Genomic DNA, 60,948 nt, shown 5'->3' on the forward strand with positions numbered 1-60,948 from the left:
AAGTTGGTATTCCGAAGACACTAGTTCGATTAATTAAAATGTGTCTCAGGGAAACGTACAGCAGAGTCCTTATAGGCCAGTTTCTGTCGGATGCTTCCCCAATTCACTACGGACTAAAGCAAGGAGATGCACTATAATCTTTACTTTTTAACTTCGCTCTAGAACAGTCGTGCTCATAGAGAGCAACCTGCACTCAGTGCATATACGTGGAGATAGGGCAGGGCTAGGTGCATTAAGGCCCATTCACAATGAAAATTAAACATAAGGGTAACATAAACACAGAAGTTTGCGCCCAGGTTATCAAATGGGATCATTCACAATGATTCACATAAACATTGACATAAACATTGCCATTAGATGTTAACATGAAAGTTTGCAAACTCCAAACTTTCATGCTTATGTTTACGTGATTTGCAAACAGTACACAATCGTGGAGCGCTGATGTAGGCCTATACGACAGAATATGAGGAAATGGCGTCGTTGTTATCTTTCCATGGATACCAAGTATCTTTGCGGTTATGTTTATGTTCCCATCGTGAATATTCTTGATTTTACCGTAACGTTTTCATTTTTAAGTTAACGCTTACGTTATGTTTAATTTTCATTGTGAATGAGCCTTACAGGCGATGACGTAACAGCGCGCTAGCTCAAGCTTTTCCCCAGTTGATCGACCCTTCTTGGCTTGTAGACTTGGTTTTCCTGACAGATGTGACAAATCATTTAAATTACCTAAATATTTCCTTACAAGGTAAAGATCTCCTGATTATTGATTTGTTCAATAAAATTAAAGCATTTCGAATAAAACTTAATTTGTGCACACAACAAATACAGGGACATCATTTTATTTTTACTAATATTTTTAATATTAACGTGGCTGTACCTTTGGATCAACGATTAAGAACCGGAAATACCGTTTGCTACCTCCTTCCACGACTGGAGTTCGATGATACTGGCATAATGTACAAACAAATCACTTTACTAGGTATAGGAGGGAAGAAAAGTAGTTCATCCATTTACGTAAACTAGGAAATATCGCAATTTTGAGTTTGATCATTTTCATTAGGTTTTTGTTTAATCAAAATACAGTACAGTATTAACAATGAGTGTTTTTACTCACGAACTGTGCTTTCCATGCGGACGTATTCATTATGCAGTGTATATTATACTGTCTACAACACATTAGCGTACACTATAGAGAATGAAGTTAAATTGAAAAATAATCATAATATGGATATTTAAACACATTTTTGAAAATGGTGGCCGTTCATTTCGATACAGGCTTCAGTTCTAATGTGCATATTATCGCACTATAGACTATTGTACGTAATTCCAATTACCAGGTTCGTACTTCGTATCAGTAACTCATGTTGAAATAATTCTGTACCTACTCTATATAAGAGACCTTACGTACTGTAAATTCAATCTTCACTTCTGCCCGATCCGAAAAGATAAAATTACTCAGACATGCTATCTACTGTCCGTCCAAGTGGTTACGTCGCAGCGTCGTAGAAAGGGAGGAAATCACGTGACAGTTAATTAGTTAATGAGGCCCTTTTATTTAAGTTATTTTAAACAATTGTATGGGTATAATATTTCGTAGACGTCCAATTCCTAACAGAAATTAATGTTCCCAGAAAAGAGCTAAGACAGCCCAGCCACTAGCATTTACAGAGAGGCGAATAGAAGCAGGTGGGGGAAACCGGGATGCGACGTAGGCAAATGGAAAATGATGCAATATTGAAAGCTCTTTCGTCACTAGAAAACGCGAACATAGTTTTGGAACGTACTGTTTACTATGACTGTAAGGCTACTATGACTGTACATGCGGTCTTGGATCTGTGTGGAGGACGGTTGAACTTCATTAGTAGAAGGGGTAGGAGTGAAGTACATTCAAAAACTCAGGTACAATAAAAATTGAAGTAAAAATAAAATGTTGTCCCTGTACAAGATCACAATTTGCCTCATTTTCCAAACCTAAGCAAGTTTGTGTCTAATATTACGAATTCACAATATGTTCCATTTGTGAAGTCTTTGACTAACTTAGATAAGGTATTTGACGAATGATTAAGGTGAAATAGAACCTCTCCAGTTGGATTTTCAAATATTCATATTCCTATTTTTCGTTGATATATCCACAGTTCCCGCCTCGCTTCAAATGGAATTAATAGATCTCAAATGTGACAGCTTTCTTGAGATGAAGTTCGAAATAACTGAAGATACATTTTATTTGCAGTTATATTTTATCATTATATCTAATCTGATAGTTTTCCACATCTGCACAGACATGCAGCGAAAATAATGAGTATGTTTGGTACGACGTACTTATGTGAGCAGGTTTCCTCTGTTCTAAAAATATGTGAAACCAGCCACAGATCACAGCTAAGCGATAAGCATTTGACATCTGTGATTCGGCTGCATTCGAGTAGATCGATTGTTCCAGACATTACTCGTCTGGTGCACAAACACACAAGCATTTTAAAACACTGTTTCTGTTTAGAATTTCTTTTGTCAATGTAAATGCAATAAATATTGATTTATATTGTTTATATTTTGTTTGAAAGACGATCCTACATCCTCATCTTCTTGCTCCGCTGGCTCAGCAGAGTTCCATAGCAGCGAGTTCTACTCGTTGCCCGGTCCACTTATACCTGCCCAGTCTCCCCGGGCGAAGCTTCAGGGCGCTCCCGTGAGCACCCCTACTCTAGAATATGCCATTAGGATAGTTCAGGATAACAGAAAGGGCTTAGAATTGAACGGGTTACATCAGCTTCTCGTCTATGCGGATGACGTGAATATGTTACGAGAAAATCCACAAACGATTTGGGAAAATACGGAAATTTTACTTGAAGCAAGTAATGAGATAGGTTTGGAAGTAAATCTCGAATAGACAAAGTATATGATTATGTCTCATGACCAGAATATTGTACGGAATGGAAAAATAAAAACAGGATCTTTATCCTTCGAAGAAGTGCAAAATTCAAATATCTTGGAGCAACAGTAACAAAATATAAATGACACTCGGGAGGAAATTAAACGCAGAATAAATATGGGAAATGCCTGTTATTATTCGGTTGAGAAGCTTTTGTCATTTAGTCTGCTGTCAAAAAATCTGAAAGTTATCATTTATAAAACAGTTATATTACCGGTTGTTCTATATGGTTGTGAAACTTGGACTCTCACTTTGAGAGAAGAACAAAGATTAAGGGTGTTTGAGAGCAAGGTTCTTAGGAAAATATAAGAGGGATGAAGTTACAGGAGGAATGGCGAAAGTTACACAACGCGGAACTGCACGCATTATATTCTTCACCGAACGTAATTAGGAACATTAAATCCAGATGTAACAGGGCATGTAGCACGTATGAGTGAATCCAGAAATGCATATAGAGTGTTAGTTGGGAGACCGGAGGGAAAAAAGACCTTCGGGGAGCCCGAGACGTAGATGGGAGAATAATATTAAAATGGATTTGAGGGAGGTGAGATAAGATGATAGGACTGAATTAATCTTGCACAGGATAGGGACCGATGGCAGGCTTATGTGAGGGCGGCAATGAACCTCCGAGTTCCTTAAAAGTCATAAATAAGTAAGTATAGATATTCTGGATCCCAGTGATCACCTGGTATTACAGGCAGATGAATAAAAATATTATTTCTCTCTTTTACCTCACCCATTCTTTTTTATTTACCGGTGTGTTGTTAACATTTATTATATATTTTTCCGTTTCATTTAGGAAAACCCTTATTTTGTAGACACTGTTCTGCTTACCATATCGCTAAACATCTCATTCCTTTCAAACAGTTCAAACGCTTATATTCTTATCACTGCTTGTCTCGTTATTTTATTTATTCAATTTCCCTCCAAAGCTACGAATGATGTAGTTGAGTTGTTTCGGAACAGATGGCACTGAAGAGGTGTGTACAGTATTGCCATCTTCAGTCAATATGAAGAATTGTTTCAATGAAACCAGTGACAAGCAGTACCAAGTCGATATTGGGCAGCTGGTGCCGGGCGTGCCGGGTATCACGGTGTATCACGTTGTCACGAAATGTCACTGCCGTTAGTTGTGATTTCTTCTTCAAATAGTAAGAAACGTACTTCTACGCATTATTGAGGTATTGTGTAATATCTATTTGATTAAATAGTAGACACATTATGAGGTACTATTATTACAAAGCAGTAACTGTGCTGTCATTAGTAATGTACTGAACTCATAGATGACAGTTCAACAGTTGCAAAATCTATTACACCCCTTGCAACTGCATTGCGGATGTTTGGCAGCAGTCAGTATTGAATTATTACCACAATACACATTTAACTTGTATATGTTTTCTTCTTTCAGACACGGAAACACCAATGCAACCAAACATGGGATCTTGCCAAACAGACAATCACAGCATCACAATTTCAAACATTCAGGATGGAGAAGTTCTGTGTTATTCACTGCCACTCATTAAAGGTCAAATTTTCACTAAAAATGGAAGTAAATGCTTTAATTGCTCAACAGGTAAAATTACTCTTCATCATTATAATGACAGTGGTTCAATAATATCAACAACAGAATGGCCCGTTGTCAATTCAGAATTTAAATGTCTGGTAAGTCTCTTGCTAGAAAGAAATTTTCTAATTCTTGAATACTGTGGTAATCAACTTAAGTTAAACGTACAGTATCAGCCTAGAAGAACAATATTCCGTGTAACACCTGTGTACATCATTTGTCAAGGGCATGATGGACAATTTCAGGCACCTGTGGATGTAGATAACACAGTACCAAATGCATGTGAACGTATAGCCTTGGGTGCACGTTTAATACAGTCTATTACAGCGGAGAAACTTTACGAGGCAAAGATGGGACGAAAAGCATTCCAGTTAGAATACGACCTAAATCGTTCTGGTCCTGAATGCGTTGTATTTCGTAGTCAATTACCAGTAGAGAAAGCTCGGAAAATGCACCCTAGAGAGCTGTGGGAACAGTTTGGTCGAGAGCTAATGATATCTCCTATTGGTAACAGAGATCGTAAATTTTTAGCTTTCCTGTCTTGTACACGTTATAATCTGCCACAGAATAAAGAGCCACCGAAGACCCATGATGAGATGTTATCTGCAATGGAAGCTTATGCTGCTCTTGGAGGTGGAGGGCTTGCATTATTTGGTTCTGCTTGTCTTTACACTTGGCCTCGTTATGTGGATGAAGTAATACCGAAATTCCTAGACGTGACCAAAGTGGATACACAGCACTTCATGGATGATAGTTGCTACAGGTACGTAAAGTCTAACTATCATAGTAAATTATTTAGGCCTATGCTTATTATAGCTTTCAGTAAAATGCACTTACTGTTGGACGACGATTTCAGAGATCGTAACATCACTAATAATTTCACTTCCACAAGAAATTCTAAAAGTTACCGTAAAATGGGTAACTTTGCACCATCTCTGAAAAACTTTTTATATAGGTCTAGGGGTGTTTACGAGAACAAAATTTATCTGTTCACCACTTCCACCAATAGATGGTATATGTGTACAGTATTTTTACACTGTTCATGGTCACAAAATTTGTTTATGCTATTTCTATACTTTAACAACAAAACGTGTGCATGATTTGATTGAAATATAGATCAAATTAATTATTTTTCGTCACAGGTGGTGTTCACAATCTCAAGATAAGTTATACGTGTATCTGTTCCTTATTCATGCATTTAGACTTTCTAGTTTCGTTTGTGCAGCATCATTTGTTGGCAAATGGTGTTACAGATTAATTTTGTAATCAAGGTGAATTTGAGGCTGAATTGGGGTTACTTTGCACCATAACACAAACGAAGATTTTTTAAAAATTTAATTGCATTATTTTGATTTGAGGACCTTCCATGAAGTTTAAAAATGCTTACTATAATTCACACTTTGTATTACAGCTAAATTACTTGCATTTGTTTCTCTTTTTATTACATATTAAAGTCATACATGGTCTCTCACTGCCAAACTTGGTAACGATCTCGAAATATGCCAAAGGAAAATGCTGAGAAGGATACAAATGCAAATGACTTGAAATGGAGGATATTATGGAATATGAATGGGAGGATGTAATGGGGAGACTAAATCCACTCAAAAAAGTATCAAGAAAGGGCTTGCTTATATTCCATTCCAGAACTTGACACAAAATAATATGTATAATGTTTTACAGTTATTCACGTGCTGTTGCTTCGACTTGTCATTCGAAAGAACTGAATTTTTTTTTTTTAAATAACATTTTAGAAGAATGTGACCACTTGTATTGAAATTTTGTACAGTATAGTTTTTTCAAAAAAGTTTTGTCCGTGTTACTATTTATAGCAGTTTTTTAATCTGTGTTTCCATTTTTTCTGTGCCTGATACAGTAATATTTCATTGTTTAACACGTATATGGTGCAATGTAACACCAGCAGTGGCAAACTTTGCACCACCTCTCTTAAAACTCTGGCAGTGCAAAGTAACCCCCAGCTATGGGTAACTTTGCATCATTTTTTGGCAGATTATAAATTTTAAAAGACATTTATTTTAGAAGATATGACTGGTTAAATACATTCCCGCATACCCCTAGAATGTATAAAATAAATGTCCATCTCAAAATTAGGCATTTAAAGACTACATATAGACAGAAAACAAATTTTTAACTAGAAAATGGTGCAAAGTTACCCCATTTTACGGTATTGTAGTAAATTATATCTAAACTAAACTGAAGATTGCACTTACTAAAGGTGCTCATGGACATAAGCAATTTATTTATATAGGCTATTATTAAAACATACGTCACAGATCAGTTACTGATATAGCCTATCAGCCTCCAACTAAAAGTGCTGTTTCCCAATAGATTGTGGTTCAGCTCTTTTAGCAAGACTACTCATAATGACACTGCTACTTTAGAATCACTGGCACAGCGAGGAGGGTTTTGGAGGTAAATCCCCCCTCCCTCTCAGAGCTTCCCAGAAAGAAAAAACGAAACGCAGTTGAAGTTCCTGCAACATTATAACAGTGACTTACTTTGAGTAATGCACAACTTGTTCACAATAATGGCTACTATGCCAGGAGATAATGGGGTAGGGTGGCCAATTCCTCTTCCTCTCCAATGCATACATCGCCAATTAGCTACATATTCCACTAATCAGACTTCAGATGCATACAAACAACTGTTCTTTCTCTGACACATATCGTCAAGTGAAATGTATTGCCTGGTAATAGATATATATAGCCTACATAGGCTATCAGCCAGAACCTCAGTCAGAGGTAAAGTACAAATTAATATGTTATAAATAGAGTCTGGATGTTTAGGCATTTACAACATTTAAAATAGGCAGGCAAAAAAAAGGCAATAAAAACGTAAAAAAAAGGGACACAATAAATTTTAAAACAGCCATTATAAATTTTAAAAAGGCATAATATAACCCATAACATATAATAAATTTTGTAACTATGCTGTTGTAAAATTGACAATTAATATGTAATGTATTTATTATTATTATTATTTTTATTATTATTATTATTACTATTATTATTATCATCATCATCATCATTGCTATCTGTTTTTCTTTCTTTTTCTCTTCTTGTATTAGCTCGATGAGAGCTCTATAGTGTTCTTTTGACCCTGTTGACACTCTATAGGGCTTTAATTTAATTTGTATTATTTTCATCAGCGTTTGTATTTCTTTTTTTTTTTTTTTTTTTATTTATATATGCTAGATGGAAGAGAAGGCCTTATGGCCTTAATCCTGTCAGATTAAATAAATAAATAACAATAATAAATATATTTCAGCAATAAATTTAAATTATATCAATATAACTCACATTTTTACTTCGTAGTTGACACATGTTGACTTATAAAATAGGTACTTTTTTTTTCGTGATTAACTGTCTTTTCACAAACCTTACATAACAAAACTGTTCCATCGATTGAAAACACACGGGCACCAAATTCACTAACATAAGCATGAAGTTTAATTTTCAATAGTTTACTGAATTTAGGCATTCTAACTAACCTATTGGGTCTGTCACCCAACAAACTGACTGTTCCTCACATAGATTTCTTTCTCCTACAATAATAAACACGTGTAGTATAAAATTATAACAATAAGATTTGAAAATATGAAAGCAAACAATTGAAAATGCTGTGTGACAACTTCTATGAGAATGAGCTTAATATTTAAAATAAAATTATAAAGCTGATTGATGATATCGTGAAGACATGACATTATATTTGTAACTGTGGATTGTCTATCATTATTCATATTACACCAATAGTATTAAAGCACGAGTATTAGCAGATTAAGCACCGAAATAAATTACTTTTATTTATACTGTTGTTAGTAAAGTGAGTTATTGTTTCATATATTTAAATTTCATACACATTACATTACAATTAATTTTAAAATTGCAAATAAACAGGAAATATTGCTTTAAAATGACAAAAAGGCCATTTATTATTGAATTAGTAACAAACACCTTAAAAAAAAAGGCAAAATAAAATTTGACCCCATCACTTTGATTTACCTCAAATCACATTTGTATCTATGAAAATAATTATTTACTTACACCCAGTAAAAAAAAAGACATTTTGCCAAACATCCGGGCTCTAGTTATAACAGATCAATTGAGATACTGGGTGTTCAGTTCAAAATGTGTCTTGGCTCGCTGTATGCCGTCATGTGACTAGCTGATGAGCCTAGAGAATTCAATCTTCCTACACTTCCGCAGCTCAGGTGGATAATCTAAGAGGCAGAGAAGTTGGCTAGCAAGTACGGCGTTCATTCTGAAGAGTACGTGCCGATACATACGGTAACGCCGGTAGTGGCAGGAATTTGAACTGTTTGGAAATACGTACTGTCTGGATATGGGGAGAGGGTTAAGACGATTACTTACGTATTTGTTGACATTAACTTCGACGGTCAACATGGACACGGAGCATTTGATTTGTGTTGTGGAATGTTACCGTACGCAACCGATGATAACAAATACCCTGCGTACGACTTGCCGGCGCAAAACACAGTTCGAAAGAGGTTATGGTAGCACACAGACCATACAGACCGCCATCTCTTGCTACGACGTTCAAGTTATACCATACACGTTCTCAAGTTCAGATTGAAGAACGCCTTAAATAATAGGCAACTTCTCTAACATATCAGCTGAAACTCGCTTCAAATTGGTGACCCAACAACAGTGACGTCATGACACACTTTGAAATGAACACCCAGTAGTTGTTTTCTAGAGCCACAATGAGAAGGGGTATAAAATATAATAATAAAATAACAGTAACTGAACTTTGTATATTTTATTAGTCAACACACTTCTTTATGAAACACAAGAATGCTAGATTTCCTGTCGGTAGTTTCTTTGAGATTTCTTTGCACCTAACCTGTTTTAGATTTTCGAAAACTTTCCTCCTAGCATCACCTATGGAAACATAAATTTATAGCATTTAAGTAATGAACCTTGAAAGTCACTAATAATTTCAATTCAAAATGAACACAACGAGTGACGTCCTTAATTTTACAGTATATAAATAAATAATCAATATACAGTTCGTAATAATGAACTTACCCGTAAGTTTGTGCATTCCATAATTCATAATATGGACTTTGTTGAAATGTGGTTTAATATTGAAATGACGAGTAGAAATAAATTGGATGGGACACAGTAAACAAGAAATTCTTTCGTCTTCAGCAACAAAATAAACATATTCCCATTTCCTTTGGAAGTAGTATTCCTTCACAGGTTTAGATTTTGCCATGTTCCAGTTCTCTTTAAACTGCAGTATGCGTATTATTTGTTTGTTTGTTTACTTATTTTCTTATTTACTTACTTATTTAGGCCTACTTATTTACTTACTTATTTTTTTTTTATTTATTTATTTAATTATTTATTTATTTACTTTTTACTTATTTACTTATTTATGTATTTATTTATTTGGCTGGAGTGTGTTACAATGTTGAATGACAGCATTGACATCTGGTCACATAGCTATCACTCACTTATCAACGTACAATTTATTTATCGTCCTATTACTAGTAAAACCAGTTAAGACCAGTAATACAAGTTTTGTAAAAACAGGAATTAAAACTTTATTAATGCACGAAAAATTATAATAAATAAAGTAATTGGTTTGTTGCCTGCTTGCAACATTTCGGACTTATTTCATTTTAGTAGAATACAGAGCACGGAAAGACAAGTCGGGGACTGTACTTAACTTATTTTACACAAAAAGTGGATTTAATCGGCTTTAGTAGTAATAGAAAGATATATTCATAGGTAGACCTTCTTACATTATATGCACACATACATTTTAAAATTTATTTTACATGTCTTTTAATTTATTTATTTCCCTCATTCATTTTTCTCTTACTTTCTAAAGGTATGTTCCTAAGGATTTTATTATCTGTTCATTTGTAATTCTTGATAGCGTATTGTATACCTGCCGCCACGAGAATGAATGTTGATGCAGCCGAATGTAACTAGAACGTCATGACTGGAAGAAAAGGTGGGTGGGGTAAGAAAGGGGAGTAAAGCAGTCGCTCTCAGGAGCTACAGTTCTGCAGGTCTGTGCTTATCAGTGCGTCCCCTTGCAACAGCCAGCATCTCCTCCTTTTAACTCATGGTGCCACACATCTTCACTGGCATTCTCCTTCATTCCCCTCTGTAAAGTTACGATGTCTTGCGAGTTGTCTCTCACTGTGGGCAGATCAGTCGTGTGTGAAATGTTGTCTTGAGAGTTCATGGTAAGATACTGCCTATGGTTGCGAGGGGATCACGCTGGTAAGTGGCCAACTTGTGAACCATTAGTTTTAAGAGATTCTCACTTTGCTAAATAATACTCTTGCTTTTTCCAGGGGAACATACGGAGGTTGCTTTGCCACTACCTTAGGCTCTGTTTGTCATGAGCTAGGACACACATTTGATTTGGGACACTCTCCAGATGGCATCATGGGTCGTGGCTTTGACAATGTAAATCTGGTATTCACTGTGCAGCCTTGTGAAGATAATGAAAGGAATACTTACAATGGAAATCGATATGTTTCAAGCCCTATTTATAAAGAATTGGCACAGCATTCGACTGTGTCCTTCTCGAGGGTTCTAAATGTTTCATATACAATGTCATCGCCCATCAGAAGACCTAGAAGTAAATCTCAAGGGAGTATGTCAACTTCAAACACCATGGACAGAAGTAATCCAGATATTGCTGACTCATGTGAAACAAATCAGAATAAGATACAAATAAATAACAGCAGAAATGAGGAACATCCAGGAAAGCAAAGTAATCATCAAATTCCAACCACATTCAAAGTTGAGAGAGACTGTATGCACTGGTCCAAAAATTGTGCTGCAATCTTGAATTTTCATAGGTAAGTAAATGTTTTATATTTTTTAAGAGAGTCTGTATATGTTAAATAAATGAAAAGTAGCATTTGTGTATTGAACACAATTTGTTTTGAATAGAATGTTCATAGTGTTTATGGAAACAGTAAACATTTATTAATGAAACTTTTTTTCAATTGACTACACTCAATTTTCAAGAGAAAGGTATTAGAAAATTCTTCCTCTCTCCATTTTGAAACATCTCTCTCAAGTAACTTGAACAGTATAGTTCGTGGACAGAGGAGATGTTGTACATTTAAGAATAAAAAGAAACGTGTAAAATGTGGTAATCAATTTAGTTGACTCACTCGAATTGTTTATGCTTGTAAATTGAATTAATCTGCGTACTATGTAATATTATATATTTTATACATCTTGATGACACAACTTTTAACACTGTATCACTTCGGAATATGTATGATAATACTTTCTTGTGTTAAATTCTAACGTACCTTGTTTACATGTTTCGACCTTTTATGGGTCATCTTCAGAACTGGTCGTTGTTGGTCTTGGCGCCTCTTATTTTGTTTCCTGTGAACAACACAAACAAACAAATGCAACCACACATGTGTCTATAAACTGAAATGTAACACTTGCAACAACTTCTACATAGGACATACAGGCAGATCATTCAAACACGTTACAAAGAACACATCACAGCCATAACAAAATTACAAAACGCCTCTATATATGCAGAACAGAACACAAATGCTAACTACACCTACAGAGACATCAACACAGACATGGAAATACTACACATCCAACCAAAAAAGCCAGAAACTAAACACACTAGAACAGTATAAAATATGCAGACACACAAAAACACACCCCAATGAAATTCTCAACACATAACTCAATTTCAGAATACACACACTCTTTGACTTCACTTTACACCACACTTACACATCCTCATAGGAAACAAAACAAGAGGCGCTAATACCAGCAACAACCAGTTCTGAAGATGACCCATAAAAGGTCGAAACATGTAAACAAGGTACGTTAGAATTTAACACAAGCAAGTATTATCATACATATTTCGAAGATTATATATTTTATATAATTATTTACGTACTTGTTCCGAATCTAAAAGCTATAATGCTGATGTAAGATGTATATAATACAATAAATGAAATGATAAGCAATAACCTAAATTTCAGTAGTACATACACACAGGACTGTTCTAGACAATTTCTCTTGCGGATAATTGAGAATTCTAGTGTTATGCATAGTTATTTTTATCTATTTCAGATGGTTTAACGATGAAAATAGGCTACCAGAAACAGCAGCAATCAAGTTTGATGAAACCCAGTGAGTATACAGTGTCTAATTTATTTTCGTTTGATAGCTTACATTGGTGTTTCCCAACCGAGGTTTTGCGATCTGATGACAAGGGTTCCGCAGATAAGCTTACTGTTAAATCTTTCATGAACAGACGTAATTCTATCATACCTTTCTTTATGTCAGATACTGTATGAACTTAGCTTATGCTTTGGCATGTGGGCTTTCTGCCATCTAGTGACGAGGAAGGAAGTTTGTTTCTTACCATGGCCGGATGGATTATATGCTGAACAGTATCAGTATCATCTTCGGTTAGTATAGTATCCTCGTCCAATTAATACTCAATTGTGTCAAAGAGGATGCTTTCTTTTGAAGAGATAAGATAAGGGTCTGTTTATTGATTAGACCTTCTCAGATGCAGCTCCAATCAAAAGAAGCTGTAACATATATATGTCTACCAATGATGTGTTAGCAATTTTAATTGACGTTCTCATATCTACTCCATGTGGAGTAAAAACCAATGTTGTCGTATCTGGAATTGATTGATGACGAAAAAAAAGAATTTAGTTATTTTAATTTCAATTTTAATTAAAAGTAATCGTATAGCTTAAAATGTATTCACTGTGGATGATGGTGGTAGAAGTTAGTATATTGATGTGATTAGCAGATACAGGGTCCAATACTGAAATGTCCATATTACGAAAATGTCCATAATGTGGTAACATCCATTTATGTAAAATGTCCAATTACATAAAGTCCAAACTGATCATGGGCCAGATCTGAAAAGGTCCAATCCTTAATTGAATATGATCCAATGCCTAAAATGTCCACTTGGAACGAAGTTGTGTAAAATGCCGACTTAATAAAAATATATTACTAATGAATAGTGATTAAAAAAGTGTTATGGTAACTGTATTTAAATTAGTTCAGTTAATTTATTCAGAATTGTTATAACAAGGCACTAAAAAAAATACATTAAAGTTCACCTTGATGATCATCATCTTCAGGTTGTGGGTCAGAGAGCAATTTTAGGTGGAAAGAAAATGCTCTTAACTAGCAACGTAGGCCTGTATCATTCTCGTCCTTGAATTACTGGTATCTGGTTACAGGATTTTTCACTTGTTGATTGTGAAGGTATTTTTTGCTCAGTGATTATTTAATATTTTCATGTCTACCTAATAATTGTGTCACCAATACTTACGTTTCATTCTGCTGTTGTTTTAAATGTTCTATAAATCGCCATATATTTACATGGAAAGATATAACTAATCTTTGAAACAGAGTGGAATCCCTCCATAGTGTTGTTCGTTCGTTGGCAACCATTTAACACTAATTCATAAACATTCCACATTTCAGGAGGGAACTTAGGGAGAACAGCCTTCCTTTTTCCTCTTGCTGGCCTACTATTGATGTATTTAGTATCCACATATTGGACGAAGTCCATAATTTCTTCTTCAAAATTATCATTGAGATTTACTACAAAGTACTAAGAATTTTTGAAGTCTTTCATTTCCATAACAAAAACATTGCTTTCGTGAGTTAATCACTTGTGTGTCACCTTGGAAACATTCCCGTATAGAGTTTTTTTCTTGTGGTATTGCTTTCATACGTTTGCTCCCTTTTTAAATAAACATTTTTGTATAATGGCCCATTTTGCCTTTTGAACTTTTTTTGCACTTTGGAATTTTTTTGTCTATTGGACATTTTAAATTTGGACATTTCTACTTTTGGACTTTTTGTTTATGGACTAAATATCATGGACGAATACGTATCTGGACTTTCCTGTATGGACCTTTTATATATTTGGACCTTTTCGTTTGGACCTTGTTTCTGGGAATGATTGATGTTGGTATAAAAATAATTGTAACCAGGAATTAAATTTGGAACGAAAATATTACAACACCGCTTCACATTGATGAGTGCAAAAAATATATACTCAATACAAAGCCTTCTGTCTGGGTGTAAATTGGACATGCTACCTATAGCAGAGCATGCCTTTGGCGCACCCAATACTGTTAATTTAGTGTTGTTATTGATGTCACTATTACAGTATAGCACAGCACTTGTTTTGCTGTGAATGTGTTAGTGCTACTGGAAAAATTGGAAATACGTGAAAAGAACTCGTTTTTCCAATGAGACGGAGAGAATGAGAGTAACACTGATGAAAATAAGATTAGTAAGCATATTGATAAGTCATGTACTTCTACTGAAGAATGGGAAATGTCAGAACAAAAGAAATTTCGCCTGCACAATGAAAGGTATTCAGCAATGGGTTTTACATGGACTGGAGACGAGCATTTTCCAACTCTGCTGTGCATTTTTGTGGCAAGAAACTAATATACTGCAATGGTTCCAGTCAAATTAAATCGATGTTTTAAAACTAATCATAGTCATCTGTCCAACAAAATCTCTGATTATTTTAAATGGTCTTTGGAGGAACAAGAAAAACAGTGTAGGATCTTCGGAATAAGAGTAAGCTTTTTAAGAAAGCTCTGGAAACAAGCTACTTATTAGCCGAGCTAGTACAAAAAATGAAAAGTCACAGTACTGTTGCAAATTTGATAATACCAGCCTGTGAAATGGTAATAAAAACAATGCTAGGAAAAGAAGCTGAAAGTGAAATACTGTGATAATACTGTTAGCAGGCAGGTGAATGACATATCTCATTATACTGAATTAGTTTTGTCTGAAGCATTACAAAACTGTAATTTTGCCATCCAAGTTGATGAATCTACGGACATAACAGATTAATCACAGTTGTTAGAATTTGTAAGATTTGAATATGGTGGAGAAATAGTAGAAAACTTTCTAAGCTCCATAAAGATGGAACAAACATGCTGAAGACAAGATGAATCTGTGGGACTGTCATGACCAAGGCAAGGCGTTTCTATACAGTACCCCTGCAGTACACGACAACTTTACTATAGACATAATGTCAACAACAGGCGCATAGGAGTGGGAGGGAGCGAGCAGAAGGAAATGTAAATACATTGCTAAGTATAGTAGGTGTATAAAATAGAAACTCAATGACCAATCGGTATCAGTTCCATAATGTTTATGTTTATTAATATAACTATATAAGGTATGTAAATGTTGATTATTATCATACAGAAAATATGTACACAATACTATACGAGATAGTACCTGACCTGATTACTGCAATTAATAATATTTTAAGTGTCCATTTTGTTATAGTGTACAATTACGTACATTCTGAAATTTTCAAACAAAAAACTTTCTGTTTTCACTCAGACAATTCTTGTACGAGAAAAGGATCTTTCCACATCACTCACGTTATCGGTGTGTATTTGAAGTAGTTCAAATCGATGTCTTGTACTTTTGCTATTTAAAAAAGTTTGTATTTAATAAAATAGAGAGTATCCAGGAATATTTGCAACAATTTGTTTCAATTTTTGTTTTACAATTGTGCAGATAGGATCATTTGCACCTGCGTTAATTACCCAGTCAAGTTTTCCCCAGTACGTAGAGCATGATTTCAACATTCGAAGTCTGTAGAATGTTGGTGGTTTTTGCAATGCCACAAAAATTTTGTGCGATATAAAAAATATTTTGAAAGAGCCCTTTGGAAATAAGAGATTTTGCGTACTCTTAGTGGCTGCCATTAAGCCTTCTTCTTCCTACTTTGGGTCGAAACACTCGTTCCGTAACTACAGAAATAAATAAATCTGTAAAGTACAGTAACTAAAACATTACCTGATCTTTCGTGACGTGACAGGAACAACAGAGAAGCTGAAATATACACACCAACTCACTCTTCGATGTATTCAACAACACCAATAGTCGTGCACAGAGTTTTCACCCATACTGCAACTCAACCCCGTCTCCCCTACCCCTTATCTATAGTCCACTTAGCATTAACCTCGCTGGCCTTCTATGCTCGAGGTTGCGGGTTCGATCCCGTCTGTGTTTAAATGCGACAGACTCATGTCAGTAGATTTACTGGCATGTAAAAGAACTCCTGCAGGACAAAAATTCCGGCACACCGGCGATGCTGATATAACCTCTGCAGTTGCAAGCATCGTTAAATAAACCATAATTTTTTTAAGCATTAACCTAAAACTGTCTAGCTTTTATTAATCAGTTAATCTTTTAGTACTTTGATTTTTATTGTATCTGTAAATTTAATATTAATTGTAATTATAATTGTAATTGTATTCTTAATATTGTAGTTTTAATCCCCTGGTAGAGGGGAAGAGAAGGCCTGATGGCCTTATCTCTACCAGGTTAAATAAATAAAATAATAAAAAACAATAATAAATAGTAATAATAAAGTATTTGTTTGCATGTAGAAACGCCTCACACTGGTCATGACATCGTTGTGTTGGAATATGCACTGATGGCGCCCCCTCAGTGATTGGATCAACAAAATATTATCATAGTTCACTGTTTTCACCACCATGAAGTTCTTGTTTCGAAGATGCTTGGAAATGAATTGAAACATTTTCTTGATACTGCTGTTAGCATAGTCAACTTTATTAAACAGTGTCCACTTCAGTCTCGCATATTTACCAAAATCTGCCAAACCATGGAACAAGACCATGTTACTCTCCTTCTACACATGGAGTCAGGGGTTTTCAAGGGGAAATTTGAATTTCGAGATGAGCTTCTGATTTTCAATACTTACCTCAGTTCCAGACTCAAGTATTCAAGCATGACTATGTTCTACCACTAATTTCCGACCATGTGGAATCCCTGTCGGGAAATCTTTGGCAAGTACGTCCCTCCTTAATAATCTGACATGTGCGACTGGATCAGGACTCCTTTCACAGATTGCCCTAGCTGTAGAGTATATTTATTGAGCTTGGAAGAGGAAGAACAATTAGCTGAACTGAAATGTGGACATTAAAAACGAAATTCAGTGAACAGTCGTTAGATGTGTTTTGGTTAATAGTAACAAAAGCATTTTCTGTAATCTCACAGAAAGCTTCAAATATATTACTCCATTTCTCCACATTTTATTTGTGTTAACAAGCGTTTTCTTGTTTGATAGACATTGAAACAAAACAACGAAACAGGCTTTTGTCAGTTGAACTTCGAGTTTGTCAAAACTGCGGCCTAGAATAAAACTATTGTGTTCCAAGAAACAAGCACAAATTGCACACTGAACAGGCAATGAAACCAAATTATAATGAATTTAACTGTTCACTTTTATTTGAGGGTGACTCTTTTAAAAATATTTTGAAAATTGGAAATAATTTTGCCCAAATATATAAACAGAGCATCTATTAATAATGGCATTTGTAAGATACAACTTGAAACTTAATGTCTTTCTATGAATTTATTTATTTATTTATTTATTTATTTATTTATTTATTCTGGTGTAGTTAAGGCCATCAGGCCTTCTCTTCCACAACACCAGGAATACAAATACAATAACAGAAATAAAAAGGAAAAAAAAAAACACTATAAACGAAGTAAAGTCACACAAAAATATACACAGGTTGCAGTCACACAAACTTTAAATGAGTGATTAAGTATAATTAATTGTATCCTAATTAACTAACATAAACAAGAAACTTGCGATTTTAATCTGGAGTAAAAAAAACACAAATCAACACTTCTAGCAATATCTAAAAGCATTAAACAAGACAACATTTTCCAATTTAATTTTGAATTGTGATAAAGTCCGGCAGTCCCTGACATCATTAGGTAGCGAATTCCAGAGGCGAGGTATTTCTATAGTGTAGGAGGATGAGTATAGAGACGTTCTATGATGAGGGATAGAAAGACGTGCTTGATGTCGGTTTCGAAGAGTTGTAAGAAATTGAAAGCGCGATAAGAGATAATTCGGAGTAGAAGTATGCATGATTCTAAATAGAAGAGACAGTGAATGTATTGTTCTTCGTTCCTTCAGACGCACCCATGAAAGTAACTGGAGGGAAGGTGTTATATGGTCAAATTTACGAGTATTGCAGATGAATCGTATGCACACATTATGAACACGTTGTAGTCTCTCAGCTAAGAGTGAACTTACATTAGTTAGTAAGGAATCGCAATAATCAAAATGGGGCATTACAAGCGTCTGAATAAGATTCTTTTTTAGACTAAGTGGTAGAAATTCTTTCATATGAAACAAAGAGTGTAGTTGAGAAAATATTTTTTTGCAAGTGTGTGTTACTTGGGTGTTCCAATTTAGATCGCTATCCATAAAAATGCCAAGATTTTTAACTGTTTCACTGTATTTAACAATAATCCCATTCAATGTTATATGTGGTATAGTACCACTATCAAGAGTACTTCGTAGACGATTATGTCCCATTACGATTGCTTGCGATTTCTCTGGATTTAACCTTAATCCAAATTTGTGTGACCACAGTGAAATCGAATTTAAGTCTTCGTTTATTTTATTTACTGCATCACTAGTCTCATCAGGGTGGAAATGCAAATAAATTTGCAAGTCGTCAGCATACATATGGTATTTGCAGTGTTTTATCATTTTAGTCACGTCATTAATATAAATCATGAAGAGTAAAGGTCCGAGAACTGATCCTTGTTGAATTCCAGATTTCACGACACACCATCTTGAAGAATAATCGCATGCAATGACACATTGTTGACGTTTGCGAAGGTAGGATTCAAACCAAGTAACAGAACTTTCAGAAAGATTCAGAAGTCTTAATTTACATAATAGAAGGTCCGTGTCAACTGTATCAAATGCCTTACTGAAGTCAAGTAATGTCAGTAATGTTAATTTACGTTCATCTGTGGCTTCACGTATATCCTCATTCACTTTTAGTAGTGCTGTAGTCGTACTATGTCCATTTCTGAACCCGGATTGGTATTCGTCCAGTAAGGCATGTTCGGTTAGATAGTTCATTAGTTGTTTGTGAACAATACGTTCCAGAGCTTTTGATAGGGCAGGTAGGATACTAATTGGACGGAAATCATTTGCACATAATGGGGTTTTAATTTTAGGGATCGGACGGATAAAGGCTTTCTTCCAGAGGTTCGGGTAGGTAAAAGTTATGAGTGAGGCGTTGAATATATGTGTTAATGTCGGCAGTATTATGTCCAATAGTTTCTTCAATAATATGATACTAATATTATCCACACCTTCAGCTTTAGAAGTAATACGTTTTATTGCCGCTCTCAATTCAGTTTCTGTGACATAAGTGAAGAAAAATATTTCTCTATCCGGAATTGGAGTCATTTGTAATTCGTTAACTGTCTGCTGTTTGTCGACCGTATCCAAGGTTATTGACTGTACAGTTGCAAAATGGTCATTGAGTTCGTCAAGAGAAACTGGCACACTGTCTACCTGAGTCCTGGGATTTCCTAAGCCAATTGTCCGCAAGTTTCTCCACAGTTTGGAAACGTCAGCTCCCCCCTTCATGATGTTATGAAAATGTCTCAGTTTTGCGTTTCTAATGGCTTGAGTAGTTCTGTTACGTAAGAGTTTATAATAATTATAAGAGATTTCTGTCTTGTCATGTTTAAACGTTTTGTATGCAGCGTTTCTGTCCATAATCATACTACGTATGTCAGCAGTCATCCATGGTGCTGGTGTCCTTTTTACGCGTTTAGATTTGATAGGAGCATGCTTGTCATATAAATTTATAATGTACTCATTTAGTTTAACAACTTTCTCGTCAACAGTATGTAAGGTCCATATTGAGTCCCAGGGAATCTTCATTGCGTCTTGGAGTAGTTGGGTTTCATCAACACGTTTCAAGTCACGGTACCTTATGAGTTTAGGCGTGGGCTTGGGACACTTCAAGGAATATACTAGATAAATAATATCATGGTACGAAATTCCCGAAGCCGCATAGTATTATTAAATAAATATTGTTTTAATTTTTTTTTTTTTTAATTTTTTTTTTAATGTTGTAACTGTGATAGGGATCATCTACTATACAACACAAACTAATATACTTTGGCCCAGATCAGCGGTTCCCAACCTTTTTCTACTCGTGAACCCCTTCCACAACGATCTGAGTTGGGTGAACCACTGACATTTAAATATACATACAGTAGACATGCATAAAATTTAATTCCAAGCAAAAGGTTTAATAACCTTAAATCAACGTAACCCTTAATGGTTAAAATCTATAGTTACTCTAGTTACGGCTTAAAAGTTACACAACGTGTAGGCCTAGTTGCAATAATAAATACAAGTTTTCGTTGTAATTACTCACCTCTTTCTTGGAATTCAGTGAGAAGGTTGCGCCTGCTTTCCATGGCACAGAGCTTTGAAGTCAGGAACCACAGAAGTTAAATAAAATCTCAAATCACTTTCAGCACAAAGTCTGTTTCTGTATTCATTTTTTAAATAGGCATATGAAGAAAACGACTCTTCGCACAAATATGTGGATGAAAAGGGTAATAAAGCCATTACGGCTTTATTCTCTAACACTCAATCAAAAACGAATTAATGACAAAGATTTATAACTTTTCTGTAACTGAAAATCCGTGGAAATTTCAAGAAGCTGCTCTTTTTCATCTACGCTTAATGTGGATTCTAAAATTGTTGACTCTTCGAAGGAATTACGAATCAAATTGTTATTATTGGACGTAGTAAGGAAATACCATGTATGGTGGGTCCCTATCACCACGGCATGGCGCGTCCTCAGGTTGCGGATAGAGGAGACGGCCTCCAGATATGGAGGGTAGCTGCGAATATATTGAATAAGCAGTCGTGGACAGCCGATAAGGGGTGGTCCTCCAGCTTGGGGGTTGGGCGAAGGGCTAACAACCCATCACCGTAAAAAACAGCTTGTTACGAATTCCTACAGTAAGCCTCGGAATAGGACTGATTCTCTGGCACGACCACAGCAAAGGAATAAGGTTTTGAGATTTGGCACTTGGAACGTAACTAGTCTTTATAGAACAGGAGGGGTAACATTAGTAGCAAAAGAACTAGCTAGATATAGAATAGACTTTGTGGGAGTACAAGAGGTTAGGTTAGATGGGAATGGCATATCACAAATAGGAGATTACTTGTTGTATTATGGGGAAGGAAACAATAATCACCAATTAGGAACAGGATTCTTTGTACATAAAAGAATAAAATCAGCAGTAAAAAAGGTCGAATTTGTCAGTGACAGGTTATCATATTTAGTACTTAAGGGTAGATGGTGCGACATCATAGTTATAAATGCTCACGCCCCTACAGAAGAGAAAGACGACTATATAAAGGATAGCTTCTATGAGGAATTGGAACATACTTTTGATCAGTTCCCTAGATATCACATGAAAATTTTATTGGGGGATTTCAACGCTAAAGTAGGACGGGAGGATATTTTTAGACCAACTATTGGAAAAGAGAGCCTACACGCAATTAGTAGTGACAATGGAGTTAGATTAGTCAACTTTGCCACATCGAAAAATTTAATTGTCAAAAGTACAACATTCCCCCATAAGGATATACATAAATATACTTGGACTTCTCCAGATGGATTGACACACAACCAAATAGATCACATCTTGATAGATAAACGGAGACATACTAGTATAGTAGATATTCGAACTTTCAGGGGTGCAGACTGTAATTCTGACCATTATTTGGTGATTGGAGAATTAAGAGAAAGATTATCAGTAGCCAAGCGAGTAGAGCAACAAGTTAATATTACTAAATTCAATATTTTGAAATTAAAGGACGAGGAAGCTAAGCAAAATTATCAGGTCGAAATTTCGAACAGGTTTGCCACTTTAGAAAGTTCCGACGAAGTTGAGAAAGAATTAGATGTTAATAGCGTGTGGGGAAAATATCAGAGATAGTATCAAAATTGCAGCTGAGCAGAGCATAGGTTATTATGAAACTAAGAAAAAGAAACCGTGGTTTGATGAAGATTGTTGCATGGTAGTAGAAAGAAGGAAATAGGCAAAATTGAAATTCTTACAGGATCCAGTTGAGGAGAAGAGAGATAATTATTTCAATGAGAGACGGGAAGCAAGTCGTACACTTAGGAATAAAAAGAGAGGTTACTTGAAGGAAAAACTGAATGAGGTAGAAACAAATAGTAAGAATAAAAACATTCGAGATTTATATAAGGGTATAAAGGAATTTAAGAACGGATATCAGCCAAGGGTAAACGTGATCAAGGATGAGAATGGTGACTTGCTTGCAGACTCTCCATCAATCCTAAACAGATGGAAAAACTATTTTGCGCAACTACTAAATGTACATAGGCCAAATAGAAATGATCGGGACGATATTGAAATACAAACTGCTGAGCCATTTATACCCGAACCCACGCTTTCAGAAGTCGAAATTGCGATAGAAAATCTGAAAAAGTACAAGTCTCCAGGTATCGATCAAATTCCAGCAGAATTAATACAAGAGGGTGGAAGTGCATTATACAGCGAAATTTATAAACTTGTACTTGCTATTTGGGAAAAGGAAATTGTACCAGAACAATGGAAGGAGTCCATAATTGTACCTATTTTTAAAAAGGGGGACAAAACCAACTGTGGCAACTTTCGAGGAATATCACTTTTGTTGACGTCGTACAAAATTTTGTCCAATATTCTTTTGAGGAGATTATCTCCGTACGTAGATGAAATTATTGGGGATCATCAGTGCGGTTTTCGGCGTAATAGATCGACTATTGATCAGATATTTTGTATTCGGCAGATAATGGAGAAAAAATGGGAGTATAAGGGTACAGTACATCAGTTATTCATAGATTTCAAAAAGGCATATGACTCGGTTAAGAGGGAAGTATTATATGATATTCTTATTCAATTTGGTATTCCCAAGAAACTAGTTCGATTAATTAAAATGTGTCTCAGTGAAACATACAGCAGAGTCCGTATAGGTCAGTTTCTATCTGATCCTTTTCCAATTCACTGCGGGCTAAAGCAGGGAGATGCACTATCACCTTTACTTTTTAACTTCACTTTAGAATATGCCATTAGGAAAGTTCAGGATAACAGGCAGGGTTTGGAATTGAACGGGCTACATCAGCTTCTTGTCTATGCAGATGACGTGAATATGTTAGGAGAAAATGCACAAACGGTTAGGGAAAACACGAAAATTTTACTTGAAGCAAGTAAAGCGATCGGTTTGGAAGTAAATCCCGAAAAGACAAAGTATATGATTATGTCTCGTGACGGGAATATTGTACGAAATGGAAATATAAATATTGGAGATTTATCCTTCAAAGAGGTGGAAAAATTCAAATATCTTGGAGCAACAGTAACAAATATAAATGACACTCGGGAGGAAATTAAACGCAGAATAAATATGGGAAATGCGTGTTATTATTCGGTTGAGAAGCTCTTATCATCCAGTCTGCTGTCCAAAAATCTGAAAGTTAGAATTTATAAAACAGTTATATTACCGGTTCTTCTATATGGCTGTGAAACTTGGACTCTCACTCTGAGAGAGGAACATAGGTTAAGGGTGTTTGAGAATAAGGTGCTTAGGAAAATATTTGGGGCTAAGCGGGATGAAGTTACAGGAGAATGGAGAAAGTTACACAACACAGAACTGCACGCATTGTATTCTTCACCTGACATAATTAGGAACTTGAAATCCAGACGTTTGAGATGGGCAGGGCATGTAGCACGTATGGGCGAATCCAGAAATGCATATAGAGTGTTAGTTGGGAGACCGGAGGGAAAAAGACCTTTAGGGAGGTCGAGACGTAGATGGGAGGATAATATTAAAATGGATTTGAGGGAGGTGGGGTATGATGATAGAAACTGGCTTAATCTTGCACAGGATAGGGACCGATGGCGGGCTTATGTGAGGGCGGCAATGAACCTTCGGGTTCCTTAAAAGCCATTTGTAAGTAAGTTGTAAGTAAGGAAATATTCTCTGAAGGTTTTTCCAAGTCCCTTCAAATGTTCTTTAACCATGTTCTTGACATTTTCCATCAGGAAGTCGTGAAGGGTATCAAAGCACTCGGTTTGATTGCTATTGAAACACGTTTCCCAAAAATTAAATTTTTTAATGAATGATTCGATACAGTCTTGCACAATATAGGCCTAAACGTTTATAGTTTACCCATGGAGAGATAAGTTTAAACTGTTAATTTTTTAGACAATGTCTGGCAAGGAGAGATAAGTTTAAACTGTTAATTTTTTAGACAATGTCTGCCAAATAAGCTAAAGTCTGAAGCCAGATTTCATCTTCCATGCACTCTGCTTGGTGAAAGGCATGGCTGGTGAGAAAAATAACTTCGTCTTTAAGCTCTTACAGTCTGGAAATAGTTCTACCTCGAGATAGCCACCTAACTTCAGTGTGAGACAATAAACACTTATAAATTCTTTCTCATTTCTTCACAAAGCACTGCAAAGGTGCGGGAATTTGTAGGGTGAGCCTTAATAAAATTAATTATTTTCACTTATGTTATAAGAGTTGCTCAAAGTGGTGCCATCTTTATTCACACATGCTTAGCAGCTTGTAATGAAATTTTCATTAAAACACACAAGTTCTTGTTCAGTTGAGTGGTGAGTTTTTAAGAGGAAAATGGTGCAACGCAAAAGGCGTTGTTGTATGTTGTCATTCAATAAAAGTCGGAGAATGTAATTATAATATACCGAAACTAATAAAATAATTATAAAACTTAATTTAGGCCGTTTAAACAAACAGCAGTCAAACTATAAGGCCATAACACAAGAGTTCCAAAGAGAAGTAGAGGTAAGCTGTACCTACTTAGTATAAAAGAATAAACTTTTGTTTACAGAAATGTAAAAGTTTAATGCTATTTTAAAGAACTACAGTTGAAAAGTGTTTAGTGTCGTTATTATGAAGCGATATATTACTGGAAAGCTATAACAAGTATCATTTTCAAAACACGGCAGTAAAATAATCATTAACATTTACGAAAACTAAGTTAGTGTTATTCACTATTAACAATGCAATAATTAAGTTCAATAATGTCTTCACATAGGTAGCCTAAATTACAGACGTGTGCAAATTATTAGACTCAGCATCACATTTTTTGCATTTTCATAATTATCATGAATTACTGGCCACAAAATAATTCTATAGGACTCTATCTGACAGGATCAGAACAAAAAAGTCCTAGAAATCCGAATTTTTCCACAAATGAGGGACTGGTTCCCTGCAGGGCTATAGAAGGAAGGGCTGGCTCATAGCGAGTCGGAAAGTGATGCTGTCCTCCCAGCCGCTGTGACGTCATCACGGTACACTGCAAGTCTTTCGCTCGCAAATAGAACGTAAAACTCCGTTACAATAAGTGCTGGAATTATCGACCAAATATAATATCAATTGTGGATTGATATGACCATCGTGAACACCCCCCAATAATAAGTTATAAAACTGAACCCTAGGCATATGGCCTGTTTCATTCAATATTTTTTAAACGCTAGTTGTCTTTAAAGACTTCAGTTTTAACAATTTCGTCGCTTTTCAAACTGATGTGCATGTTGAGCTATAGCTTCTTTCTTAAATATTTTGTAGTAGACTTTTATTTCCTTTCACGTGACACGTTTCCTTGCTGATTAAATTTCATATCCCAGGTCAAGGAGAGGCATTCATTCATACATGGACAAGGTTGTTATAGAGTATGAGACATGTGGACTGAAGCTGCGCGCCAGAACACATCAATGACGACAATGATAATTAGTCTATTGTTATAATATTAGTATTGTTAAATATTATATTATATTATATTATATTATATTATAAATATACGTGACTGCTGGGTTTGCAGTGAAAGATCTGACCTTGGGCAAAAATCTATCAAGGAATGAATATTATATTATGTCTGGAATGGAGCGTATTAAATGGACAGACAAAATAAGAAATGAAGCTGTGCTAGAAAGAGTGGAGGAAGAAGAATAATGCTGAAACTAATCAGGAAGAGAAAACGAAATTGCCTGCGTCACTGGCTAAGAAAAACTGCGTACTGAAAGGAGTAAAGTTCGGGACAGAAGATATCAGATTATAACATTAAGATATAGGGAAGCGACTAAGAAGGCGGAAAATAGGGGAGATTGGATAATTTTGGGGTTTGCAGTGAAAGATCTGCCCTTATACAAAAAACTCTGAATGACTGATTATTATTATTATTATTATTATTATTATTATTATTATTATTATTATTATTATTTCGATAACCAATAATTTCACTCCTGGTGGAAGTGCATGAAATCAAAGGGTTTTAAATAATCAGTTAACTACATTATATGGAAATAATAGAACAAATGTTTACCTTTTGCTAAGTAATAGTTAAGGATGTACAGTGTATATTGGTGGCAGAGTAATCAATTTTCATAAGATTGGTAAATTATCAAGTACATCAACGTTATTCTTACTTTCATTCTATAATGATTCAGCTAATTTTATTTTTTCACTCACCTAATGAAGTTACTGTTTTCTAGATGACTTCATCCACTTGGCATTCTTCTTAGCGCTGTTCCTCAGGAATTCTGCTCTCTGCCCCCGATTCAAGGACCTCAATCTCACAAATGTTCTTACACATGCATATAGTTTGATAGCTTCGGAGCACACGTTTGAAAACTTAGTTTCTAGCAATGTTTTGAAACGTTGTATCACTTGTTCCTCTTTGTCAATGGAGTTCCCGTGCATAGTTTTAAATTCAACTTCAAACATTTGTATAGTTTTTTTCCACTCTTCGGAAGGTTCAGTTAATCCACCGTAAGACAAAATCCCCACCCAAGTGTTGTTTTCACCGCCTAAGTTTTTTGTTTTCTGGCCTAAAGATGAATCTTTTTCTTTAACTTTATGTGCTATGTAGCCAGCAATGTAGTTCAGAGCTTCACTTTCTGCCCAGCTTTTCAGATCTTCTTGATTTCCATCTTCTATTCCTTCCATAGGCCTTAATTCATCATCTTCATCGGAGAGTACAGAATTCAATGTTGCATTATTTTCAGTGGCAATAATATTCACCTCATCAATCCCGAAGGCAGATTGCAACATATCTGCTGTTAAATATGGTTTTAGTTGACAATCCTTATCTTCAGTAACGTTAGTTTTATTAGATGGAAGGGGAAGTTTGTTAGAAAGTAGGAGGCGTCTCAGTCTGAAAATGAAGTCTGTTGGAGTTGGATGGTCGTAAAAATGCCCGAGACCTCTAATTTGGCTGAAGAGACTTTCCAGTACATCCTGAGTTAGGCGGCAAGTCATTACGTAAGTCAATCCCTTACGTTTAATTTCTTCATGTAGACCCAACAAGGAATTAATTGACACCAATATCCCCTTTTGGAAAGGCAGTAAGTGTTTTTTACCCAAAACTCTCATATGAAATATTGCATCTTTCACGTCACTGAGCACTTGCAACTGCTCTGACATGCAAGAATTTAAACCAAAGGCGGTCTTCATTGGATGAGATGATGAAAAATGGGGACTATTGCTGTTCATTATATCACAGAATGAATCTATTAGTTGAAAAAATTCTGATGCCTTTTCATTTCCAGTTAAAGAGGATATTGCTTTAGCAACTGTTCTTGAAAAAAGAGTTTTAGCCGGGCCAAACTTTTGTCTCTCATTTCCTTTAAGGAAGAGAAACTCAGGCTTAAGTTTATAACATAATTTCACTTCCTTTTCATCTTTATTTAGAACTTCGATCAGTAAGTCTTTATTTATAACTGTCCCATCTTTAAGTTCTAATCCAGTGTCAAGTAAATGGTTTCTCAGCAGCTTTAGATAATGTGGCATGTCGGCAAAAACCCATACTTTTCGACACGGATCTGTGGGATGTATGAAACTCGAGGTTTCAGGTGATATTGCCAACTCTTTCCACAACAAATTGCACCCACCCAAATCTGAAACAATTGCTGATACAAGTATCCCAGTTCTCTCTATATGTACAATTATGTCAAAGAGCAATGCCTTAGTCATGGTTGTGTCAAAATTGTAGTACACAGGTTGTTTCCAAGGTGCAGTCAATCCTCTAGCAAGCACTACTTGAACCTTAGAATGAGGTCCAAACACCTTATCCATGCCAGGATGGTAATTTAGGCGGCTGTCGATGCTCATCTCATCGAAACTAAGGACACATGGTTTCTCTAAAGATGAAAGATTTTCAGAATTGTCGGACATGAGCTGCAAAACATTATGTAAAATTCCAGGGCGACATTGGAACCCAGAGCACCATCTCTTTAAAGTCGCTGGAGAAGGAAGTGGAATACCTATTCTTTCTCTCCAAAAATCGAAAGATTTTGTGGAAATTGCCCGTATTATAATTGCTCTACTTATATCCTCTGAAGACCAAATCATTTTTTTCTTCTGAGAAATTACAGCCTGAATTTGATTTTCTGTAAAAATATTTTCCATATTTCGAAGAAAAGTACAACACTTCTTACTGATAATTCTAGATTTGTGGTCTGTCTTTGTTCTATAAGGAACAGTTACTTTTTTTCGCATTAATCTCCTAACCTTGTTTTTCAGTATTTTATTGTTTGACTGCAAAGTTTTAATACTGTATTCTAAAACATTTACCTTTCTTTTCAGTAAATCAATTTGTTTTCCGCGTTCATCACACTTCAGACAATGTACTTCAGACGCTACAGACGTTTCTTCAAGTCCCTGTGTAATATTTACATATTCAGAGCTGCCGGTACTAGGCTCTAATCTTGGCTTCTTTGGACTCAATGTCTGAAGGTGATTAAGAGCAGCTTTCCGAATATTTCTCTTCTGATATCTATCGTCTCGGTTTGAGTCACTTGTAGCTTTGGAATTTGGAATATGTAGAGATGGGACCGCATTTTTCTTCAATATTTTCCTTTCTTTTACCCCCAAAAGCCTGTTCTTCATATCATCTTCATAATCAGTCACACTTTCAAAATGATCACTACAGATACGTGCACACTTAATATTCACTTGGTCCTGCCTATGACACTTGCTTTCCCACTCTTTAGCTAAAAGCACGTCTTTCGGAAAACAGTGATAAATTACTTCGTGAGTGTGACGAGAGTCATTCGAGCAGTTCGCTACAGCACAATTCACCATTTTTAAACTTCAAATACTATCATTAATAATGTAATACTGTACCTTTATAATTATTCAACACTTAAAGAACTGTTATATACGCTCATTACACAACCAAATAGGCCTACATTACGAAACGGTGCACGTGAACTTGAATTACATTTCTCAACACTGGTAACAGCAATACTCACCGAGACCAACTGTACCGCAGTGACATCAGAAAGTGGTGGGGTGGCTAGAGGGAGAGACTCAAGGCGGCAAGCTGAACAACAAAGCATTGAGCCAGCCCTTCCTTCTATAGCCCTGGGTTCCCTGATGGCGAATGTGTCTTCATGCAGGATGGAGCACCCTGTCACAAAGCCAGATCAGTAACTAATTTTCTGGCTGAAAATAATGTAGACGTCCTTCCCTGGCCAAGTAACAGCCCAGACGTAAATCCAATTGAAAATCTTTGGTCTATTGTAAAAAAAAAAAAAAAAGATTACCACTAAAGTGGATCTCTTAGAAGCACTTATATAGCACCAAATATGGCACAGGGATGAAAACATCAAGAGACAATGTGAAAATCTCGTGAACAGCATGCCAAATCGCATAAAATTGATGATGAAGAACAAAGGTTTTTATACTAAATATTAATTGTTGCAAACAGTGTGTAATAAATGAGTTTTGTAGAATAAATGTTACTTGAATCATATATATTATTGTTTGAGTCTAATAATTTGCACACATCTGTAACTTAATTGACTTTCATTGCCAACTTCCTATAATTAGTCATCAGATTTTCTTTCTTCTTCTTTAGCTCTTTCAAAGAACAACTCAATACTTATTTTACTTTGAATTCGTTTCCAAGCATCATAAACTTGGTTCCTGTCTTTATAGTATTGATTTTGTGGATTCCATATGACAGGTTCTCCCTCGTAGAGATCCAAAAACTCCATAATCACTTCATTACTCCACACAATAATGAACTACTTGAAACTGCGAAACTACTTCAAAACTGTGATATGAAAACTGTGCAACCACATATTTCACAATCTCGCTACACAATCCACAACCGGCCATGAGAATGGGTGCACGAGCCACACCCAGTCTTGTCATCTGTCGATCCACAAGCCTTTGATGTCCGAGCATTTACCAACATTTCACGGGAAAGGTCGAGCCACTCTAAGTTATCTCGAGTAATAACAAGTCTTTATGTTCTCACGACGCGAGATGTGACAAACTTCAGGTAGGCTAGCCAAGCCACATGTCGTGGGAACAAGGCTTTAGACTGAGACATTCTGTATAACATTTTTACTTCTCTTTCAGCATCGAAGTTGGACTACTGGTTTCTATTTTAAAAATGTGATTTATTTATTTCAGAAACATGATCTCATCTCCTTTTGGTGTAAGAGTAGTGGAAGTACGGGATGTAAGTGGATTAGTTCTTTTCTCCTGGCAGTTTTTGGATTCTGATGGCGTTGAGGAATTTGTACTTCCTCCAGAAGCTTTCTCAGAACCATCAGTCCTTATGATTGCAGAAGACTCTGTAGGAGAGATACTCAAATATCGTCGTCTGTGAAGTAGTTTTATTTTCTTTAGATTTGAAATAAATTGATTAGATACATGGTATCCAAACTAGTGGTCTGACCTAAAAGTCAAAAAATTTTGACTTCTTGAAAAATCTTAATATTAGTATGCATTTACCTCAGAAGCATCAGGGTATCACAACATTGCACTTGTTGGAAATGCACAGCATGACAACAATGATACATCTCTGCACACGAGGGGTACTGAGGAGTTAAGGTATGAGTTTCTTTGCTTTAAATGGTAGTATAAGAAAAATAATTCCTTTAACAGTATGTCTACCAAAATAGAAAATGGTGAAATTTCATTTATTGGTATGTAAAAGAAGGAATTCAGTTTATGGTAAATGTGTTAAACATAGCTTACATTATATTTTGTGAAACTGTAGCACATATTACCTTCTTTAATTAGGATGAGTCCTATTCTTCGCCACTTCACCTTTCATCTTCCATGAGAGATAACTAAGATCTTGTCGTCCATCTCCCCTGGTGATTTTTCCAGCAGTTGTCTCGTAGTCTTATTGGATAAAAATGTGAGCAGGAAATGTGAAGACATGTCTATGAGGATTCGAATCTGATTTTTGATATACATATTTTCTTCGTCTGCCCCATTCCAGGAAACATTCCAGATCCGAAAATGCATTGGAATTTTGTTCCAATTTGCACACAACAAACAAATAATTCTATAACTGTATGAATGAAAGACAAATTATTACACCGAGACTCATTAACATTTTTTGCCCTCTTGGGGTATGAACATTGAAAATGCACGAGGCAATAATCTCTTAAACTCATATCTTAGCCAATACACTATGAGGTATAGACAGAATCATTCGATAAGGAAAGCTCTGTGAACACTTAAATTGGCAAAACTTCATTTCTTATACTAGTTTATTAAACCGTGTCGGACTATAAAGAAAAAATCTATCACAATGTCCATATTTTATATGTTGTACAATGTTATAGTACCGTATTGTGAAATTTTAATTTTCCTACCAATTTTTTTCTATTGTTCTATTAAAATTATAGCATATACCCTATTAACCTATTGTATCCCATAGGATACTTTGCGAATTTGCTATTTGTGTAGGGACATTGTTACTTCAAAGTAATTTATTATCTTTATTTGATTATATTATCATTATATAACAAGTCCTTTTATCAAAGTTAAAATCTCATTGAGCTTAAAAATAAACTGCTCATTGCTAACAACAAATGCATAATAAAAAAAGGTAGCTCAGAAACACACTGATGCAGTGTCAGACAAATGTGAGATTGTTTATAATACATCATGAGTGTTTTTGGCGGGGGAAGGGGGTTTAGATTAGTAAATTACCATACTAATAAGACTCAATATGGGTAAAATATGGAATAAAATTAATTTAATGTTACAATACAAACTTAAAAAAAATCCAGTAACAACCGGGAATCGAACCTGGTAACTTTCGTTTCGTAGATAGTCAAACATTATGCTATTGAGCTACCACACACTTCAACAAGCCTTTGCCAATGTCCTTTACACATATATGCTCAATGAACATCATAGGTACCTACATGGAAAGTTATTCATTGATAAATTCGTGTATTTGGAAGTTTCGTGAGTTATATCATTATCTAAACTAGAAACAGATAACGGCAGAATAGTGTCAAGTTCATTCTAAAGGTGTGAGAGGGAAAACAATATGTGACATTGTAAAGATTGTATGATGCAAAATTTTGATACAGCTGTACTGCATGGCTGGTCATTTTTTCTTTCCATGAGTGTACAAGGTGTAAAAATGGAAAATAATTTTATCATCATTCAAGCTGAGACTAGTCGAGGGGAGCCAGTGACTTCAGTAATGGAAACCATCCATCCAGCAAATCGGATTAGTATTTATAATCTTCTAGCAAGTCATTGAGTAAAGTTGTATTATTTTTTATTGTAATGTTTATTCTTCTCCTTTTTTTTATCTAACAGATATCCATGAATAATTTTTAAAAATATATTAATCTTAATCATCATTGACACAATGGCCTTACTCCTTCAGTTCTTTTTCCCAAGGATCCCAGCATCAGAGTCCATACTGTCCTTCCAACTCGTTCTCAGGCTTCCTACTCCTCACTTGCCCTCTGGTTTGATGTCAAAGATACTACTTTTTGTTGTTCGATCATCTTTCATTCTCACCACATGCGTAGCTTCTTGCATTCTTCTGATTCTAATGTATTTTATCAAGTCAGGTCCACCATCTAGTGCATATAGCTCGAAATTATACCTCCTGCTTCACTGTCCACACACCTGTACTATCCCAAATGGGTGTATGTCTAAGTATCATCCTCTCAAACCTGTCAAGACACTCTCCATCCGCCTTTGTCAGTGTCCACATCTGAGATGGAAGTTATAGTTTTATTAATACTTTACACAGACACCTGCAGGGAAAGCGGGTTATTTTAAAATTTGTATAGAAATAAATGTAGATATAGTAATGCAAAATTCAATTGTGGAAGTTATTACATAAATAGTGTCATTTTCAATAACACAACTTACTTTATTTTGAAAATTATGGCGACCATACTTTCTTACATATACTTGCAACCTGTCATGAAATTTCCTTTGTTGTACATTTACAATACAAACAAAATCTAGAAATGCCAAGTGAAAAGGAAAACTTGATGTCTCGATATAATCCACTTAATAACTTCAAAGTAGACTGCTGCCTTGATCTTGATGAAGTCTTCAACAAAAAAGATATAAATCCAGAAGTAGCAAAAGCCATTGCCCTACAAACAATTAATAGAAAATATCCACAAAAAAGGATTGGTTGTACATTTACACTGGTGGATCTCTCATGGATCAGAATGAAGGAGCTGCAGCAGGAGCTACTTGTCAATACTTTTCCCTTTATACAAATTTTGGCAAATACACAACAAATTTTGATGGCGAAGTTGAAGCCATTTATACATCACTTCAAAATGTATTTGTTTGGCTAAACCAGTGCAAAAACATAGTCATCCTGTCTGACTCCAAAGCTGCAATCCAGTCCATCAGCTGAACTACATCCCCTAAAATGGAAAAAGTAAAAGAAATTCATTGCATGGTAAAACAAATTCAAATGCTAAATAAAAAAGTATGCTTCCAATGGATCTCGGCCCACTGTGGACTGAACAGTAATGAGAAAGCGAATATGTTGGCAAAGAAAGGAACTAAAATCAACTTAAAAACAAATTTCAAGTTCCCATATTAATCATTAAAACGAGTCATAAAAAGAATAAGTAACAGCGAACAGGCAAAACATCAAAATTCAAAATGGAATGAATCATTCAAAGATCCAAAACTAATTCCTGATCTACCTCGAAAATCTGCCGTGGCCATGTTTAGATTGATTACTGGTCATGATTGCCTCAGTAAACACCTCCATCATATTGGAGTACTGAATTCACTTAAATGCTTACTGTGCACCAAAGAAGAGGACATGGAAATGGAGCACCTGACTAATTGTGAAACTCTTAGGACATTTGTGGATCTTCCATCAAAATATTGGGAAGCAAGAAGGATGATGACTTCATTGTTAAATCCAGAGCATTAGATACACTCACACATTTACAATACATAAAAGAACATTCAGAACGAGAGAGCTCAAGTCAAAATTTATCATTCATGTCAAAATCGAACTTTGTTAATCATAATTTTCATCCATCCTATCGTCAGAGTTAATTCATTCTACCTACATGTCCCCCCTCACCTTCATAAAAGAGATTCTATGGATACATAATCGGACTAGAAGAATCCTGAAGTGTCTTCATTAATAATATCGGAGATATTAGCAATTAAACAACTATATTTTCGCTGGGTAATTCAGAGATCTTTCTGATCTGCAAATGACATTGTCTGTATTTTCATTAGAATTTTAAGGACATTGTGAAGTTTCTTAGTAGTTTTCGCATCATGCTCAAGCATTTTGCTGACAGTAAGTATAATGTAGGTTACACTGAAGTATAATAGTGTGATTTTTTCCTTCTCTAACACAGTGTTGCCATCTAGTCTTGTTCATTTTGATCTCTCGATAGTGTTTTACTTTATATTTTTTATATTCTATTTGTGTATATATTTTTATCAATCAACAGCTTATATTGCGTAGGCCACAGGAAATTGTACAAGAGAGAGACTAATTTCAGAACATGTGTATAACTACACAGATTTTATTTTTGGTTGTCAGATGTACACAAATTGCCATTACTGATACACTTTATTTATTGAATGTAACATCGTGGAAATTGCCTTCAATTGCATTGATGCATTGCTGCAAGCACTATCAAAAGCTACCCATGGCGTCATCTCATTTGGAATAGCCTGAATTTCTTCTTGGAGTGTAGTTTTCAAGTCCCCATTGTTGTGTAGTCACCAGGTGAAAACATTCTCTTTGAGATAGCTCCAAAGAAGTCTGAGGCTGCAGATCCAGAACCTAGATGACTATAAGATGTCTCGAAATCGTGAGATCAGTCGATTTGGAAAGAACTGGCGCAGCTTAGTCATTGTGTTACGGGCTGTGTGGGCTGTAGCCTCATCTTGCTGGAAAAATGTAGTCTTCAGACAGTTTGTTATTAATAGTTATGAAACGAAGAAACTTTCAATGGCTTTATTATAATTCTTAGTACCCTAGTGACATTCAGTGGGTGTTCTTGATGTCTTGAAATAGGACCCATAATGCCAATGGAAGCTCCAATAGCACACTATCTATTACAATTTTATTAAAAAGTCTGTATCACAAATAATTCTTACAAACCCCTTACCTTCACCGTAAAATTCCTTTACACTAATACATTACACGTAATACACTGTAAAAATTTGTTTTTGCTAATAATTTGCATGCAATTCCCCGTCATAAATACGATGACTTTTTGGTTGTGCAGAGATTTTTCATAAAGAAGTTGTGTGTAAGTTCCTGTCTGCATATTAACGAAGATTTGGCTTATAAATGAACCCATTTATGTGGAAATTTGCTTTGCTGCCAGAGCAGACAGAATTGTCTCATCCTGCTACATTATTCCAAGCAATATTGTGCAGAATTGTAGCCTACTCTGTTTATCGTCGACTTGAGACACTTACAGTTTATATGGGTGGAACTTTAAATCCATCTATACAATCCTACACAAGGAAGTCCGAGACATATGCAGTGTCCTTTCATGGCGATGAACTGATCACTGCAGATTTTGTTGTAGAGCTACATGGACTCGCTGGATATTTTCAGGTCTCTGAACTTTTTCTGGGGGTCCTCATGATTTTATTGACGACTATACCTGTTTGCTACAGAATGATCTAACTGGATATGTCCTCTTGTCAAGAAAACAGTACTATTTCCTATGTCCCACCTTATACATCAAACCATTTATACATGCTTACATCAATGAATCTATTCAACCACCATTCATGGTACAGTCAACCAGCTGATATCTTCTCTCCAAAATGGACCGAGACAGACCTTGTGAAATTTGTTATGGATAAAACAGTCATGTTTCGTTTGAGTAGTTAGATTTGCCCTCACATTCTCATTTTACCATTGGTCCATTATCATAGTACGATCCCATTCCCTCTAACCAGCCAGTGCCATTGAGAGACTTTGAATAAGGAGTTATAATTATTCATTCATCCATCCATCCAATGGAAAATGAGAGTCGAAAATTTTTCATGAAGTACTGCGAAATAAAATAAATATTATAATATGTTCTTTCAATGTCGTCATTAGAAGTTTTAAGGTCGTTTAAATTTGTTCACTGCATCCTAGCTATTATGTTAAAAGACTAGCTATTATGTTAGAAGAGATAGTGAACTCTACCTTTTCTATAATGAAAACCAAAGATTCGAAATACATTACTTTCTGAGAGTAAAATTTCGCCATTTAAGTTGATTTCAAATGCTGGTAGCGTGCAGTATTATTTTCTTCACCACATGTTATAATTCTGTAAGCCAGTAACCACCTTTCACACAGAGAGAAAATGCTAGCCTCTTCGTTCAAAACTCTATTTTTTTTATTATTATTATTATTATTATTATTATTATTATTATTAATATACCAGGGTGTAACAAAAAGATATGCCAAAACTTTAGGGAAATATTTCTCACATGTAGAAGATGAAAATATGTTAAATAATTATGGGTCACATGTAAAAGATGAAAATATGTTAAATAATTATGGGTCCGAAAACTCTTTATTTCCATATTAGAGCTCATTTACTACAACTTTGCCTGCATATCATGGGAAACACACAGGAATATACCACATGAAACTCTGTGTTACAAGAAATGTTCAAAATGTTCTCCATTAGCATGGATGCATGCATCAACCTGCCGTCACATTGCATCCTGGAGACACTGATTTATCTGAGCCACAGTCATAATGTCCAAATGAAAATGTCCGAAGCAGAAATGTCCAAACACAAATATCCAAAGCAAAAATGTCCAGTACAAATATGTCCAAACCATAAATGTCCAATACAAAAATTCCAAAGTGTAAATTCTCCAATACAAAAATGTCCAAATCAATAATATCCGGACATTTTTGGTTTGGGCATTTTGTACATTGGACAGTTTTGTTATTGGACATTTTTCCTTCAGACCTAATGACCTGGATCGGATGTATCCCTGAAGAATGTTGTATTGTTTCGCAGCCTTCCATAATATGGGTGCAAAGACTCTCTACATCTTGCACTGAGGTTTCATAAACAAGAGCTTTCAAATCCCCCCATAAGTAAAAGTCTAGTGGGTTTAGATCTGGAGAGTGTGGAGGCCAAGGAATTGGTCCACCTCTTCTTATCCATCTGTCACGGAATCTTTCATATAGCGACTGACGCACATTGACACTGAAATGAGCAGGAGCTCCATCATGCATAAAGACCAAGTTTCGTCATATTCGTCAAATGAGCATCTGTCAACTCCGCATTTGAATACCCTTCCATTGTACGGTACTGGAAACAAAGTCTGTGATGAACACAGCTTGATGCTGTGTAGTCAAGCAATGAAATGAGTCACACGACCTTTCTATGTACAGTTGCAAATCAACACTGGTGGTGAACCTAAGAATTACGTCACGACCCTACTACCACTAAATTAGACATAAACACTATTACAGTCAGATTACAACCTGTTTGTAAACAAGTTCTTGTTTGCAAGCTCTTGTTTGTAAACTGGGGAAGGACTGGTTGTAGAAAATGAGCTCTAACACGAAAATAAAGCTTTTCCGGGCCCATGTTTATATAACATATTTTCATCCTCTACATGTGAGAAATATTTCCCTAAAGTTTTGACACAAGTTTTTGTTGCACACTTTAATATACATATTTATTAGTAAAAAATTTAGAGAATAATTTTGAACATACAGACGAAGGGTCTGGAATTTTCTCTCTTTGTGAAAGGTAGTTACTGCTTATATACAATAAAACCTGTCTAAAACGGCCACTAGTCGTTCTTTAAAAAAATGGCTGTTACTACGGAAGACTGTTAAAATAAAGTTATGACATTTTTTAATGGGATCAGATCTTATTTTATTATATGATTAGATGTATTGAAAGTAAAATATTAATTAAGATACAATTGTCCACACCTGTGGAGTAATGGTTAGCGAGTCTGGCCGCAAAACCAGGTGGCCGGGTTCGATTCCCAGTCGGGGCAAGTTATGTGGTTGAGGTTTTTTCTGGGGTTTTCCTTCAACCCAATATGAGTAAATCCTGGGTAACTTTCGATGCTGGACCCTGGACTCATTTCACTGGCATTATTACGTTCATCTAATTCAGACGCTAAATAACCTAAGATGTTGATAGAGCATTGTAAAATAACCTACTAAAAAAAAGATACAATTGTAATAATAATAAATACTAATAATGTTAAAGCAGACACACGTAATTACTATTTCTTTGCATTAGTATGACGTTGTTTGATTACTATTTACACATCTATTTTTATCGGCACAAGTTGCCCATTGCTAGCAGAAAAATTTTCTACATTCAGTTCATCCACTTCTGTCGTGCTTTTTCCCTGTAGCATTGGTCCACCGTCATCTTCTTTGCACGTGCACAGTGGTAACATTTCTTCACACTTCGACTCCCTCTTTCTCTTCACTCTATGATGTGTATTTTCTTTCCATTCTTTTAAAAATCCCTTCTTTGTCTTTAACAATTTTATGACTTGTGTTCGGCTGCATTGGAAAATTTCAGTAAGTTTCGTAGCAGAAATTTCTTTATCGATTTCGAGAATCACTGTTCTCCTTCCTATAAACTTAAAATTACTTTTTCTTATTACCCATTACTGTATGTATACACTACATCATAAATTCTCTGACTGCAGAGAACTGAACTCACTAACTAAATTGGAGAGAATGTTTTTCTGTAACAGTGATATTGTTCACGTAAGTCTGCTCTAAATTTCAGCTACTAAGAGTACAGTATTCAATACATCTCTGAACAAGCATTTTTGATGAACTTGTTTTTACTGTTGGCTTGTTCAATCATGCCGCCCCATTCATTGTCGCGAGTAATTACAACTTTGTTTGCTGGCAGCCTAAGGAGTGGATGAAGAAAGTACATTTATTACACCCCAAAAAAGGAAAATGCGATGTATTGTACGATGACTGCATTCTCAGGGATGATCACAGGAGTGTACAGTAGTAGTATTTGGAGCAGTTTATACTGACTGTCTAATACAGGTCAATCTATGAAATGTGTCTAGCCATTGACTGCAGTGCAAGGTGTTCACTTAAATGAGGGGTTATTTATATGGGCTTTGTGGGAAAATAAATCGGTTCCAGAGAAAACTGATCATTTATTGAGGTGACCGTTAAGTGGATGTAGCTGTTTCGTCAGGTTTCACTTTGTGTGTGTGTATATATATTCTACAAGTAACATAACAAATTCAAGTGACATATTCTACATTACTCGTTGTCTTTCTCAATTTTGATTTTATTGTTAAGAATTCGGTAGTAGTGTGTTGACATTGTAACGAAATGCATTTTCTCATTTTGTAAGTTTTATTTTCAAATTCATCTATCTCATTTATCAAAAAAATTCCTATTCATGCTACAATTTAAAAAATGGAGCTTTCACCTAGGCTTATTTTTGTTACTATAATGTGGCATGAGATCATCCTACATTTGTACAAGCAAATGGTGATAGGCAGCATGGAAGAATGATTCTGGAATATTACAAATAAGCTTATGTTTGGCAGTGACAATAGGGCCTGCAGTAAGTTCATATTTAATCTGTAGCACACATGTTTTAATCTGAAACTTCATACATGAAAATTTAATTTTTTCATGTTAATTCTTTGCTAAATGTTGAGGTTAAACTTGCTTAAAATGTTATTAGAGCTCAGTCTCGGGTGGTAATGAAATTTTCATATTGCCGAAACTTCCAGAACAACTCCGAGATTCACTCAGCCTCTTATCAAATTGAGTAGCCTAGGGGTAAAAGGCAGTCAGAACATGGTGCCGACCACACCACCTCATTTTAGTGTAGAGGTCAAGAAAGCATGGAGCTCTAATTCCATACCGCCCCAAGCACCTTCATGGCATATACAGAGGAAGCTTTATCTTAAATTTATAACAAAACAAGTTGTTCTGTTTTTCTCGTATATTCTGAGATGCAGCCTACATATATACCATAAATGAACTTTTCATCAGAGCTTTTAACAAATTGCATTAAAGTTAAGAAAATGCTGTTTGATGCTGTACACATGTATCCTTTTAGTGTGAATGCCAATAATAATTAAGCAAAGTAAATTCATAATTTTATAGTACAGTAAAATTCCTCGTATCCGGCAACTGTGGGACAAAGCCAGTGCCAGATAACTGATTTTGCTGGATAATTGCAAAATATGTTTATAGGTTATGTAAAGACATACTGTACTGCACAAACATTTTTTTTCCACGTTGAAATTTAGTAATTTTTGTATAGATATTTAAAAATAAAGTTTTGAAATGCGTACAATGTTTAGTTTTAGTACTGAATAAGGTAATGTACATTCATCGGTTTATAATTGTTGTAATATATAATAGCATAAAAAATACTAAAAGTTTTCGTAACCTTATTACAATTTTAAAGGCAGCCATGTGACATGAAGAGCAGGTAGCCAACATCGCAACTATGAAGATGATGATGTAGCACTCGATGATTTGAACCTCTTTAACATATCTCTAATGTCTGCTTTTTTATATATACTATCTATTGCTCAAATGAAACTTTTATGCGCTACAGCTATAACAGAGAATTTCACACTTTCCTTTTTAGACTCATCCAACATCCCTTCAAAACAGGAGAGTTCAAGTGGTAAATTTATAGATATTGCCTCTACACATTGTTTGCAAGGCCCAAGTGACAGCTTACCAATGCTACCCGATCTACTCCAGGGACATAACGGGGTTTTCTGTCTATGTTTTCACGCATGAACAATGTAAAGAATAAACACAATATGCGGCATGTGCGATCCACGAAAACCATTCACATATTCATCCGACTCTTTCCTTTTGCATGAATGACAATTTTTTTTTTTTTTTTTGGCCTAGCCAAAAGTGCCATTGTTTTGGTATTGCCAGTTATTTGGGTGCCGGATACGAGTGATTTTACTGTAACAACCATCTTTTGTCCTAATATAAATAATTGCACGTGCTTGTTTAAAAATCTAAAGCTGTAGGAACAATTTTCTAAACTTAAATTTTTGTATCCAACAGATTATGTAGAATTCTAAATGACTGACTCCATTTCAGATTATCCTCAATGTACATGGTATACATTCTTATGCTTGTTATTGTGTGTATTTATTTTATATGAACTATATTATTCCAATTTATGTATTCTTGCTGCTATGAATATGAAAAACAATCTAGTGTCGGTAATAATCTGAGAACATTTATCAATTCTCGAATTTACCATCTTGAAATTTTAGCTCTTTTATGATTCTAAATGGATTGTATCGGTACTCATGCTTCTCTGGTTATTAGAACTAAGTGTCAATTCTGAAACATGAGGTGACAGCTGTTTCTCTACTGCTGAGTTTGAGGAATTACTGTTCAAAACATAGTGAGAAAAATCCATTAAAATAGAATACATTGTAGCAATACATCATATTCAGTATAAAATTATTACCATGAAGTAACCTCAAAATGTCCAAATTAAGTATTAATATTTTCTTATTAAACCTATAATATGTTTAGTCTAATTAAACTTTGAATAAAGAGTTTGGATATTGTGTAAAACATGGATTGACAACTTGCAAGTAAACACGTTTTTAATCATTGTTGTTTTTGGGGGCATACAATACATTACCGATTTTATTTAGGCTTCTATATCTCATTCACGCATCTTAAAAACTGAAAGGAACCATTCTGGATGGACAGTGGCAATACTAAGCCTTTTACATTATACCTAATTCTCTAGAAATTCCTCTTATGTATCGCTACTGAGGGATTTCACATCTCCTGGTGAGGTCTATTGAAATTTTCATTTTACTAGGGGTGAGGATTGTTTACAATCTGTTATAAAATATTTTTAATATTGAAAAAGATAGGACTTATCTGTAAAATGCAGAACAGAATGGATATGCCACATGATCCCAAAAATTTTGATATAGTGAAAGTCTAATTCATCATTGAAATAGAGGCGAGAGAGAAAGATACTGTCAGTGACACAGTTCATCTGCCCTGAAGGAATGCGGAGTTGGGGTAGTAGTTTCGCACTAGTAGTGGATGGAGTGGATGGAAAGAAAGTTAGAAATACAATGTAGCATGCATTATAAAAACATTGATTTACCAATTCCGCGCCACATTATTATGGAGTACAATACACATGAAAGTTATATTGCTACGTCTTAACTTTGAATATATATTTACACCAGCAATTCTATTAAGCAAACGTTCACCTTCGTCTTCCAAGTACAATGAAGAAAGAGATGTTTTTTGGAGAAAATAGAAAGGGGATTAAGCAGAGGATATTCACACCAAAAGTACCGTTACCCAACCACTTGCTCCAAAGTTAGCCTCACACCCCTCTAAACAACACCCCTAACTTCCCCAAGGTTTAGGGCAGATGAGCTGTGTCATCGACAGTAGAAAAAGAGAGAACACCCTAAAGCTAAATTGTGGCAAGCCATTTTCCCAATAGTATCATTTTATCTTGATACTCCCAAGTATCACAGTATCGAAGTGTCAGAAGTATCGAGAACTTGACACTAAATCATTAATTTCGTTGATTGCGGTTCTTATGAGAATTGAGGACATATTTGTGACACCTTATGCTTTTTTGCAAGAAGTTTCCTACCACTATGCTGCACTTCTGTCAGTGTTGTTGAGGTTGTCCAAAAAAAGGTGCAATCTTGACTTTGATTCTTACATGCTTGTTACAGTGGTTTGAGAGCATTTTCAAACCTCACAAGTTTTATTTTCTATTCTCATTGTTTCTGGTAATTGATATTGCATCATCATCCAGACTATCTCTATCTTCTGGGGAACGTTTTAGCTTCTTAAAACATTGCATTAAAGTCCAAAATTATCAATATTTGATGTTTGCACACTCTTCAAACATCAACATGACGCACCACTGTAACATATTCATGTAAGATAAAAAGTTGTTCAAACAACCACATGTGGATAGACTAATTACTTATAAATGAAAGAGTATATAAGTAATAATACTTGTATGTAGCAGTGCCACACACCTGCAAATCCACGAAATTATTTATTCTGTTTTGTGTTGAGATTTTATGCTAGTTTATGTAGCAGCGAGTGTTTGGCAATAGCATTAATGTTTTAACATTTTCATGTATTACATATGTTCAAATTCCTTCAAAGAATCTAAAATAATGCAAATAAATCGGGAACAGGTCTTGGCTGTATTTTTGTTAAGAGGCCTTAGTATATAAGCCATATGATGTCCAAAAAAATTAAAAAGAAATTAAATGTAATACTTTTTGTTCCACTCCATATGAATAGATATTTGTTTCTTTTGATAACGACCTTAAAATAGAAAGTGAATACCGTATAGGTACTCAATATGTGTATATTGATTATGCTACCAGTAACTAATCTTTTACCAACTCAATGTATTTTAGGAAATGTCACTTCTTGTCTTACCTATTTGAATGCTCTCTGCATTGGAAACAATTTCAGTAATTATCACTGACTAAAATTACCGAATACAGTAAGGGAAAAGTCCTTTTATTATATATATATACATTCACTAATTGGATTTAAAGTATTGAACTAGAATGTAACAACTAGAAACAGTAGTAAATATCACTAGTTACTAACAAATTGTGAATATTTTTAACGTTATTTAAATATTTATATAATCCCTTTTCCATAATAGTTAAATCTGAATAATAAACCGTCCCATTTTTGTATCTGTTATCAAATAGTAGTAGAAAATATTGAGGATGGTTTAAGACAATTTGATAACAGAAAATTATGACTTCAGACATGACATGAACTTCTTGTGTCCGTCTAATCACAATGAACCTTTGCTTGTATGGTAATGTGACCATCTACATTTAAAATAAAAGATGTTAAACTGTTGTTATCTTTTCCTTTAAAATGTGTGTAATAACACGGTAGCCTATTTTAAAGATGCATAGTTGCTGAAACTTAAAAAGCTGGTTGCATCAATGAACAAGCAAAAATTGTTTTCTAATGGAAAGAATATTGGGCTTATGTAATTATTTCTTTTGTTTTATGCTACAATACTGTTCTACACACACTACACAGAATGTCTCAGGTCATTGTATCAAGATTGCACAAATGGTAGAGATGAGATAGGACAATCATGGTTGCCAAGGTCTACTACAGGCTGCACAGTATCTTGAAGCATCGGGATGAAATAGTCCAGGATGAAATAGTCATGCAACAATAGACCAAGTGACAATTTAAAAAAAAAAATTGAGATATTTGTACAAATCTGTTATTGGCTGGATTATTTAACACAGAAAGAAATCAAGAATGCGATATCTGCTCTCTGCTGCTCGTTTATTGCATAAAATTAATTAATTTTGCTTTGCAATATTAAATGAATTGTTGGTCCATTATTAAAAATCTGTTAGTATTTTTTTATTATTATTTATGTTGTTTTTCTAAGTGTGAATTGACAATACCCTATTTATTCGCATAATTCACTCCAGTTTACGATACAGTTATTTTAAAAAATATATATTCTCAAACATGTCATGCATTTGCTGGTGGTATTTTGTAATTTTTTCCAAGAACTTTTCATACTGAGAGAAATTTCATTTAACATATTTTAACAGTCGATTTAGCACTGCTATCTGCTACACTGGAAGATACTGTAAGTTGAGAATCTTAAACCATGTGTTCGTGTGACAGGCTCCGTCTGTGTTTTGTGCTACTTTATGGTGGTTACTCTCACTAAAAAATCCATTTTGTCGCTAATAACGTAGTTCTCAACTGCACGACGCAACACATCGGATCATGGGAATTTTCTGTACCCATAGATTATAGATGACCACGTTTTGTTCGTGTTTAGTCGTAATGATAGTGCACTGACAGGTGAGAAATATCGGTAAAAGTATGTGTTATAATATCAGTTAAATAACATATGATAAAATCCAATGCATTTTTTCTTGTAAAATGTATTCTGAAACTTTCCTCGCATAAATCACGCACCTTCCATTTTAGAACACAAAATTTGGTAAAAAGGAAGTGCTTAAATTTTGCGAGTAAATTCGATACTTCTTGCATAAAATGTTTAATATCCAAATTTACTTCAGTTGTCAATATCTTGATGAAAACAGATTTTTATAGGTTGGTCTCTTATTGCAAACCTCCATCTAAATGTGCCGCATTAAAAGTAAAAAGTATTTTTTTCTTATATTAAGCTGTTTTTGTTGTTGTTTTACCAACTACTATATCAGATACAATGGTGAGTGTGTCATGGATAGATAGGCTCTTAGAAGCCAGTTCTTCCTTTATACCTACTGGACTTAGATTTTTGGGGTTCTGTAGTGATTTAAGATATCTTTGCAGACCTTAATATGTCTATGTAAAAATACTCATCTTACATTTTGACACTAATGACCTGAGATACACTGTCAAGTTTTCTGGATTCTTCATTGGAGGTAATAATCTCTGTTCATGACCATTTTGCCTTATGTAAAAATTTCCTACTGTTTCTTTACCATTAAGGTGTATATGGAAACAATTGAGGCGTTCAGAGCTAAAGTGGATCAAGTCACAAATTTTCATATTGAGTTTAATTCATTTTCTGATTATCTGAAGTTGGAGCTTTTCCGAGCAGTAATGAATCGAGTCTTAATTCCAAGCATTCGCCAGTAGGTGACACCAGTAACTTTTGGCTCAGATTATTATTTGCTCACGATGTTCTGAGACATAGTGAATCAAGTCACCAAAGCATTGCATCAACTAACATCACAATTATTTATATTTTATAAATCTAGAATTTGAAAATGGAGCAATAAAATGATTGCTAGTGAAATTAGATAATCCAGTAGAGCAAGTTAACTTTAAATCCTATTATCTCAAAACTACGTCTCTGGACTTGATCCACTTTAGCTCTGAACGCCTCAATTATTGACAATTAGTATTGAACTAAAAGTTTATAGTTATCTTTCTTCATGCTTACAGTCTTATGTTTTATGTACGATACATATCTCTTTGGTTTTATTTTACCTTTTTGTAAATATGTCTTTTTTTTTTTTTTTTTTTTAAGATCTTTTAATTTTCTGTCTATTGATATGCACAGTTTCAATTTTTATTACGTTAAACCTTTTTTACAGGTTATGAATTATTTCTTTCTATTAAAGGGAAAATAAAATATACTCAAAGAATGGTAAGAAAAGACAGTTATAGAACATATCTAAACTGTTTGGGGTGAGATATGTGGTCACTCTACATTTTGGCAGTATTGTTGTCTCTAACATGCAGACTATTCTGGCACTTGTGACAATGTAAATATGCTTTTGCTAGTACTTTATATGAAATTGTAATAATGCTTCTGCAAGAGATCATCATTGAGCTGACACTGTGTTGTGATTGGTGACCAGTTGTTAATTTTCAAAAGAACAAATGTCGACTACTGTGACGATTTTTTTTAAAGAGGATAGCATACAACAAACTCATTGGCCTAAGAAGTCTGATGAGTGTGACGACATTGGTGAGATCCAGCAAAATAGTGTCACTTCCTGTTATGTCAATCAATTTTACCAGTGAGCTCAATGACGATTTCTCAAAACTTCCATCCTTCTACAGTCTACTATTCAATTGTCCACTGTATGATGTTCTAAACTTCTTAATTGTAACTAACTCTTAGTTGCTTGACTGAGTTCATAATAACAGAACTAAACTGTATGTATATCACTTCAATATGAGAAAATAATATTTTCAGTATGGCTTACAACACTGAATCAGATTATCGTACTAGGACCAGTCAGAAGTGCCAAATAAAAAGAGTGAAATAACTTTTTTTCTACATTTATATGAATTCTCTTCTTTTTTTGGCCAGTCAGCAATGAAATTTTTCTCGTTTAACCATTTACCATTGCCATTGCTATAATGTTATATCTCACTTAACTGCTACACAGACAGAATCTTTTACAAAAATTGAAACAAGTATATGCTGTCACTTAGCAGAATCAAACTGAATCGAAACGAAAAGTCTGTTGCTGCTCACATCTAATGGAAGCAAACTGAACAGTACTTTTGTGTTTTGTCATACAAAAGAGGATAATTCTACATAAGATTTATTAATTTTTCTTCGTTCATATTAATTTGCGATTTTTGTATACTTACTATTTCAACAATAACTTTCAATAGTAAATGAATAAGCTGCCAAGAGTGGATATGGTTCATTTGTTTTTTCACGAAGGCTTCACGAGAACTTACGATCATACTCAAAACAAGAAATTCTGTTCCAGCAGTGGAATAAATATTCTAGCTCCTGAATTCTGTTCTTTTCGATTCAACGCGCCATTTCTGCTATCTTCCACTTAAATACACTGTGAAGAAAAATTCTGTTCGATTCGATTCTGCTAAGTGGGAGCAGGCCTATACAGTCCAAAATGGCATGACATCTGAACAGACTGCACTTTCAACATAATTCACTACTCATTGCCACCAACTAACTGTTCAGAAAGCAGGGAAGTGAGAAGAGTATCTTTGGATATGGAGATTATAAAGAAAGGTGACTCGAGGATGAAGTATATCTCTCTATTTAGTCTCCACTTCTGATTAGTCCTATTACAGCTATAAATGATGTATACTAAATCTTCAGCGCATCCAGTTATGTTGTTAGTAAATATGTAAGTTATATGTATCAAATACCGCGTTTTAGAGTTTCAAGGCTATATATATTTTATCATATGAAACACAACAATGTTCATTGAAATTTATCGCATTTGTGTTATATTCTAGAAATGGATAAATATTTAAAGGCAGTGTCTTAAGAAAATAATTCAGTAGCAGTGTATTACTAAATAGCTGACATAATATAAACATATTACCTATTTGTTAAAATTGTTTTCATTGGTGGCTTGTAACAGTGTGATAAATGCGAGACAAGGAATTATGAATTTTAATTTTAAATAAAGCACTATTTTTGTATATTCTCCACATTCTTCTTTAGATTAAGACTAAAATCATAAATTTATGTAGTTAGAATGCTGCTATAATACTTTTTATTACACACATATACACACACAGATACACATATATATCAACATGTTCCATTACAAAATGTAACACTACATGTTTTGGTTTACAATTTGTACATAATTGATTTTACAGTTATTATTGTCATTGGTTTTCTCTACAATGTATACCGGTACGTAAGTCTAATGTGTCAATTATCAGAAATAATACCGGTACTGTATATTTACAAAATTCCAGTTAAATTAACTATCTTCATTCAAATACTCCAATAATTATCTTTTCTGTAACAGTTAATATCCACAGTTATTGGTATTTTATTTACATATTTACTTGTTCAATTTTAAAACTAACCTACTCTTAAATTTCTAAGAAATTATTACAGTACTTTCCTGTTAATTCTAAGGTTTATTATTTTCGAATTGAATTGCTTTTATGAATTTATGCTCGATCATGCCGAAATGTAGTAATTATACACCCGATAGCAGTCCTTTAATGCATGTCATTAAAGTACACCTATTCATTAAAGTTCAGGTTTTCGATTATTCTCGGATATGCAATCAAAAGACAACGAGGGAAACGTCACGGAGGCTAAAAATCCAATACTTTCGCAGAAGGTTATGTTCTGTTACTATAATAATTAGCGTTAATTGTAAATAATATTCAAATAAATTCAATTTGTCATCTCGTTTTTCACTAAATCAATTTCCAGGTTATATCAAAATTAGTTCATGTTATTCTCTAGATTGTATCAAGGTCAATGACATTATTGTTCCTCGGAAAAAACCAATACTTTCGCGTCTGCGGACATCTCACAATTTACAAGCTATGCACAAGGTCACTTCCGCTCTCCAGTCTGATATGAATAAAATGAATACTTCTGAATAATTTCAAGTTAGAAATATGGTCGAGCATAAAAAGTCGTATGAAACTTGCCTATAATGGTAATTAAGACGCTCGTATGAAAATTATGAAACCTGCTTGTGCTCGTTTCATAAACAAACATACTCGCGTCTTAATTACTATCATTATAGGCTCGTTGCATAATGTACTATTACAGTACAGTACTCTTTAATATATGTGGTTATGAGTTCTTTTTTCTGGACTGGCCAACTCACTCCTCCTCGTCTCATGTGCAGCTTAATATGTTCCTTTCAGTGTTATACAATATATACTACATTTGAAGAGGATATGGTTGACTGTTTGGTTCACTTCCTTGCACATGCATGTGGAATCTATGATAGCAGGCTTTTAATCTTCCATGTCCTATCAGCATAGTTGTTAAACTCGCAGAGAGAGGCAGTTCAACTTTAATCTTCAGGTAACATTGGGGAAGTATTTCTTGTTTCTACTCCTTTATCTGTATTTTGCTAGAGATTCTGCCATTTCACCTCGCTCGCCTCTGTTAACGTGTTCATTATGCTACTTTTTGGAATCTTGCTATACCAAACTCGTCTTCCACTTCTAGCAGCCTGCTTTGCAAGATGACCTGCGAGTCATATCCATGAATCCTCACATGACCTTTGATCCAGTTAAATATTAATAGACCAATTTTGATTTGTGAACAATGTCAACTTTTGTGATATATCTTCTATTAGCTGGTTAAGATTTCTAATGTTCTTAAGACAGTGGTTCCTAAAGTGGAGGTCGTGTAAGTAGCCGAGGGGGATCATGAGATGATTTACAAAAGAGTAAAAAATCCTTAACATACATCTATTTTATATTTAGAAACATTAACAACATTGAACATAGAATTTAAAAAGTTTCAGTAATAAATTAAAAAATTATTAATGCGATAATTGTACGTGTTTTTCAGAAAGGAGCTTCTTCAGATCTGGATTCCGTATTCCATACACACACAGTGATATAATTTCCAAGTTCAAGGAAATTTCTCGCTTTTGTTTTGAATGTGATCATAGACAAGAAACTTATTTTGCTTAAATAGAGGTTGCAAATATAAAAAATTTAAGAACTACGTTCATTTGCAAGCTCGAGGTATCTTGCATTCTTTTGATTCAAAACTGGTCTATGCGGGGGAAAAAAAAGTATAGTTGTTTTACTACCATCAGTGGATACATATCCCATTGAGTTTTTCCTTCATATTGTATGGAATTTCAGCCAGTTGTAAACAGAACTGCCTAAAAATGGATTCATTACCCATTTGTGACTATCATCATTGTTTTGAGTTTATTCCGGAAAATACTCAAAAAGTTATTTAAAGTTGTGGAAATTTAATTGCATGTCCGCAAGAAGAAATTCATTATTTGTCTATCACACTCTTTAATATGCTGGAATAAATTAAATTTCTTTCTGTTAAATGGTGTTGACCAGAAATAAGTTTCTTTATAAATCTCTTGATTTTATCTCTGGCTGTTATTATGTTAACATCTCGGCCTTGCAGACTGTTATTCAATGTTCGAAAATATCGGCAAGAATGCCAATCTAAGAAGTCAAAGATAATTGGGAAATAGGTTTGCATATTCCGATTTCTTGGTACATTAAAAATTCTGTTCTTAACTGTAAAACCCGTTACACCACGAAAGCCATCTAACTTATGTATGATAAAGAATATTTTAATATAACGAACCCATGTCTTCATAAATTTTTCTGAAAATACAAGTTTTCAGTGCTCTTCTTTTGATGAAATTTACCACTATGCATTGAACTATTATCGCAGAAATTATGTTTACTTAATATTTCGTGTCATTTTTGTACCACATATTTTTATTTTGGTCGTTCTTCGAGTGATATCCAGTGGTTTTGAGTAAATTATCGTTATTCTCGATTTTACAATGATTTGTATTTTTTTCGAATGGGCTTTAAGTATGAATATGGTAGTGGGTGTTGCAAAAGGAAGTCTCGGTCAGAAATGGGTCATGCCTTCAAAAAGTTTGGAAACCATTGCTTAAGAGAATCCAATGTGATTTTACTGTCCATGTATATAGCAGCTGTTTTTGTGATGTCTTGGCTTAGTTGGACATCTTCAATATTTTCGAGTGACATGAGGATTGCGAGCTGTTCAGTTTGATTGTTTGAGAATATCTCATCCAATTTCTATAGCAGCTGCTGTGTCAGTTCACCATTGAGCATTACAACTATTCCTGAGCCAACACCATCATTGGATCTGCTTTCATCAGTCTAAATTTCCATAAAAATACTTCCTATTGGTGTCTGCTTCTTCTATTGTAGGGATATTCGCTGAATGAGGCCACTTCTTCAGCTCCAGTACGGTGTCTATCTCCATGTTTAAATTCCGGCTTTTTCATGTTAGGCCTATATGCTTTGCTTATCTCTTCTAACTTGATGATTATAGGTGTTTGGCCTGTGAGAATACATATGCTTCAGTAGATGTGGTTCGGAATGCTTTTTCGATTTTTATATTCATTATTCTTCGAATCCGTCTGTTGTATTTCCTTTGGAATACCTCTATGCATATGGGTGCTGCATATGATATTATTGTTAGGAGGGCTTCATGTTTCAATCCCAAATCGAGCTTTGCTGATTTGGACAGGACATTGATCAGCTTTATACACTTGTCAGTTATGTGCTGAAATTGAAGCTTTGGTCTATAATTTTATTCCAAGGTATTGCGTTTTGTTCACCTGTCATAGTTCTTTATTGTTGAGAAATAGGCTTAAGTTTTCTTTATCTTTGCGTTTCTTTCAGGTTATTAGCAAAACTTTCAATTTCTGGTCATTAAATTTAATTTTATTCTTCCTGCCCCAGTCTGCGATCTTCTGCAATTCTGTTGGCAAAGTTTTCAGTTTCCAGGACGTTTCTGCCTTTGGTTACAACTTACTAAGAGATCGTCGGCAAATGCAATAATTTTTGTGTGCTTTGTGTATTTTAAGTTGAGAATGGAATTGTATTGAATGTTCCAAAACCCTGGTCCACAGCACGATCCTTGAGGGCAGTCTTTTGTCATATGTTTCTCCACTTCAATGTTATTTACAGACATAACTGCACTTCTCTGATTAGAATAGCTTTGGGGAGGTTGTACAGATTAGTCGGACATTCAAAAGTTCTCAAGGCCTTCAAAATGCTCGGCGACAATCCAGCATTGACTGCTCCTTGGACATCAAGACTCATTAGGATTATATATTGACCATTGTTAAAAAAGAGACAGCTTTCTTTACTAGTAGGATACCTACTGATACCTATTGAATCATGTCATATACATTTTGAGCGTGATTCTGGTTTTTGATAAAAACAAGTCTTGTTGAGATAAAACAAGGCTTGTGTCATCACTTTCCTGAAATTATATAAAATCCTGTGCAACTTTTTTTTATAGTATTAACAATCCTCGTTAATTTTTTATACTTTAAATCTACTAGTATTTATTGTTTAATATCATAAATGTCGAAGATACAGAATGCTGATATTCAACGTTTTCTTTTAAACCTTCATTCATTTCTTCGCAGAAAAGTTTTATGAAAAATTATGTTTCAGCATTTGAATAAGTTTTATTAGGAGATATAAAAGTGCGCCACTGGTTTCAAATAGACTTTTGTTGACTTTTTTTCTTGTTCTTGCAACCATGGTTTTACTGAGGCCACACACTCTTCTGCTGCATAGTGATGGCACTACAAGAAATCTTTTTTTTCACGTACACTTTAAAGCAATTTCACTGTGCTGCCTTTGACGTTCAGAAATGCTTGTACTTGGTTGACTTACAGACATTTTAAATTGCAGGTGTATGAAATAATTACACAATTACCACACAACTTTCAGTTAACTGATTGAAGATGTGACTCTCAGAACATGTAATGAAAACAACTTAGAATGCCAATCTCAACATTATTCATACTAGAGCATGTGTTTAGTCTAAGAGAAGTCTCTTCATAATATCAGCTATTGTTAAGTCTTTGAGTTCAGCTAGAAAATAATGTTGGGATTTAAGCTATTGAAAAGGAATACCGTAGTAACTTTACTGTCATACATTTATAAACATTGGAATACCTAATGACATAGTTATCTAAGTCAATTACTTATATAATAAAGTATTTTGTATGAATAAGACTGTTTACAGTCATAAAACAAATTGAAATAATAAGTTTGAAATTGAACAAGTACCTTCAGTCCTTCAACATAATACATACCATTAATTTAAGGAAACCAGAAGGTCAACACTTTATATGTTCCATAATAATATATGATTATATAGCATACATGTGTTAACATAATATGAGAAACAAACTAGGCAATTGTTGTAAGTAGCATATTCGTTATATATATCAACCTCTTCAACTTAATTCATCCTCAAATATCTTAAGCTTTGACATTCAGCATGGTAACGAAAGCCAAATTTCATTTTATATATCAATGGCAGTTTCTTGGTGAAACGAGCGTTGAGTGACTTCCACTGATTTTGGAATAGACACTGACGCACTTGAACTGCCAACATAGAAAACAAAAAATCACACTCAATCGCTTTCACCTTCATCTTGACGGGATAATAAAAGCCTAAACTAACCTAACCTAACCTAAGTGCGTCGATGTCTATTCCAAAATCGGCGGAAGTCGCTCAACGCTCGTTTAACCGCATTTTCTTGGTCTAGATTAATACGATGTGATCAGAGGAGAAACTAAAACATCAGAAAGAATCTTAGAATAGTCATTTATCATTGAAAAAAATAGATGATACCAAAAATAAACTGCAACAGTTGAATAGAATGGAAGATGATAGAACTTCCAAGGTTATGTTACATCACCAGTATAAACCAGAGGGAAAGAAATGTTGGCAGATCTTGAACCGAAGAACAAATCACTAGATGTAGAGAATATATTTAACGGAGATGAAAGCGGCTGTAAGTTCATATATTAATGTGATGATGATGATGATGATTATTATTATTATTATTATTATTATTATTATTATTATTATTATTATTTAAATTTAATTAATAGAATGTGGACATTAATTATTTCAGTATTTCACGTGGGCCATTAGTTTCTATTTAAGAGTAAGCAAGGCACCAATGAATACTTCTTACTTGTATGTATCCAGAATTTAAATAGTGATTATTTAATTTATTTGTTGTCTCTGCATACTTTATGTTTCATTTTATATATATAAAAAAAATACGCCATCTTATGATCAATTGGAAACTTTAACACACATTACCAGTAAGTTAATTAATTTAGTATGCGTACATGATAAAATTGTTCATATTTGTGAGTGCATACTTCTACCTTCCCAGGTTATTTCTATAAAAATGTGTTCATTTTGTTAAACTGTAATCAAACAATTTTTTTTTCTATTTATGTTCGTTTCCATAGTCACTGGCTGTGAAAATGTTTGACAATATCAGATGGTAAAGTACTGGCAGTAGGGTTCATTCAGTTCAGCAACTTTCGAAATATGGTACTTACGTAATGGAAGGAGAATGATATGCAAATCTGTAAGTAATGTGTAATGTTTGTAACATTTAATAGTCAATTTTTTTAAATTAGAGTAGTTTCGAAGCCCGTACCTGAAAATAGCTTTTTAGAACTTGGGAAATTAAATGCAGAGGCAGCAATTTACTTTAAATATATACAAGTGTATTGGTAGCTTTTTTAAAAACATTTTCCGAGCATTAGAAAAATAGAAAAATGTTCATTTTTAGGTATGACCATATTATGGAGTGTTCTCTCACATGATGCCTAAATTTTTTTGGCATTGCATGATTGGAGAAATATTGATGTATTATAATCTGCATTTTAATGTACAGATTTTGTGTTTTAATAACATGGCTTTTCTTAGAGGTAGTTGTATACCAGTGCCTGAGTTTATACTACAGCAAAGGGTATTATTTTGTAAAATGTTTGTTACAATATTTTACATTAATTTTCTTCAGCCAATGGAAACGCATTATTAATTTTTATAGTCACTAAAAAATCTACTAATCAATCATGTTCTTGAAAATTAATTATTGTCATCACTACCACCACTGTCACACCAACAATGTCATTGTCAATCTTCTCTTTTTCTTTCTCTTTCTCCTCCTCTTCTACCTTCTTCTTATTTCACTGTCATCATCATTATTATCATTTTATTTAACAACATGGAAATCACCACCACTGGTCTGAATTGAGCAGTTTCATCTCAAGATCAATGGTGTTTGTATATTGCAGTAGTACCTTTTTTACATAAAGTCATGCTATGTATGTGTTTTATTTTTCGATAGAGGTAATAATAATTTTATAACTTAAGTTTTCTGAATGGTAGCTAACTATAATTGAACATTTACAAATGGACAATTATCCCTCTAGTCAGCCATTTTCAACCAGTATGCCACAACACAATAGTATGTAGCAAATGATCTGCTGGTGTGCCATGAGGAAGATTTTCATAGTAAATTGGAAAAATAAAAGTGAAAAGAGTAATAAAGAATGAGTCCACAATAGTCAACATTCATTGAACGCAGTACAAGTCAACATTCAGTTTTAATACCCTCAAAATCCCCTCTGGTTGAGAACCACTGGTTTAGATTATGATTGTGCTGTGAGATTTTAAATTACCGGTACACATGTGTCGCATGTTGAAAAAGGTTGAAAACCGCTGCTTAGGTTATAGTTTTATTAAGAAATGAATCCATAAGATTTCAGTTTGCATCTAATGGCCATAGTATTGAAAATAACTCAAAATAATTTGTACTGTAGCCAAAACGAATGATAATTCGTGATTGTTACTGTTTTCTGTTTCGGATTACTCATATTTTAATGATAGACCAAGTAAATAGAACTGTATACATTAGAAAAGTAGGAGAACTTAGAAACTTTTTGGGCAAGGAAAAATTAAGTGAAAATATTTATGGATCTAAATGTTTGTTAGTTGTTGCCACTGGCAAATTTTTCTTCAAATTCAAGACTGAAATTGAAATGAGTGCTAAGAATGTGTTTCAAATTTCATAACTTCGAGAATAAGTGCAAAATTTTTCAAAAGCATTATATAGGCTCTGACAGAAACATCTGCCAATTTTGAAAATCGCACAGTTCTTGATGATTGATCATTAGCACACTCAAAATTATTCATTTGTTTAGTGCAATTCAAATCATATTAGTTACAATGGAATTGTGATCGAATGAACATTGCACCTTTGCTATAGGAGCATTTTTAAGAGCGGTGATTCTATATTACTACTCAGCCATCATTTCAATGGAATTTTAACATAGACAGCAATAGGTAAGTTCCAAATCGCAAAACAATCACAAGGTGGGTTCAGCAATTTAGAAAAGCAGCATATGCATAAAATAAGAGTCATACACATACAGTGTGTAAGAGAACAAAAGCTGATTTACAGCGTAGTTCATGATGCTCTTGTTATTTGCTGTTTGTTAGTCCTCAACATTTCAGATCAGATTTGAACTTTTACCCAAATGAGATGTAATTCTTGTAGAAATTATTGCTCGTCGAAACTTTTATATTCATATTTTGGAGATAATGAACCAACATCTAGATTTCCTGGACAATCGTATGATTACAAGGCTCATTTAAATAAACAACATTCCTTGAAGTCCTCGTCAGTTTCACCAACCACCGTTTCTTAGCAAAAAAGTAACTTTATGATACAAAGTCTCGACTTCCCCAGCATTGTTAATCCTACTTTTTTTTTTTTTGCAAATAACTGTGGTGAGGTGTTCGCAGTTACAGCAGATCAATGATAATATGTGACTGTATTATAAGAGTTAATGAGATCAAAACTGTTTAAAAAGAATATCAGCAATCAGCATTAATTTCTGATTAACTTTATAACTTCTTTACTGTGTTAACATTAGGAAATTATCTGATTCTTCATTGTCCGAAGCCTAGTGAAGTTCCATGTTGTCTTCTGGTTTCCTGTTGTGGTGGGGTGTGTTCATAATTATGTCGAAAAGGGTATTTGTTTTGAAATTGAGCTGAGTATTTAGGATGTGCTGGGGGTGTGTTTTTGTATGTTTGTAAATTTCATATTGTTCTAGAATGTCAAGTTTCTGGTTTTTTGACTGGATATGTAGCATTTTCATGTCAGTGTATATATTGTTATCAGTGGCGTGTGGTGATAAATAATTCTGGTGGTGCACAAATATTTATTATGATTATCATATTATTATTACACCCTATTATTATTATTATTATTATTATTATTATTATTATTATTATTATTATATTATTATTATTATTATTATTATTATTATTATTATTATTATTATTATAGGTACTAACTACGACATAACTATTATATGTTATATAGATATAGATTTACATAATTTTGTTAGTCAAGAAATTGCAGTTAATCAGTTTCCTATGTAGCTCCAGTAATAGCAAAGTAAAGTGTTCAATTTCTATTGCAGCACACCGTAAATAATATTGTTTTCACTATATTGCGTTTTATAACACAGTTCACACGTTCACAAGCATTCGATATGTCTGTCGTCTCATCAGCCTTAACTGCTAAAAAGACACCAGCTTCTTTATTTCTTTGAAATCTCGTCATGGCATACATCAAAATGGCTTGAAGGATTTCGTTCTGTATAGTGTTTAATGTGCTCTTAAACACTGTTCCTCTTTCCAAATGTTCCTTAAAAGTGCGTCTAATTCAGAATTGAAATTAACGAGGTCAAGAAAAATACTAGCGTTTAAAGATGAGTCTCTGTCATCGTGACCTCTTAAAGCCAAATCAAAAGCTCCACAAAACTGCACGCACATATCTCTTCTTGGTAACTTTATCATTGTGAAGTTCGACAGTCTAATTGAATCCAATTATGTCTGTACGTTTGTTTGACCCAACACTGCTAATTTAACGTTATTGTTGAGTATGCAGCTGAAGAATCGTGTTTTTATTTCTTTCATTCATGTGCTTCAAATCAATCATATCTGCAGAACGATAATCAAAATTATTTAGTTACTACGCACAGTCCTAAATTCAAACAGAAAAATAAATAAAATTCATAACATGTAGCCTTCTTGTTTTTGTCAATGAATGTTCGCCGCCGAACAATAGGCAAGGAAAACAAAATACAGCGTCTTTTATATTGCAGCCACATATTGTATTTTTCGTAAGTCCGAATGTTGAATTTTCTTGTCACTTCTCTATTACTGTTCTTCGTCACTTATAATTTTAATTCCTGTGTACGTCTATCCATCTTCTTTAGTTTTATCTTTTCGTGTAAAGTTCTTACAGAAAATTACATATTTAAAAGATTTTGTACACTATTCATTAAATATTTATGATGGAACGGGCCAACAGCTACTGCAGACAGCTTGAGAACACATCTGAAAGTGCTCCTAACCCCTCCTTCGCACACTGTACTGGCTCCCTACCATGCTCCAAAGCCTGCCAGTGAAACAGTACTACTGCGCATGCTCCAATGGAACAGTGTGCCGCAAGTGTCGAGCGGTAAACGTAAGTCCCAGGCATCAACAAGAACAGTATACGTGCAGCATTATTTTTACATAGTATTACAATAAAGAATTATGTCGCTCACATAGTTTACTGCAGCTCATTTATATAAATTTAAAAACATGCGTTATTTGAAGAGGTGGTGCACTGCTCCTGTGCTCCTTAAGAGAAATCGCCACTGATTGTTATAGTTGTGATTGGAGTTTGTGATGTGTTCTGCGTAGGTTGAATTGTTGTGTAGTTTGGTTATGGCTGTGACATGGAATACTACACATCCAGTCAAAAAACCAGAATTCTAGAACAATATGAAATTTACAAACATACAAAAACACACTCCCAGCTCATCCTGAACACTCAACTCAATTTCAAAACACACACTCTTTTCGATACTATCATGAACACATCCTACCACAACAGGAAACCAGAAGATAGCACGGGACCTTCACTAGGCTTCGAACAATGAAGAATATCACTTCGAAACTAGTCAGCCAGGTAATTTCATAATGTTAACACAGTAAAGAAGTTACAAAGTAGTCGGTGATTATATAAGTGTTAAAAGTATATATAGAACAATGAAGAATATTAATTTATTTGATTTCAATAAGCTGGAGTAATACCTCACACAGAAGATCCATGACAACTTTAAGGAAAATGTTTTCTAATCACATTGTTTCCCAGTTTAGCAAGTTAAACTGACCGCCCAGATTTCCCTATGTTTCGGCATTTTATTTTTTATATGGATTTACTGAAATCCAAATTCTATTCAAGTCAGCTAACAAACATTTAGGAATGAACAACATTCAAAATATGAGACAAAAAGAGTAACGCCCATTATTCTGCAGAAAGTAATTGAGAATGTGCGAGTTCGATTACAAGATTGTATTCCTAACAGTGGTGGTCGTCTGATGGATGTAATTTTCTAAGTGTGACTATTTTCACAAATGTTCTTTTTAAACTATGTGCACCAATAAATGGTGAAATTTAATTTTTAAAATTGGTAACTGTTATGCCAGAGTCTATAGTAGGCCTACTGTTCAGTCCTTTCTGGTGTAATACTGTGTTTACTGTATACTAGGTTATTTCATTTTGTTGTAATTTGTTTACTTCTTACTTGTAATATTAATACATTTGAAAATAATAGATTATGTTGTAAAACTGATATGTGGTACTGTCAATAAATTAAATAAGTATGGTGTAAAATGGTCCTACCTAAAAAGAAAAGTAAAAGGAAGCAGTAATTTTAGAACCATTTTATATTGCTTCATACTATCTTATTGTAGTGTAAGCAAATATATTAAAACATACTCATGTATTCAGCCTTTGTCTAAAATAAACATCTTATACAATGCATAAATTCAGAGATGTTTCTCATTTTTTATATTGTATTACTTGCCTGAATGCAAACTATATTGTTATATATTCATAATTTATTTTGCAATATAATTATTACGACATGATAGTCAATCAATCGCACTCCAATTTTTTTTAATAGATAGCTCATTGTCTAAGGAAAACATAGAAAAAATCGAAATGAGAATCGTTTTTGAAAAGCCAGAGAAAAAATATGCGTACAAACTTCGATGTAATCTGTTTAGAATAGACATTCACATCTTCAAAAATTGATAAGCAGTAAAATTTTTTGTTTTTCACGTTAGATAGGGCTCACAGCGAAAGAGATGTTGAGAAAGAATGAAAATAACATTTAAAAGTGGTCGCTACTCAAAATCTTTACTGGTTACTGAGTTATGGCAAGTTAAACAAAGAAGCGGTTTCGCTTGGCAGAGTATTCACGACTCAACTTTTTGCCTGTTGAAATCTCAACGAAAAATTCTTTTCTGAGCCTTCTTATACTTCG

At 34.4% G+C, this 60,948-nt stretch overlaps 1 protein-coding gene across 2 annotated transcripts; it reads left to right on the forward strand.

The window, feature by feature from the left end:
* Positions 1-3,975: 3,975 nt before the first annotated feature.
* LOC138701439 (uncharacterized) lies at positions 3,976-60,447 on the forward strand. 2 transcript variants are annotated; one of them, XR_011332571.1, is made up of 6 exons: positions 3,976-4,110; positions 4,338-5,256; positions 10,846-11,358; positions 12,620-12,679; positions 30,897-57,739; positions 59,285-60,447. XR_011332571.1 is itself a non-coding variant. In XM_069828328.1 (5 exons), the coding sequence occupies exons 2-5, from the start codon at positions 4,352-4,354 to the stop codon at positions 31,093-31,095; spliced, it is 1,677 nt and encodes a 558-aa protein (XP_069684429.1). In that variant the 5' UTR covers positions 3,976-4,110; positions 4,338-4,351; the 3' UTR covers positions 31,096-60,447. The 2 variants fall into 2 exon arrangements, 1 of the variants encoding a protein (XP_069684429.1); XM_069828328.1 differs by having other exon boundaries at positions 30,897-60,447.
* Positions 60,448-60,948: the final 501 nt, after the last annotated feature.

The sequence above is a fragment of the Periplaneta americana genome, chromosome 1 (assembly GCF_040183065.1).
Source record: "Periplaneta americana isolate PAMFEO1 chromosome 1, P.americana_PAMFEO1_priV1, whole genome shotgun sequence".
NCBI classification, from domain to species: domain Eukaryota; kingdom Metazoa; phylum Arthropoda; class Insecta; order Blattodea; family Blattidae; genus Periplaneta; species Periplaneta americana.

What these genes read in the sequence shown, in the direction of transcription:
- LOC138701439 (XM_069828328.1), top strand. Translation starts at nt 4,352, where the DNA reads ATGCAACCAAACATGGGATCTTGCCAAACAGACAATCACAGCATCACA. An exon ending in GCAATCTTGAATTTTCATAG is followed by an intron (nt 11,359 to 12,619) that starts GTAAGTAAATGT and finishes TATCTATTTCAG; the next exon opens with ATGGTTTAACGATGAAAATA. An exon ending in ATCAAGTTTGATGAAACCCA is followed by an intron (nt 12,680 to 30,896) that starts GTGAGTATACAG and finishes TATTTATTTCAG; the next exon opens with AAACATGATCTCATCTCCTT.